The sequence below is a fragment of the Megalobrama amblycephala genome, linkage group LG1 (assembly GCF_018812025.1).
Source record: "Megalobrama amblycephala isolate DHTTF-2021 linkage group LG1, ASM1881202v1, whole genome shotgun sequence".
NCBI classification, from domain to species: Eukaryota; Metazoa; Chordata; class Actinopteri; order Cypriniformes; family Xenocyprididae; genus Megalobrama; species Megalobrama amblycephala.
In genome coordinates this window covers 11,534,420-11,606,508 of record NC_063044.1, presented here as the reverse complement: position 1 = coordinate 11,606,508, position 72,089 = coordinate 11,534,420, and the positions used below count along the sequence as shown (strand labels likewise).

The 72,089-nt window shown below is 41.2% G+C and overlaps 2 protein-coding genes across 2 annotated transcripts; both read right to left on the bottom strand.

Annotated features, from left to right (window-relative positions):
- Positions 1 to 24,400: 24,400 nt before the first annotated feature.
- On the bottom strand, positions 24,401 to 30,961 carry LOC125266669 (stonustoxin subunit beta-like). Its single transcript, XM_048187964.1, has 2 exons — positions 30,867 to 30,961; positions 24,401 to 25,564 (listed from the first exon to the last, which is right to left on the bottom strand). Exons 1-2 carry the CDS (start codon positions 30,959 to 30,961, stop codon positions 24,751 to 24,753), a joined length of 909 nt encoding a protein of 302 aa, XP_048043921.1. The 3' UTR covers positions 24,401 to 24,750.
- A 3,280-nt stretch (positions 30,962 to 34,241) lies between these two features.
- On the bottom strand, positions 34,242 to 59,813 carry LOC125262995 (tripartite motif-containing protein 16-like protein). The gene is made up of 3 exons (XM_048181833.1): positions 59,488 to 59,813; positions 35,393 to 35,428; positions 34,242 to 35,187 (listed from the first exon to the last, which is right to left on the bottom strand). Exons 1-3 carry the CDS (start codon positions 59,744 to 59,746, stop codon positions 34,637 to 34,639), a joined length of 846 nt encoding a protein of 281 aa, XP_048037790.1. The 5' UTR covers positions 59,747 to 59,813; the 3' UTR covers positions 34,242 to 34,636.
- Between the last annotated feature and the right edge of the window lie 12,276 nt (positions 59,814 to 72,089).

The window sequence follows — 72,089 nt, the reverse complement described above, 5'->3', positions numbered from 1 at the left end:
GTTGTTGGTTTTGATACTTTAAATGTCTAAATTGTTTTATATCTATTTTTGCTCTAGACCTGATGGCAACTGAAAGAGATGAGTCATGAACTTAATGAAAAGGCAAGAAGAGGAAGAAACATTATTGTAAACATCAATTTAATGACTGGGGAAAGAGCGACACAGGCTTCCTCACAAAAAAGAGCTCAAAAGACTGGAACTGAAAGTTATTTCACCTGCCAACAGTGTGGAAAGAGTTTCACATGTGAAAAAACCCTTAAAGTCCACATGAGAATTCACACTGGAGAAAAGCTTTACATCTGTCAAGAGTGTGGAAAAAGTTTCAATAGAAAAGGAAGACTTGAAAACCACATGAGAATTCATACTGGAGAGAAACCTTTCACCTGCCAACAATGTGGAAAGAGTTTCAGTCAAAAAGGGAAGCCTTACAAGTCCACATGAGAGTTCACACTGGAGAGAAACCTTTTACCTGTCAACAGTGTGGAAAGAGTTTCACACGTGAAGAAAGCCTTAAAGTCCACATGAGAAGTCACACTGGAGAAAAGCCATATATCTGCCAACAATGTGGAAAGAGTTTCAGTGACAAAGGAAACCTTACAGTCCACACGACTATTCACACTGGAGAAAAGCCTTACACCTGTCAAGAGTGTGGAAAGAGTTTCAATAGAAAAGGAAGATTTGAAATCCACATGAGAATTCACACTGAGGAGAAACCTTTAACCTGCCAACAATGTGGAAAGAGTTTCACACGTGAAGAAAGCCTTAAAGTCCACATGAGAATTCACACTGGAGAAAAGCCATATATCTGCCAACAATGTGGAGAAAGTTTCAGTCATAAAAGAAGCCTTAAAGTCCACATGAGAATTCGAATGTGGAAAGAGTCACATGTAAAGAAAGCTGTCCACATGAGAATTCACACTGAAGCCTTACACAATGTGGAAAGAGTTTCTTCATAAAAGCCAACAATGTGGAAAAAGTTACACATGTAAAGTTTCAGTCATAGCCTTAAAGTCCACATGAGAATTCACACTGGAGAAATCCTTACACCTGCCAACAATGTGGAAAGAGTACACATGTAAAGAAAGCCTTAAAGCCACATGAGAATTCACACTGGAGAAAAGCCATATATCTGCCAACAGTGTGGAAAGAGTTTCATTCATAAAAGAAGCCTTAAAGTCCACATGAGAATTCACACTCGAGAGAAACCTCACACCTGACAACAGTGTGGAAAAAGATCAAATGAGAAGTCACACTGGAGAAAAGCCATATATCTGCCGACAATGTGGAAAGTTTCAGTGACAAAGAAAACCCTACAGTCCGCACAACTATTCACACTGGAGAATAGCCTTACACCTGTCAAGAGTGTGGAAAGAGTTTCAACAGAAAAGGAAGACTTGAAATCCACATGAGAATTCACACTGGAGATAAACATTATGCCTATCAACAGTGTGGAAAGAGTTTCAGTTGAAAAGAAAGCCTTAAAGATGACATAAGAACTCACACTGGAGAAAAGCCTTAAGGAAGGAACACGCCAAGCCGACAGTCAGTTGTCGGGTAGTTTTTGTTATTTGGCCGACTAAGGCTATGTCCACACGAAGCCTGAGCTTACAATCTTTTTTTTTCCTCGTATCAAGAAATATCTGCATCCACACGAAACCTCTGAAATGAATCAAAACGATGTATGCCAGACCAGTATGTGGCACTGTAATTCAGCCACAGAGATACACTTAAAGCAGCAAATAAGACTTGGAGCATGAGCATAAACCTTGCACGCTGTATACAAACTACAGGTGCTGGTCATGTAATTAGAATATCATCAAAAAGTTGATTTATTTCACTAATTCCACTCAAAAAGTGAAACTTGTATATTATATCCATTCATTACACACAGTGTAGCGTCTGGATAGATCAGACTAGTCAATAAACTTTGGAATTTTCAGAATGCTTTTAGCCTGCTGAACTGTGTTTGTAAATCACGGATCGGCTCCGTCCAGTCCAATGAGAGACAGGCACTTTGGCACTTTTGTGGACCCGCTGAAATTAAACAGAGAATCCCACTTCCTAGCTCTGGAGACTTCAAAAGGGTCATCCCCCTTTGTGGGCCCAGACAGACCAGCCAAATTACAACACACACCACAAATACACATACACACACCCACAAACACACACACACACACACACACACACACACACAAACATGCTTAGAGATTGTATGTACAGTTATTCTCAAAATATGACTGTGCCAAAATGTACCCGTCGTGTATGTCAAGTGCATGTATGATTTCCTGGTGTTTAGACTTAGTTTAAATGACTGTAGTTGTGCTAGTGTTATTTCTAATGATAAAAATTTGTCTATGAATTATAACTTCCCTTGTCCCACCTGACAAACTTGGTCTATGTAAAGCTCTCCTTACGCCCCATTCAACAATGTATGTCACATAACTGTAAAATGCATTGTTCTATTTTTAATGGTACTTCAAAGAAAAATGTACCCTGATCTACACATCATAAATTATGCAAATCGAGCCGCAAGACAAGACAAAGAAAGTTTGCCCGCCAAACACTGCACCCTGACCATTGGTTGGAACAAATGGAACAAATTGGATGTTCAGCAGCACTGAACATCACCTGTATCATTAGATGCAATATACCTGTATACGACTTAATGAAACAGATTTTCTCTGCTGGCTCTCAAGGACTGTTAGTACGTTTTGCTACTTGTTTTCTCTCTTTCCCTTTCTTTACTTTCACTTCTGTATATATGTATATGCCCTGTGTATATTTAGCCGTGTAACCTTTGTATTAACAATTTCATATATTAAATACATTATATTCATGTCCAATTCTGCTGTTCATTTATAAAACCCAGGTCACTTTAACGTTTTTCGATCCAGCACCATTGCTTTATGCTTTATGCTTTGATGCTATGATAGGAGGTTTATTCTCGTGGCCAGATAATAACCTTCCTTTTATAGTAGTCTGTGAAAACTAACAGTTTGCTGGACAAACTTGGATAGTTTCTCTAAACAACTATTAAGCTAGAACTGATCATATACTTAATTGATTATAATTTGTTGTAATTGATTCACGTATATATGCATAATTCCCTCTTGGGTCGATATATGTATCATAATTAATCATAAGGCTTTACGATTTATTATATTCATATATTTCGCCCATAAATTGATTAAATAACTGTACAGTTCGTATACATACTTTACAAAGACTGATATATTTCAAATGTTTATTTCTTTTAATTTTGATGATTATAACTGACAACTAAGGAAAATCCCAAATTCAGTATCTCAGAAAATTAGAATATTACTTAAGACCAATACAAAGAAATGATTTTTAGAAATCATGGCCAACTGAAAAGTATGAACATGAAAAGTATGAGCATGTACAGCACTCAACACTTAGTTGGGGCTCCTTTTGCCTGAATTACTGCAGCAATGCGGCGTGGCATGGAGTCAATCAGTCTGTGGCACTGCTCAGGTGTTATTAGAGCCCAGGTTGCTCTGATGGTGGCCTTCAGCTCTTCTGCATTGTTGGGTCTGGCATATCACATCTTCCTCTTCACAATACCCCATAGATTTTCTATGGGGTTAAGGTCAGGCGAGTTTGCTGGCCAATTAAGAACAGGGATACCATGGTCCTTAAACCAGGTACTGGTAGCTTTGGCACTGTGTGCAGGTGCCAAGTCCTGTTGGAAAATTAAATCTGCATCTCCATAAAGTTGGTCAGCAGCAGGAAGCATGAAGTGCTCTAAAACTTCCTGGTATATGGCTGCGTTGACCTTGGACCTCAGAAAACACAGTGGACCAACACCAGCCAATGACATGGCACCCCAAACCATCACTGACTGTGGAAACTTTACACTGGACCTCAGACTCTGGGACCCTGATTCCCAAAGGAAATGCAAAATTTACTTTCATCAGAGAACATGACTTTGGACCACTCGGCAGCAGTCCAGTCCTTTTTGTCTTTAGCCCAGGCGAGACGCTTCTGACGCTGTCTGTTGTTCAAGAGTGGCTTGACAGGAATGCGACAGCTGAAACCCATGTCTTGCATACGTCTGTGCGTAGTGGTTCTTGAAGCACTGACTCCAGCTGCAGTCCACTCTTTGTGAATCTCCCCCACATTTTTGAATGGGTTTTGTTTCACAATCCTCTCCAGGTTGAGGTTATCCCTATTGCTTGTACACTTTTTTTTCTACCACATCTTTTCCTTCCCTTCACCTCTCTATTAATGTGCTTGGACACAGAGCTCTGTGAACAGCCAGCCTCTTTTGCAATGACCTTTTGTGTCTTGCCCTCCTTATGCAAGGTGTCAATGGTCGTCTTTTGGACAACTGTCAAGTCAGCAGTCTTCCCCATGATTGTGTAGCCTACAGAACTAGACCATTTAAAGGCCTTTGCGGCTGTTTTGAGTTAATTAGCTGATTAGAGTGTGGCACCAGGTGTCTTTAACACTAGAACCGCCACGGGGTAAATTTTACCCGTGGCTGTTCTTTAAATGTACGTAATAGGTTTTCAATAAAACATTCAAGTCTCCCAGTCATTGACTTTTACTAAATTTTTGTCATTTACAATCCCTTGATGTTAAAAATTGTTTAGAAAAAACCAGATCAAAAAACGGGTCAATTATACCTATAAGCGCCGCACGAATCAAATATACCCGCTATATAATGCCTGTATTTTCGCGCTGTCATTTTCGCGCCCCATGTGTTTAAATATTGTACATTGCTAGGCAACGCCTTTCACTCAATGAATTAGTGGTTAACGGTTAAAAAAAATGAAGTCACAATGAGTAAAAGGAGGCGATTTATGGTTCCCGAAGAGGTATTAGAAGCCCTAAATGCCATGAGTGATGGAGAGTCTGATGGTGGTGAGATCAGTGATGCGTCCTGGGTCGGCTCAGCATCTGACAGCTCATCTGACAGCGATCCAGAGCCTCCGAGAAAAATCAGACCGACTGAGTCTGTTCTTCAGGACAGGATGGCTACAATAGTTACACAGGGTGAGCATCAATAAACTTTGGATGTAAAATAATTTTCTTTAGTCATCTCCCACAGTTATTATTATTAGAGTGCCCTATTGGAAGAGGCTACACTAACACCACACACACACACACACAGTGGTACAGTTAGTTATTCTCTTTTTTTCTCATCACATCGCAGATTGGAAAGGCATTTATTTTCATCAAAACATAAACTTTTCACAATTAAGTGGCATCCATTTGATAAACTTGAAAATACACTCATTTGCAATTAGTAGCTATTATTATGGCATACTTTTTAAATAATTTTTCTTACTACAATACTGAGGTGCAAGTATCTGACACTATTTCCACTAGGTATAAATAGCATCTAACTACTGCAAAAAGTTATTTTTTATATATATAATATATGGATATTTTCACTTAGTGTAAATACCATTTTGCTAAAAATACTCCTATTTTCACTTAGTGCAAATAGTCACTGCCTTATTATTATGCCTTTTGGCTTGTAACTTTTCTGACTGCCATAGGTGGTCTATAGTTTCACCCTTAACTATAAAGATACATTTTAATATCAGCTAAAGTAGCCTGTATACATTATAAATGATCGTCGAACCCCTGTCTAATTTTAGTGTGTGTCACGGAGCCACAAGCACCAGTCCAAGAAATCGGGAAAGATGGCACAGTATGGACTGTTCTCAAATCTGGTGAAGGCACTGGGAGACATCAAGCCCAAAATATTCTCAGTGAGTCCGCTGGCCCCACACCACACGCAAGGCGCAACATCCAAGATAAGATGACAGCTTTTATGTGCTTGTGTGATCGAGGGATGTTGCAGCACATCCGAGAGTGCACAGTGGCTGAAGCCTGCAGAGCCACTGAGGACACAGCCTGGGATATGTCCCTTGCTGAGCTAAAGGCATTCATTGCACTACTTTATGTCAGGGGTGCATACTGTGGGAAAAACATTGACATTGAAAGTTTTTGGTCTGAGGAATGGGGCAACATGTTCTTCATTTCCACAATGTCAAGGAACCGGTTTAGGGAAATCATGCGCTACCTGCGCTTTGATCGGAAGGAACCCTGGCGATGCCGTTTGACCACTGACAAGTTTGCACTCATGGCTGAGGTGTGGCAGAAATTCACACAGAACTGCATTGCATGCTACCGACCAGGGCCAGACATTACTGTTGATGAGCAACTGTTCCCCACAAAGGCAAGATGCAGATTCACACAGTACATGCCCAACACGCCAGATAAATTTGGAATCAAATTTTGTCTGGCAGCAGATGTTGATTCCAAATACATGTTGAACGGCTTTCCATACCTGGGCAAAGATGACACCAGACCAGCCACACAATGCCTTGGTGAGAGTGTGGTGTTGAAGCTGGTGGATCCATTTGTTAGTAAGGGAAGGAATGTCACCACCGATAATTTCTTCACCTCCATCCTGCTTGCCAACTCGCTTCTCCGCAAAAATACAAGCATGGTGGGGACCATCAACAAAAATAAGCGGGGGCTTCCACCTTCTGGTGCTGAAAAGTGATAAAATCACACTGTTTATCAGTGTAAGCCCCGAAGAAATGTCACCATCCTGAGCACTCAACACCAACATGTAGCCATCTCCACAGACAACAAGAGGAAGCCTGAGACGGTGACCTACTACAACAGAACCAAAGTTGGGTTGATGTGCTCGACCAGATGGCTCGCCAATACTCAGTCAAAGGTTATTATTATTATTATTACATTGTCGTAGTAGTATTATAATGGACTAAATAATGCCATAATGTTCACTCTTCCTCTCTGTCGCTCTCTTACCCCCTTTCCACCAGCACGAACCGGGTGCTAGTTCAGAGCTAGTGCTAGTGCCAGTTCGGAGTTGGTTCAACTGACGAGTCTTCTAAGAACCGGTTTGCCTTTCCACGGGCTAGAGAGCAGCACAGAGCCAGGTCTTACGTCAGTGTATACATCTCATATTTCACACAGCAAAGCTAGCGCCGCAGCACGAAACACACCAAGCTTGTTTGAGATGCATCGGCTTCTCGCAGAGCGATCGCCACATGACATCAAAGCTCCGCGAGAACGATCCAAAAGCACAAGGAGTCGTATGCTCTACAAACGCTCCCCCGTCGTATGCTCTACAAACGCTCCTGCTCTACAAACGCACCCGCCGAATCGGTCCGCGTTGCTCCGATGCATCTCGAACATTTCTATCAAAAATCGCGGATGTTTCACTACTGTTGATGCTCATGGCTTTGGAAACGTACATCGGCATCCAAACACGGCTCGCCGTAATTTGTATATAGACGAAGATAACGATCGAGCTGCTATTAGCTCGATTAGCTGCTATTTCAAAAATGGCGGTCACAAGTTTCTTGTTGGTCACGGTAACCCCGCCCCCAGCCCCTGACGCAAGCGGTTCTTACTCCTAGCCCAGCAATGTTTTGGTGCTACTTACGAACCACTTTTCCTGGTTCTGAGCTGGTGCTTTGTGTGAAAGCGAAAGACAAAGAACTGATTTGAAACTAGGCTCTGGCTCCGAACCAGCACTCAAACTGCCTTGGTGGAAAAGGGGTATCTATGTCTGTCTCAAGGTGGCACCCATAGGTGGCCCGTTGCTGTATTTTACAACTTGCTGGATCTTGCTGCTATTAATGCCTGTGTGCTTTACCAGAGCTGCATAGAGAACAACATCCCCAGAAGGGACTTCATGCTTCAGCTGGCCCAGGAGCTGCGTGCTGAGTCGATGGCACCAAAGTGGCACCGCACATGAACATGCCCCTGGACAGTGCAGATTAGCTGAGGAGAATGACGTGCATGGTGAAGGCACAATGCAAACAGAACAAAACGTTTGCCAGGTGCCTGAAGTGTCGGAATGCTGTCTGTGGGAAATGCACAGTCAAAGTAATGAATGTTTGCCCAAACTGTGTTTGAGCAACCTGTAGACCTACTGTAAATAGTCTCACAACACATGTTCAAATGAAGATGTTTTAGCCTACTCATAAATGTTCAAACTTCTGATTAATTATTTAATTATTTATTAATAATTAATAATTATTTAATGTTTGTTTTGTCATTTCTACCATTTATTGTTCGCTACTGTGTTGCTATTTATTCTAGTCTACCCATTTCCTGGCAAAAAAATAAATAAATCCAATCTACGATGTACCATTTTTTGATTACCTGAAGTTTACTGGTGTTGTTCTGTTATTCAAATTATAAATCATAAAACTAAACAAATTAATAATTAATTAGGTGAAGCTGTTTGCTTGAATTTGTCATCGCATCATCCTATGCAGTTTGGTGAATTATTATTGTTCATTATTGTCTATAGGCTATTTTAGACATTTAAATAACATGGGTTATCTTAATATATGATTAATTATAATATTACACCACCCAAATATGTATTTACTTCCCTCTTATTCTCTTTTTCAGTGCAGATTTGTTTAGCTTATATTGACTGTTATAAAAAGTGATTAGTGTAGCCTGCATAAAAAAAAGCCTTGAACATAAAACAACAGGACAAAAATATAGTTGATGACTAGACATAATCATGTCATGACTCTAGACACAATTGCTTGAATTGTCATTAACTTTGTCATTTTTGCCACACAGGTGAACTTTGAGGAATACAATGGTGTAATCACTTTTGTAAATACTGGCAATGTGCACTGGAAGTTTTTTGGTGAGTGAAAACACTATGATCTTTATTTAAACTAATGTGCAAATATGTTCTGTACTATACCTTAATAAGCCAGGTATTGTTTATATTGTGTATATATGATTGAGCTTATGTTTGGGTACACTGTTAAATATTGGTTAATTTACACCTAAATTTCAACATGATTAACCTGTTATTTTTAATAACCGCGCCTTACTGTTAATTTTAGGAAATATATGGTAAATAACATCTAATTTTTGTTATTTAACCGCAAAATCGAAAATTCAAGCAAAGATGTCGGATAGAGTAAGATGGTCTGGTATGTTTGGAGATAAATGCCGATATGCAATTTTATGCTTATTATAAAAAAGTTATTATTTATCAGTGGAGAAGTTAGCAATTTCATTTAGTTTTTTTAGGTTAAACAAAGACTGATTCAATCAATAGTCGACGCAATCCATTACTAACAAGCTAAATATTGTATGCATTTACTGGATGAAGATTAGACTAATTAAACATCTGATTTCTCTACTGCAAATGTTATCAAGAATAACCTTGCATAGCCTATTCCACAGACAGAAATAAGAAAGTTTGCGGTGTTTTCTGTGCATGCGCAAATGTGTTTGTTATCGTGGGTGTAATAGCCTTTTATTACCCTATTAATACCCTACACTCCGGATTTTACGCGAGACGGCCTATACATTTAGTTGAGGAACTGCGCTCCCAATGTGTGTTTGTGTGTGTGTGTGTGTGTGTGTGTGTGTGTCTCCCCTTTTCTTTCTGAACACGGTGTAAATATCCGTATGACACGCAGCACGCTGGCAGGCGCCACTTTATTTGGCGCCACTATCTGAAATACCTGTTCATACAGTATTTTTTATTTTTTTTTGCATTCTGGGAAGGAGCTTAGAAGAAGGCATTTGAACCTGCAACGAAAACGGAGGTCCATGTCGGAAGATCGCGGTGGTTACATCGACCAAAATCACAATAATCCGGTGAGATTAAAGAGTTTCTTGAAAGTCATGCATAGTTTTAACATCTATCAGTGATGTTGATATATACTTAACGCCACAGACTTAACATTACACCACATGAAATCAAGTAACTTAGCTAACCAATGAACCATGCAAAAATGCAGTTGCCAGCTAGCAACATACAGTGCATAATTGAAGGATTTCAGCATGTTCATACCTCCAGTTTGGCAGACTTCTTTGACAAGTTGAAAGAGAAGCTTTTAGAACTGAATATTCCACAAACTAAGATAGATTAAATAATTCATAGTCTCAGTAAAGAGGATCTCATCACTCTATACAATGAAGGACCACTGAAATGAGACAAAACAAGAAAAACATTCTACAAGCAGCATTTTGATTACACTGAGCCAATACAGATTTATCTGGGAACTGATACTGCTGGCAAAGAGCGCTTTTGTCTGTATGTGCCTATCAAGGAGACATTGCAAACCCTTCTCAGACAATCCAGTGTTAAAGTACAGTGCAGCCAAGCAAGATGTCACAACAATGATGACATGGTTTTGGAGGATATGTTGGATGGAAGAGGTGAAAGAAAATTCTCTCTTAAAAAGCACTTCTTCACTGTCTCTCATCCTTTACCAGGATTCATTTGAAGTTACAAATCCACTTGGCTCAGGGAAAAAAAACACAAGATCTTAGCAGTGTATATGAGTCTTGGTGAGTTACAGCCACACAACCGCTCCCTTGTAGATCCGATGCAGTTGGTCCTTCTGTGCAGAGAGAATGACTTGAAGACTTTTGGACCTGAGAAGGTGTTTTCAAGTATTATTACTGACCTCAAAGATTTGGAAGATGCGGGTATTGATACAGATGATGGCATTAAAAAAGCATCTTTAGGACTTCCGGTGTGGAGCTAATGTAGATGGCTGCTTGAAAGAACCTCTCTTAATCGGTTGACTCAAATCCCCTCGGAAATTACCATTAGAAAGCTCAATTAACAGCGAGAGTGAACATGGAAGGGGAGAAACAAAAAAGGGGTAAAAGCAAAATAGGCTCGAAGCGGGAAAAGGGAGAAATATCCGAAGATATCAACGGCGGTGAAGAGGGCCGTGGAAAAGATGGCGAGCAAGGGACAGCCAACGAAAAAGTAGCTGACATAACGGCCTTCCGAGACGAGATTAGAGCGTTCAGAGTGGATCTTAAGAGAGACATGGACGAATTTCGTCTTGCTCTTCGGGAAGATATGCGGAAGGAGTTGAACGAGTTCAGGGAAGAAATTAACCAGAAAATGAAAGAATTTTCAGGTGACCTGCAAGCTACCACAGTCAGAGTGACAGAAATGGAACAACGTATTGCTGATACCGAGGAATGGAATGGAGCGGCGGGTGATGCACTTCTGGACGTATTGGAGAAACAAAGAGAGATGCAGGCAAAGTTAACCGATTTGGAAGCTCGCTCCAGACGGAACAACCTCCGCATATATGGAATCCAAGAGGGAACTGAGGGGAGTAATCTGGTGGAGTTTGTGGCGGGCCTTATAAAATCGGAGTTGGGACTGCCGCTAACGGTTACGGAGCTCGGTATACAGCGCGGTCATAGAGCGCTCGCTCCAAAGCCCCCCGTGACGCACCACCTAGATCAGGGGTTCTCAACCTTTTGCAAGCTGGGCCCCCCCAGAGCTGGTTCATTGGGAGACGTATCAGGGGCTAATCAGTCGGGACTTAGGCACGATCTGTAATTAAACAAACAAAATAATTATTTTGCAGACAATTCAGATTTTATTTTAATACTTAACGATTGTAGTCCTCGTCAGTGTGTGTGTGTGCATGTGTCTTAGTCGCGTGGGTAGTTTTAGCTAAGTGTAGCTACTGCCTAGCAGTTAAAAAAAAATTACTGGCTAGGGCTGAGATTTGCTCTAATCTTTAAAAAGAATGTTTGTGGGTTTAGGGTTTGTAGTAAAGGCCTATGTAAATCGAGATTGATAAAAGACTAGCGAGAGCTGGCACAAGTGAACTTGGCAAGAGACTAGACTAGAGTGAATGGAGAGCTATGTCGTGAGTCAATTTAAATGCAGTTCATAAAATAATTTATTTTTGTGTGAGAGTGAACATTTACATTTACACCCCGCTCTGTAAGCCAGGGTGGGAACGGCGGCGGCCGATTCATTTGCAGCCTGGACGCGGAGGGGTGTGTGTCTCCTCTCTGCTCTGACTGCAGGCTGGGACTGCTGCGCGCGGCTACTGAGAAACTGACCACCTGTGAGTGCTTTTGGACAGGAGAGGGGCTCACGGCAGCTCCCGCAGTAGGCCTAACTGCAGAGTGATTCGTGCTTTCGAGTATCCAAACTCCACAGAAGTCTCCAAAAACACCAGTAAAAGTCGCTGGATTTGTCGCTTTTGACAAAAAAAAAAAAAAAAAGTCGCCAGGAGGATTATTTGTTTGTGTTATAATGCTGGAAATGGGGAAAAAGGTGGTGGTACTCTCTTTGCATTGGCAAATCATGACATTTTTACAGTGAAAAACAAAACTTGGAGATATTGCTATTACAACAATTGTTATTTATTTATTAACAACAAATGTATTTAAACATGTTTGTGTGTGCGTGGCTGCGTGCGTGCGTGTGAGCATTTCACAAAAACTAAAGGAAAGCTTTAACTGTAGCTTATATTCTGACATTCGTTCATATATATATATATATATACACGACAGTTTCGGATTCAGTCAGGGTGCAAGGACCTTAAACTTTTGAGGCTTGCGCACAGGGCCGTCGCCAGAACATATAGAATGGGGGGGGCATTCGGTTTCCATAGGGGGGCACACATTTTTATAATCTGAGAAACAGACGTTCACCAAAATAATAATGTCCCGTATTTATTACTATTAATGAATAGACTTCTATAATGAAATAAAGTTCTATATTAGGCTACCACAAAAACACAATATAGTCGATCCTAATTAGATCAAACTACACCAAAAACTAAACCCCTTTGCATTATGGCAATAGCCTATATGCAAACACGAGGCACAAAAGCTTTTCAAATCCTCGAACAACACAATAAAAACGATACATACCAAAATAGCAATAAATAGGCCAGCCTACATCTGTAGCATATTTAAGTGTAACAAAAGACTTTTGAATGTAGCCTACTCACCATTAAAATAGTTGAAGGCGGCAGGTCTCCGAGTGATAGTCATTAATAAATACGGCCTAATTATGTTTCGAGTTCCGTTTTGTGTAATAATGCGTTATATATGAATTTTTATGATCATAGGCAGAGGGTGAACGAACTCCAGGGTGAGGAGATGCGATTCCCATTTAAAAACATATTTAAACAGATTTCCTCGAAATAGCTTAACTTACTTGTCACAGCACAACCTACATATCCCAACATAAACACTGCTGATAAATTAGCCTATTATTTGTTAATAAAGTGTTTACGTTCACAAACCACTGTTAATTTTAACAGATTACGCACGCGGGATTTGGCAGAGAATGCGCAAAAGGCGCTCCCTTTATAATCACCAAAAATCTCGCTCATCTTAGTTCATTGCGATCTCAAGAAGTTCTATAACAATAAATTAAACTGACTTCATAATTACATAATTTACATAATTGTTATGTAACAAAAATCTGTTGATTTCTGGAATGCAATGACCAGTCAGAGGTGTTTAAGTTAGCACTGAACAAAAACTCGTTTTGAGTGGTGAGTGGATTTTGAGTTGTAGACGCTGGCAAATATTCCCTCATTATAATTCGTACCAGAAATCAACAGATTTTTTCGTGATTAGCTACAATGCTCAACGCTGCAAGAACATGTTATAAAGCATTGTCGTTCTTCAAAGCGCAAACACAGATATGCACTGGATCGTTTGCCAAATATGTTTCGCCAATATTCTAATGTTAACTGATCCTAGACCAGTAGTTATGTGCAGTTTTTCCCTCTAAAAGCAATCAGAAGCACCAGCAGGTAGGCAGTGGTTTGAGTGAGAAAATAGTCTCAAGTCCAACGGCCTTACACACACTCCGCCTAATTTCTATTTCATATTTCTGAAGATAATGTGTTATTTAAAGTTACCGTTGTAGAGATAGTGTTCCTATAAGCTAAATGCTGCTGAAGACATTTCGTTATGGAATATGTAAATGACCAGATCCACAGATAAGGTTTTTTCTCTCAATCGGAAGTTTGCTGGATGACTATACAATTAGGGGGGCACGTTGTGTCATCTGGGGGGGCACTGCCCCCTAATGCCCCCCCTTGGCGACGGGCCTGCTTGCGCAGCTTCTCGAGGAGAAATCAAACAAATGAGCGCCGTTTTCTAAAGTCTATGAGCGCAGCACACACAAATAAACTAAATAGACATACTGCAGTTAAATTTCAAAATGTGGTGTTTTTATATTTATAACATTTGCATTTGAATACAGTTCAGCAACATACATCACACGACCTGACGACCAGAGAGCTGACAATTGACCATCACTTAATTACCATCACCTCGCGATTGAAAATGTGACACTGATATGACAGTTCAACAAACAAGTTAATAATATTAAGTCACTTACATTTTAGACGAAATAATGACTGTTTTGGTCTATTTTAAGCAGCGAAAATAGATCCGATGAATTCAAACAAAGATCACAACATAGCGCATCTCAAAGCAACACTCAACCATGATTTGAATGATTCATTGTTTTGAACAAATCGTTTGAGTCAAAGATTCAATGACACATCCACAAACATCTGTCTCATTCTTGATGAATCGACCGTTTGAAGGAATCGTGAATGAACGACTCAATGACTCGCTTAATAAAACAGCTTATCACCTGCATTTGCGCACACTATAGACAAACCAAATTTGTTCAAAACTTTTTTAAATCAGTCCAAACACATTTTAATTTTTATTCAGGAGTTATGTATATACAAAACTATAACTTTCATGACAGTAGTTTAGTGATAAAAAAAAAAATGCACTTTTTTTTCCCAGGTTTTTTTCCCTCCCATCCGCCCCACCGGTTGAGAACCACTGACCTAGATCATTGGTGCTCTGTTTTTTAGAGCACAGAGTGAAAGAGCAGGTGCTGTTTACAGCATGGAGGAAAAAGGAAGTGCGATTTGAAGGAAAGAGGATTTACTTTGACCATGACTACCCATCGGAGATTTTAAAGAGAAGAAAGGCATATGTGGGGATACTGAAGGAGCTCAAATCTAAGGGGATTCGCTTCCAAACGCCTCATCCAGCTAGGCTAAAGGTGTTCTTCGAAAACGGCATACAAACCTACGAGAGTGCGGCTGAGGCAGCTGAAGACATGAAGAAAAGAGGATTTTCTCTGGAAAACATTAAAGATCTGGACTCGCCACGCTGGAACCAGCAGAGCACAGCAACGTGGAAGAGAGCAGGTGCAGATCGGCGGCGCACGAGAGTGGATCAAGAACGGATACGGGAAAAGTTGCAGAGCTTCCAACGTGTCTCGCCGGGATCTTCGGAAACTGATAAGTGAAATTAAATGCCTTTGTCCCGAACGAGACTGTGGAGTAAATGACGGAAATCATAATCCTCCATGAGAAGAATCTTTGACTGATAATATCAACACAGTCTTTAAGATTTTGAGATAACATGAAAAAACCAGATAAGTTAACGTTAATCTACACTCAAAAAAATAACTCTTTGAATGAACATAAAAAAATCATGGAAAGGATTTCCACATGATTAAGTTGCTTTATTTCAGCATTATGCAATTCTGTTATTCCAATTTAATGTACTTACGTTGGGTCAACTTAATTTATTAAGGTTGATTCAACTTATTTACTATGGTTGGGCACAGCTTAATTTAATAGTGTCAGCCCAACTAATTTGCAATGTTTTGGAAAATAAATAAAAAGCAATAAATAAATAATTGTTTTCATATACAATGATTTTTACAATTAATTCTTCTTGTTTAATTTTGTGATTTATATAACTTTTGTGATGTTCTGTGTTAGAAATCTAGATGTGATACTGGATTCATCCTAAATTGCCTTAACCAAAAACATTGTAAAGCCTAAATTGATCATAAGTCCATTGGTGGCAATGGTTTTACAATCGACATAGGCTTACAATGCTTTTGGGAAATGCAACCCAGAGCACTACCACAGTGATTACTTTCTTATTAAAGTAATTTGAAAGTTTATTAGCAGGTCCTCAACCCAAGCTCAAGTGCAACACTTCACCACAATGTTAACCCTAAAACTATTAATTAACAGAAACTTTTAAATACCAACATAATAGAACAATAAACATTAAAAAGTCTTTCCATTTTCTCATCTTCCTAAAAACTGCTTAAAATAACACTTTACTTCAACATTTACACTCCTAGTTTAGCCCCTTTGCAAAGCATGATGGGAAGTGAAAATCCTGTTTGATTGAGTCCTGGTTGGGTTTACTTGATTTAAACATGTTATTCCAATATGAAAACATCAAGTTAAGTCAAAGAGTAATCGTTTCAAGTCAATTTAACATGAATCAATCACATTTAAACCAGAAACCTGATACAATGGTGTTGAATCAAAATAAATTGTTTAAATAAACTGAACAGCATCAAAAAATATTTGTTTTGAGTGTATTGAGGACAAATGGTGCGGTAACGAATCTTCGATATTGATCACTCGACAATAGAAGGTAGCTATCACAGTAATTTAGGTAAAGGGTATAATATTAGTTTAATTGAACAAATTGGACTGAATTGGATAACTAAAGTTTGGTTAAGGCTATTAATATTACTCCTATTGCTTGAGCCTATCAAAGTTGAGACTTGAAACCGATTGAACGGGAATAGGTTAGAATCTGCTAGTGCATTATACATCTGAGATTGTTTTGTTTTGCACTGAAGAGAGGCCCTTAACGGATGCAAGGATTTCCTCTCAATTCAAAGGTTTTATGTTAAACCTTGGACTTGGAAGTCACTTATTTTTTGTTATGTGTTTTTCTGTTGTTGTTAAGAATGTTCGTATTTGGTTCATGATGTTTAACGGGTCAACATGGGAAATGTTACAAAATGCTAGCTTTGAAATTGATATATGCATAGGGAATATAAGTTAATAACACTTAACATCAATGGTTTACATAATCCGATAAAGAGGAGTAAAATTATTGCTAAAATGAAACTAAGATAATTTATTGGCAAGAGACCCATCTACCCTCATCAGAGCGTGAGAAATTGAAGAACTTGGGGTTCCAAAATACTTATTACTCATCTCACAAATCTGGACGCAGAAGAGGAGTGGCTATATTAATTTCTAATACGTTGAATTTTGAATTTATATGTGAAGTTAAAGACAAAGAGGGTAGATATATTTTAGTAAGGGGCAAAATAGATAATAAAGAAGTAACACTGTTAAATGTATATGCTCCTCCAGGAAGCACTAAAAGTTTCTTCAAGATAATATTCAACCTAATTGCTACAGAATCACATGGAATTCTCATATGTGGGGGGACTTAAATGTCCAACTTCAACCCAGGCTAGATACAGCTAGCCCCCCCAAAACGAAGAATTCAAATGCTAAAGCGGTCCAAAGGATGCTTAAAGAATTGGGTATGTTCGATACATGGAGAGAGCTTCACCCAAAGGAAAAACACTTTCTACTCAGCCTGCCATTCTATGCATTCAAGAATTGACTACATATTTATGAATAACTCAGACAGACACAGGATTAAAAACTGTTACATAGGAATTAGGGATGTATCTGACCATGCTGGGGTATACCTCACCCTACACTTAGAAAATCCAAAGAAAGACACACTTTGGAAACTCAGTACAACTATATTGAATGATCTAACAACTCAGAAGCAGATTCGGAATGAATTTGAATTATATCTCCAAAGCAACGACAATGGCGAAGTGTCTCCAAGCATCCTGTGGGATGCCGCTAAGGCGGTAATTCGGGGTAAAATTATCGCCCTCACTGCTTTCCGCAAAAAAGAAAAACAGAAAGATTATTAAATTTACAAGAAGAAATTAAAATTCTGGAGACTGAACATGCTAAACAGAATGATGCACAAACACTGACTCGATTAAATAAGCTAAAACAAGAGTTGAATGGGATATATGACGATGAAATAGACAGGCGCATTAAATTTACCAAACAAAGGTATTATGAAACAGGCCCTAAAGCAATGAAGTTACTATCTTGGAGGATACGAAAACAGCAGGCAAAATATACAATACACAGAATAAAGAATCCTAAAACACAGAAAGTATGTAACGAATTAAAAGATATTCAGGAATCTTTTGAACTATATTACAAAGATTTATATACCCAGCCAGCCAGAGCAGATACCTCAACCCAAAAAACTTTCTTAGATTAATTGGATTTACCCTCAATAGGGGAAAAACAGAATAAAGCTTTAACAACCGAAATAACGATGGAACAACTAGATAGCGCAATATCAAAACTGAAAGCAAATAAAGCACCGGGCGCAGACGGATATCCGTCTGAATTTTACAAAATGTTCAGGCTCCACCTAAGACCCATACTGCTTAATTGTTTTAATTATATACTGAGAGGTGGGGAAATCCCACAATCTTGGAGGGAAGCAGTCATCTCTGTCATCCCAAAGGAAGGGAAGGATGCGAGTGTGGCGGTTTGGTATTTCAACAAAACTCTCAATAAATTGACTACGCCACCCTGTCAACCAGGGAAAAATATTTATGAATTGATCACCTTTAAATAGGCACACAAGAACGTGGTTTCAAATATGGAGGCCTGAGACGTGGATAACAAAATACAAAACTTTATTTCAACAATAATCAAGCACAAATCTTAAAACATTCCTGCAGGCTAGGCATATTTTATATGGAGATAAATGAAAAGAAAAACAAAAAAAAAGGAAACCGAGGCTTACCTAGGGCCGGTAACTAGTGTGATGAGCACACGGCTACAATATCGCAAAAGATCTTACCACCAGGTGCACAGGTCTCACTACACACACACACACACACACACACACTCAAGTCAAACGTGAACACAGCACTCCGTGACAAAGTCCCACCACCGCACACGAGGGCCAACCAGCGACCTGCCCGAAGCCTCGGTTCCTACAACAAGAAACAAACGTTAACCCAAAACCTCAAAAACAAGAAAAATAATAATAATAATAATAATAATAATAATAAAAAAGAATGCTTTAATTGCAGCAACACAAACAGGTAGGACTGTGATATATAAACAAACTGAATTAATCAAATTCGAGTCTTTCATGTCTTTGAAAATGCCTCTAAAAGAGTTTTGGGCAAATGAGGACAAGTTAAATAGGGACGTCAACCCATAGTATGATTAAATAAAATAACGAACTGGTTACCAACACACGATTATAGATCCACGAGGTCGCCATAAGGTTGCCACGACGTCGCAGTTACTTACTGGCAACGTCACAAAGTTACGTTGAGGCGACGTATAGGCACCTTTCACTTTTCCGGTTGCCACGACGTAACTAGTTACGTCGCCACGACGAAAGTTTGGTCACCAAATTACGTTGCAGTTACGTAACAATTACGTAATTTTGTTAGCTGGGTAGATGCTCCAACACCAGTAGGCTAATTAATTTGTGTGGGGTGTGCAAATAACACAAATCAAATGGGATTTCATACCTTTATAATGAAATAGAGATCGCAAGATGAATCCAATCCGTGGCACTTGGGTAAAATATATATATATATGTACCAGATGTATATCTCTCAAATGTTCTCTCAAACTAATGAGCACGTGTCCAAAGTATAATTTTTCAAAATAGTGCAGCAGTTTTAGTTATATCCAAGCAGTGCTGTCGGAGCTGTATATCCTCCTGGTATTGTCATTGTAGTAAATCTCAGGAACAAAACTTTTAGCCAGTGCCACGACGATCCAACAACGTGTGTTCTATATCTTCCGCATGCGAGCACATCTACACAGACACACATCAGTCTCGAGTATGCAGCAAGCCATATATTGTATAAAATAATGCAGAAAAAAACACAAATAGGACTGAGATGCCAAATTCAGCGGCTGAAATGAGCTGCTGAGGTAACATGTCGGCTCACAGTCACTCAAGTGACCACGCCCTTAATTATGCACAGCTTAAAGGTTTAATATAATTTAAACGGATGAGTTATAAAAAAATTCACCCCCTTAGAGTTGTCATGAAGGGCAAAATTCGCTGAATAGACCAAAACCACAATTTGAACCAGACTGTAAACATGTTTTTTTTCTGCTGTAGACTTGGCTAATTTAACATGGGGGTCAATAGCCGCGTTTCCACTGTCGGGCCTAAAGCGGGCGTGCTAGTGCGTGCCAGAGCCAGTCGCGTTTCCACTGTCACTTCCGGGGCTTGATCGTGCCTCGTCGGTGCTTCCTCGGGGCCAAAGGACCGGGTTTTTCGGCCCGCCGAATACCTTGGTCCAAAGCTGGCCAGCTCGTGATTGAGGGAGTGGTTACGAACAAAGGCGGAGTTTATCTGTGTGTGGAGATGGAGGCGCCGATGATTACATGTAGGTTACCAGCTAACACCAGCATTAAAGACTTTTAAAATCATTTTAGCTCAAAACTCACTTTCATACAGCAGCAAAGTGTTTGAAATAACTCCCTTTTGTGATCCGATGTGGATTCTGATCACCAAGACTACGCGCGCTATTACCATAGTAAACATGGTAAATACGACGGCTTGAAGAAATCAGACAAATATACTTAGGCTATCACAATCATGTTTATATTTTATGTCAGCGCGTCTCGTCAACGGACTGATATCCATATTTAGCTCCGCATATTTCATAAAATAAAGCAACTCCATGTTTTCGGGATTCCGTTTCTTCGTCACTGGTGAGAGTGCTACAGCTCTTTAGGTCGTATTTTTGGTGGAAAATTTGTAGAAATTATTATTTGTAAATGTGATGTAAACATACTAAACTATTTCTACAAATAAACAAACAGACGCGACTGAATAAGTATGTGTCCTCTTTCTTTTGTGAAATAACAGTATATACCACTTTATTTCTAATGTGTAAATTAATTCATTATGATTAATTTGTTTGGTAAAATATTGATGCTTGGGTTTTTAAATTTTTAGGTAAACAACAAAATGCCAACAAACGCCCTTTATGATCTCGCTAGTTTCCAGTGATTTCTTTCTGATTATTTTTCTGATAAAACTTCCATTTGTGAAATGACGGGTTTGTGTGACGTTGTTCCAGTGAGGCGTGTTAGGGGCGGGTTTTAGTGAAGCGCTGCGGAGCTTCTGGCCCCGATGGTGGAAATGCAGCGTGATTTTGGGCTCGGTGCTACAAGTCCAGGGCTATTAGCCTAGCCTGGCCCGCTGAAAGTCCTGGCTTGCACTGGCCCGACAGTGGAAAAGCGGCTAATGAGATTCTGCTCACTTTTGCAGCCTGTCCCTAGCGGCCAGTCCATGAATTGCAGTTTAAGTCACTTCCGTATTGGCTTCACGAGAAACTGGGGGAGGTTGCCGCTTGGTGCATACACATGCAAGTTGCTGTTTATGTCGAAGATCATTTAATGCATCTGTTTGGAGGGTTGAGTTATAAGAACTGAGTTTCAGAATCTAAGTAATTCCTACAGGATTTTCTTTAACCAGCAGATCGCAGAATTCTGCCCCTAGCGCCTAGATCCAGAAACAACGTGGCTATTTAATTTGGATTTTTTTTTTCATTACAGGATAATGCGGCAATTGTTTTTTCTAATAAACCTATTAAACTTGAAAATGTATATAAGTTTGTTTTCTCCAGAATGAAAGGTGTGCCTAAGTAAAAACACAAATAATAATGTTCAATAGTGTAATCATTTAAATAAAGCACTAATAATATAAAGCACATTTAGCCCAAAGAACCCTTTGTGCCAAAAGGATTCTTTCTCCTTATATAGAACCTTTTTGGCAGAAAGGGTTCTATAAAGTTAAAGAGGGTTCTATATAGAACCCCAAAGAACCTTTTTTTCTAAGAGTGTATGTGTGGAGAAAACCAGGCACTGCTCATCACCTGTCCAATACAGTCCCAACAGTGAAGCATGGTGGTGGCAGCATCATGCTGTGGGGGTGTTTTTCAGCTGCAGGGACAGGACGACTGGTTGCAATCGAGGGAAAGATGAATGCGGCCAAGTACAGGGATATCCTGGACGAAAACCTTCTCCATAGTACTCAGGACCTCAGACTGGGCCGAAGGTTTACCTTCCAACAAGACAATGACCCTAAGCACACAGCTAAAATAATGAAGGAGTGGCTTCACAACAACTCCGTGACTGTTCTTGAATGGCCCAGCCAGAGCCCAGACTTAAACCCAATTGAGCATCTCTGGAGAGACCTAAAAATGGCTGTCCACCAACGTTTACCATCCAACCTGACAGAACTGGAGAGGATCTGCAAGGAGGAATGGCAGAGGATCCCCAAATCCAGGTGTGAAAAACTTGTTGCATCTTTCCCAAAAAGACTCATGGCTGTATTAGATCAAAAGGGTGCTTCTACTAAATACTGAGCAAAGGGTCTGAATACTTAGGACCATGTGATATTTCAGTTTTTCTTTTTTAATAAATCTGCAAAAATGTCAACAATTCTGTGTTTTTCTGTCAATATGGGGTGCTGTGTGTACATTAATGAGGAACAAAATGAACTTAAATGATTTTAGCAAATGGCTGCAATATAACAAAGAGTGAAAAATTTAAGGGGGTCTGAATACTTTCCGTACACACTGTATATATACTGTATATTGGTGTATATTTGTGAGCAGAAGTGAATGTTGACCTCTGGAGATATTTCAGTGAGAGCTGCGGCTCAGGCTGGTGTGTTGCTCCTGTCATATAAAGCATAAAAGAGCATCATTTCAGAAGAAGAGATGCTGATGGAGATTTTCTAGTGATCAAGGCAGCAGACTGAAGCTCTGAAGCTCCTGAAAGACTGAATTACCGACGGTGTTCAGCAGGGATACTGTGAGTGTTTGTAGTGAAGACAGAGAAATAAAGCACACTGTCAGGAGACGATGGGATTTCTTCATTCTGCTGATCTGAATCACATTCATGATCATTCATACTGTCATCAGTTCACATCAGTCATTCACAAACCAGTTCAGGATTAAATGAGTCTCAAATGTACTTTTATTCAATCTGATAAACAATTTACAATATAAATATTAAAGCTACTTTATTACTCCGTTTATTCCAGATTCAGAACAGTGTGTGTGTCTGATCTAGATGTGTAACTTCTAGATGACAATGAAAAACATGAATTAAAAATGAATTCATACAGATGTAATGAAGTGAGATTTGATGTGTGTGTGTGTGTGTGTGTGTGTGTGTGTGTGTGTGAAGATCAGAAAGAGGATTTAGTGTCTCTCTATCCTTTAATATCTAGTGCTGTAGTACTCGAGTCCGGACTCGAGACGTTTTTCTGTTGTCTCGGACTTGTCTCGGACTCGGTGATATTTGCTCTCGGACTTGGTCATTGGTCTCGCCACAAGTCCTAGTTGGTCTCGACCGAGTCCAGCTTTTCAGTCTCACTTCTTACCGATTCCGAGCCGATCTTTTTTGTTACCAGCGGCACAGGCAGTAACGTCAGCTGCGCATTCTCGCTCTCTTCTCTCACGGTGAAGTGACACACACTCGCGCGGGCGCCTCCGCGCGCGCGCTCTCTCTCTCTCTCTCTCTCTCTCTCTCGTTTCATTCGTCTCATTCGCTCCGGTTCCCGCAGGTCTCGCGCTCACACCAAAAGCGCGCGCACCACTGATCAGTGGAGCGAATAAGCCACGCTCAGTCTCAAACAGAGACAGAAGTCAAACAGAGTCACAATTACCAAAATGAGTTGCTTACTGCGCTTAAAATATCAAATACATACAAAATTATGACAAAATGCTCGTCTTGGCAATTATTCAGATAAACACAGTCAGTTTTGGATCGTTAAATGGCTAAGAAAGAGAACGCATGTTGTGTAACAGTATTGGGTCCATTCATAGACTCTTAAAGGGAGAGCAGTCCAATATTCCTGCTGCTGTCTGTCATGTTATTTAAAGAACAAAAGACAAAGAAAATCACTTTCTGCTCTTGACTGAATACGTTTTTAACTTTAATGGTAAGAATAAGTCTGTATTTGAAGTCTGTATTTTTTTTGAAAAAAAAAAAAAATTATTTAATATTTACAATAAAAAATACAGAAATTAAGGTAACCAACGTGGATGTGTTATTTTACATTTGATTACTTTAATTTCTGTAGTATTTCTTATCTAAATAGAAACCTACTTAACCTGAAAAAAACTTAGTTTCATAGCTCTCTATTCTATTGCATTTATTTGCTGTTTGGAATTTTTTTTATTTGTTCTTATTCAGTTTATCTTTTTATGAAAATAAAACTTTGCGATGAAGAAAGGTAGATTTTTGTCTGTATATGCTGTCAATTATAGTTCTTAGAAAGAAAATCATAATTGGCAAAAATAGGTATTGGCAGATCACACTATCTAAAAATTGGAAATCGGAATCGGCCAAGAAAATTGAAATCAGCGCATCTCTAGTTCAAACGAAAGCCACAGCAGAACACAGCATATCGATGTTTTGTGAACGAATCTGTGGCTGTGTAAAAACCATGAGAGTCAATGATTCAACTACCCTTTCAAAAATACATCCACTTGCGTCCTTACTGAATGAATGAATGAATGAATTGAATGAATTGAATGACTCGATGACTCACTCATTCACCACCTACTGGCGGTTTTAGTTCAATTTAAAAGTATCACACGTTATAACATCATTGCTTATTTCTCTTTTGGACATTTTTAATTTAAAACATTTATTTATTTTATAAAGGTATTTATAGAGGTAAAAAAAAGCACTGTAATGCACAATCAGTTTAAAGGGGAAAAGGTGTGGACTGCAGCAGTCTAAGTGGAAGAGAGGGGGTATGCAGAAGAATGTTAAATGCCACAGGGTGTATGCGACTGTAAAATGTTTGGGAACCACAGTTGTAGAGAATTTAAAAACATGTAATAATGCAAAAAATAATAATGCAAAATTCTTATTTTAGAATCTAAGATATGCTGTCTCGCATCACATAAATTATCAATAGTTATGTACGTGGTCTTGAAGAGGATTCATTTTTTCTGTCTCTGTCTTGACTGTCTCATTTGGACTCGGACTTGACTTGGACTCGAACCTTTTCAACTTGGACTTGACTTGGACTTGAACCTCTTTGGACTCGGTCTTGACTTGGACTCGAACCTTTTGGACTTGGACTTGACTTGGACTCGACAAAGGTGGACTTGACTACAGCCCTATTAATATCACACAGAGACACTGAGGAGGAATAAACCCTAAATCCAGCACAGAGGGGTTCAGTGAATGTGGTGTTGAGTGTGTGTAAGTGTGTGAGTGTGTGTGTGTCAGAGACGCTGTAGAAGGACAGAGAGCCGGCCGACACGTCCACATACACTCCTGCTCTCTTAGAGGATGAATGGACAGGAGGTATATCAGTCCTGTTATTATTGTGACGGACAGTGAATCTTCTATCAGAGCAGGACAGACTCCAGGATTTGTCATTCTCTCCAAACACACAGTCTTCACTCCATCCTTTCCTGTTGATTCCTTCATATGTCACTGATATTTCAGCACCATATCCGCTCCATTCAGCCTCCCAGTAACAGCGTCCAGTCAGTCTCTCTCTACACAGAACCTGAGGAATCTCATCACACACATCAAATCTCTCTGGATGATCAGGATACGGCTGATCCTCATTCACACGTGTCACCTTATTGTTCCCATCAGACAGAACGAGTCGAGTATGTGCTGTGTTTGGATCCAGTGTGAGATCACAGGCATCTGAACACAAGAAGAGAGAAACATCAAGAACAACAACAGTGAAGATGTGTGTGTGTGTGTTTACAGCTTTGACAGAATGTCCTCCAGATTCACAAATGTCCTCTCTAATCCAGTGAAAGCTGTTGAACAGAGACTAGAGATTCAGACCTCACTAGCAGTGCCGGTCCTAGACTTCTGGAGCCCTAAACAAAACTGTGTGGAAAAGCTGTCAGTCCTGAAACAGAGCAGACTAGTGTTGTCAAAAGTACAAAAGTGACACTTAAATGTGAAGCGTAATGATAGCAGGCTTTCTGCAGCAGCGGATCAGTTCATTCCTGCTTTCAGACGGTCCTGTGTGTATTTGTGTGTGAAGAGCCTCTACGGTTTCTGTTTACTGTGTGTTTCTGCAGTGTTGATCATTGTAGCCAATCACAGACATGTTTGTTGATCATGTGATCACAACGGTTTAGTCAGAATCAGCTCAATCCTCCAGAGTTTGTTCACTCTCCAGTGGTTTCTCTATAACAACAGTGTGAACATGATGTCAATAAGAGATAGAGACAGATTTGAGGATCGTAACAGCAGTTTTCACTCAGTCAGTGAGTTTGTGCTGCGGCTGAACTGAAGTCAAATCACATTCATTGATTATAAAGAAACACTTTCTGCTTTAAATTACTTTTTCTCCTGTTACAACGCCGTTACCGTTACTGACAAAAAAAATGCCGGGTTACTATAATTGAGCTCACTGAAGCGGTTTTCATCCAAGTAAGCTCTCTCTCAGCCATAGGACCTGCAAAGATTTTTCTCTGGTGTGTGCTGCGGTTAGTCATACACAAATATAATTTTAAACTGATAATAATGTACGAAGCTTTGTGTGTGCGTGCGTGTGTGTGTGTGTGTGTGTGTGTGTGTGTGTGTGTCAGAGCATGTGAGCTGAGCACGAGCTCAAGCCAGAATACGCTTTGTGACATGCTGGATCGAAAATATGTGAAATAAGTTTTTCTAGTCGACTAGTAGTTATTCATTTAAGCCATTAGTTGACTAATCACATTTATATTAATTTCATTTCTTAAATACTGAAGAGAATTAACTAATAATGAGCGTTTATGTAATATGCACTCAAGCGCACGCATAACGCTTGCCATAAAGAACCGGCAAAAGTAATGATTATGAATAATATTGATGATATTGATGAAACATTGATTAAAATTAAGATACAATTTTTACAAAACGAAATTCACTTTAACCCTTATGTGTTGTTGAGGATGTTTTCATCCACTATGGGGTGTTTTTGAGTCTTAATTTGGCCACAACTTTCTCTGTGTTTCAGCAAATGGAATGATCTTTGGTGACAAATCTTATTTTGATACATATTTTGGGAAAATGCTTTGAAAATTTTCAAAACCTCAAAAATACACAAATTTACTACCCTTTCGATATGTTCGTGGATGAAAACATCCACTAAATTAAACTGCTGTAAAAATGTATCAGTTAAATATTTTTTTCAATTTTTTTTGCATAAATCTGTTAATTAACCTCAGTCCTGATCAAAACTACTAAATGTTTAAAAACAAATACAGGATTTTTACTTTATTATTGCCAAGTTTATAAATGATGTCACTGATTTGGGGAAAAAAACACACAAAATGACTTATTTTCAATAAAAAAAGTGATTGTGGATTGGATTTTTTTTACCTTTTATCACAGTCTTGGACATGTGAAAGATTAGTAACAACATTGGTTTTGATGCATTGTTAGTTTTTGTGCAGCATCAGATTTTAAATTTTTCTCCCTCATTTACTGTTTGTGGCTGTTTTTGCCCCATTGACTTCCATTATAACGACATTTTTTGATTGCAAAGCCATGACACCATATAATCATGCATTCTTGATTGTTGGTGGTTTTCCCTGTTGGGAAGAGGTAAAATTTGTCATTTTTACAGTTGATCACAAGGAGTATAACAGCATATTATTGTGTGTGTGTGTGTGTGTGTGTGTGTGTGTGAGAGAGAGAGAGAGAGTTGCGCTTACAGCGGGAGCAAGGTTATAGAGTACCCCAGGGATGACGCATTTTTGTAGGCCAACCCGGAAGTTAGCAGCGCACGGGTTCCCTCGACTGAAAGCCTATGCATTTTTCCCATAGACTTTTGGAAAATCGCAGAAAATAAGCTCTGTGTTTGACAAAGGGTTATGACACTTACACGTTTTGTCTATCAAGATAATCTTTACAAGTTAACACAACATTTATAGATTTTGAAGCCTAAATAAAGTAGTCAGATATAAAAAGCTAACAGTAGGCTATAAACGGACTACAGCACACCATGGTCGCGGATCAACGTCGTCACCACCAAACTTCCTCAAACTGTATTTAAAAAAACAACTTTATTTAAAAACATGCTCGCTGATTATGATCTGCGCTGTGTATGAATACTTATCCACTTTTTCATGAGAAATGCTGTCCAAATGTCCCGTTTTTAATGATGACGTCTAAAGTCCCCGCCAAAGGAAGTAGTCCCTTTTAGCACTTTGTTAGCAACCGCCGATTTTAAGACACAGTAAAAGTTTAAAAATCACAAGTGGGTTATAACTGGTGTGTTTTATGTCATAGATCAAAATGTAAAAGTATTTAGAGGCTTTGTTTACCACAGACCTTATTTCAGGCGATTTAGCAAAAACCCATTCAAAAAACCCATAGACTTTACGGCGTTGGAACCGGAAGTCCTAAAATGCTAACTCGCTTCCGGGTTTTGCCTACAAAAATGCGTCATCCCTGAGGCACTCTATTGCGGTGGTTAACTGACTGACTGACTGACAGATGCATAGCCGAATCAGCGCCGCAAACAGTTGTTTATCGATCGATTCAAGTTCAATGCACGTAGTCTACTTCGAAGTGGGCTTTCCTTTGGCTGAATGTACATTGTGATTACGTCACCCGACGCGTTTAGGCCCCAAATCTGCGGAAAATATGCGAAGTTTGCTTGATTTTGCGCTACGTTCTGCGATCGCGGAATCCTGGAGGGACTGATTATAGTTCTGTTATGAATTTTATTCATACGCTGTAAGAAATATTATTATACTATTTATCTCAGAAATAAAAATTTACTTTGCACCTGCACTAAAATAGCCTAATAGCCAACAGCTTTGGCTCACTGCCTGTTTTATTATTGCTGACCACCTATCAAAATCTGTGTGGCAATGCTGTGCGAGTGGAGTATCCTTCACCTGAAATGTTTGTCTGTTCATCCTGAAATGCAAGGCAAGTGTTGTATGACAATAATGAGAAGTTTCCACAAATCCCTTCACTGGATTGGGATGTTCTCTTTTATTCTGGACGGTAAGGGCAGTGACTGTAACATCGAGGGTATTTTGTAGTATTAAACACGTATTTATACCGACTTCATCAGGCTCTGAAAATTCTTCAAAAAGAACACAAAGAATGTCCTTCTCAGCTGCCATAGTTGCAACTCCTGCGTCATCAGAAGTTTTTTAACGTTTTGTCATGATGTTGGTTGCCTTACGGGCAAGAACTGTAGACATTTAGGATTCAGCATTATGATGAGTTCCTGAACCTGTGAGATATGTTGATATTGAACAAATATGTCTTATAGTTTTCAATCCTGCAGGTCATTAGACATGACATAGAATAACTCCAAGACATGGTGGTGCCTAAAGAAAAGTCTGGATTACAAAGGTTAAGTGATTTCAACATTTTAACTAAAGGTAAGCTTAAAAATGATCCTAGCATAAAATATTTCAAGATTGTTGTAATGGTTTTTATTTGGTAGTTAAACATTTACATTTTAACATTAAGGGTTTTATATCGTAATGAATTTAATATTACATTCTGTCTGAGTTACAGTCTGAGGAGGCCATTGAAAAGATTATTTGTGCTGTAAGAGAGAGAGAGAGAGAGAGAGAGAGAGAGAGAGAGAGAGCCTTAGTGGAAGCAGGGATGTTATCTGCTAAAGCTTAAACAAAACATAAAGTAATGATATCACAACCAAAACAATCCCAGCTGACTCTTTTAAAACTAATTTATAATGATCAGACATGCTTTAAAAATGGTTAAGAGACCATGTAAAGAACTAGGTAAAACCTGAAAAATACAACATTTAAATGTGTTTAGAGTTAACACCAAAAATCAAACCTTGAAAATGAGCGGTTAATAGTCGTGTGTGTGTGTGTGTGTGTGTGTGTGTGTGAGTGTGTGTGTGTGTGTGTGTGTGTTTTTTCACTGGACTTTGTTTTGTATTTGTTAGTTCAAGGTACTATTCTGTCCCTACCGTGTGTATATTGTGTCACTAACCTCTGGAAAGAGTGTCATTACAGATGGGTTAAATGAAATGACAAAACTTTACAGAAGATGATAATTCTGACTGAATCTGATGAAAAAGATGATACAGATGAGCTTTAATTAGAGCGGTTATCAGTTCTGTCTGCTAAAGACTACTTCTGTCATTGATTTGAATTGAACTGAGGGTCTAAATTTAAATACCGTTATGTGTGATCAGAATGATAAACAGAAAATGTTATAGACTTGACAGCAGGGATATAAAAAAATGACAGTCACTGTCAAAATGAACTGTAAATTAATGGCAGGGAAATGTGTGACGATTGACAGACTCCTGTTTTTGTTTTGGGGTGTTACATGATATTGGGGCGCTGTGGAAACATGGGAAATGATTGAAGTCAGATGGTCGCCAAATCATTCATTGTGTGTTCGTGTCAGATTTGCTGGACGATATTTTGTTGCCCATTTGGATTTCTGTTTCTAAAAAAGGCAAAAGCTGCTGCCACCCAAACAAGGGAGATTGTGTGTACCGCGTTATCTGAAAATAACTTTGACTGTTCTAACTCTCTACAGAGCATGAAATATTTAGCTTCAGAGGCAGAGAGAGCTGTCTGGAGGAAATCTGCAGTATTAAAGATGGTATTTGATTTAGTGTTGATGGTAAACCTTGTTTACCCAAACATTTCTTCAACCACTGTGCTAAACTGGCAGAAAGAACTCAGTGGCACACCTGCAAGAAAGCTTGCCCTGTCCACCCCACACTTAACTTTTACCTGGAAAACACTCATGCACAGTGCTGTAAAAGGAAAAAAAGGCCTATGTTATTGAGTGAGCGCAAGAAATTATTTGGTGATCATATTTTTTAATTTGTAAAAAAAGGGGGAACAGAGTTAGGATTTAAAGGTGCACTAGAACACTATTTCACAAGATGTAATATAAGTCTAAGGTGTCACCAGAATGTGTCTGTGAAATTTCAGCTCAAAATACCCCATAGATTTTTTATTATACAATGTTTTATCTGCCTATTTTGGGGTGTAATTAAAAATGCATGTCCCCTTTAAATGCTTGCACTCCCCGCCCCCGAGCTCGCATCTCTATAGCCCTGTCCCAAATGGCACACTCCGGACTTGTGGGCTTCCTCAGAGTCCACACTTTGGTGACGTCATGTAGTGCAGACCTATAGAGCCCTTGGCGCGAGTCCACGAGGGCGCATTGAGAGGTATTTTTGGGACAGACTCGATCGTCATGCCGGAAATAATGGTCTGGTCTGTGCGTGAGTTTCAGATGAATTTACAGGTTTAAATATAAATACTAGGTTTACATATGACTCAGTAAAGCCCTGACATTCAGTTCTATTTATTTAATGAATCATTATGCGATCGTATTATTCAAAGTGCTATTATTATGTTTGAGATATCAATCACTGGTCAGTGACCATAATGTTTGTATAAACTGTAGGTAACAACTGGTAAAATGTACACCTAGGTCATAAAAACCGTAATGAAACCTACACTTAAATATTTTCTTCTCATGTCATCAATTGCTCTTGAGCGAAATCTCCTCCCATCCGTTGTCTGATTGGCATTTCGCAAGGAATCCTGGGTAGTTAAAGTGTGCGGAGCCTGCATCTATGCTTCAAGGGTACAAAGGGGGCGCTGCTGAGCACACTTCAGAGCGTTAAAATGCTGAATGGGACGGCCTACGAACTCGTAGACTCGGCGAGAATGCTCAATTTAAGTCCACGAGACCGAAAGTCCACATGAAGTGCACCATTTGGGACAGGGCCTATAATACATTGCATAAATAAAGTTCACACAGCTAATATAACCCTCAAAATGGATCTTTACAAAGTGTTCGTGATGCAGCCTATCAGATCATGTAACTTGTAAGTATGGTATTTATTTCAATCTGGTCTCATGACGAAAACCTACCTGTGGGCACATTTTCGCCAGTCGCGAAATACATAGCAATGAGTACATATCGCTGCAGTTTCACTCTGAAATGTCCACTGAGCGGCGCTAAAAGCGTGTTCTTTTTTCTTTTTCTTTTTTGCCGGAGCAGATAATAGGGTGAATGTGGTACGTTTTTATGATGTTGCTTTTTAGACGAATCGCGGGGGTTCTTGATTTGACATTTGCGCTCCGTTTCGTTTTAAAATAACGTCCCACCGACGCTACACCTAAACCTACCCGATATCGATAAATCGTAAAGCAAACGTCACGTAAGAAGCGTCCGCGATCGTACTGTTTTACAGCTCATTTAGATCTCTCTTTTTTTTTTTTTGCCGTCAGTCGCCTTTCACGCGACTCCTCATCATAAGTCCAACTCCGTATCGGCTGAGCTACCGAGCAAGCTTGGTCATAACCAAAAAAAGCCAAACATATAGGGCTGGTTAAGCGACGCAAAGTCCAAAGTACGTTCGTTTACAAATCAGGCACTCCGGTAAGAAGCGCTTTGAAGTCGTAACATCATATTGCGCGAGGAGATGCGAAAACGAGTCTTTATTCATTCATAATCCAACCCCGGCCGTCACCGAAACTGTGTGTGAAAACAAGCAAAAGTGCCTAATGATGTTTTACCGGCCGCTAGCGTTCGTTTCTGTCGGAAACTGCAGCGAGATGTACTCATCGGTACATAATTTTGTGTCTTGCGAAAACGTGCCCACGGGTACATCTCTACTATGAGACCAGGTTGATTTATTTGGATGTTTACATTTGATTCTGAATGAGTTTGATAGTGCTCCGTGGCTAAAGCTAACATTACACACTGTTGGAGAGATTTATAAAGAATGAAGTAGTGTTTATGAATTATACAGACTGCAAGTGTTTAATAATGAAAATAACGATGGCTCTCTTGTCTCCGTGAATACAGTAAGAAACAATGGTAACTTTAACCACATTTAACAGTACATTAGCAACATGCTAACGAAACATTTAGAAAGACAATTTACAAATATCACTAAAAATATCATGATATCATGGATCATGTCAGTTATTATTGCTCCATCTGCCATTTTTCGCTATTGTCCTTGCTTGCTTACCTGCATAAAATCTGATGATTCAGCTGTGCAGCTCCTGATGTTAAAGGGTTAGTTCACCCAAAAATGAAAATTCTGTCATTTATTACTCACCCTCGTGCCGTTCCACACCCGTAAGACCTTCGTTAATCTTCAGAACACAAATTAAGATATTTTAGTTCAAATCTGATGGCTCAGTGAGGCCTGCATAGCCAGCAATGACATTTCCTCTCTCAAGATCCATAAATGTACTAAAAACACATCTAAATCAGTTCATGTGAGTACAGTGGTTCAATATTAATATTATAAAGTGACGAGAATATTTTTGGAGCGCCAAAAAAACAAAACAAAATAACGACTTATATAGTGATGGCCGATTTCAAAACACTGCTTCAGGAAGCATCGGAGCATAATGAATCAGCGTGTCGAATCAGCTTTTCCGAGTGTTCAGTTGACCAAAAGTCAGACCAAAGTCATGTGATTTCAGCAGTTTGAAACACGATCTCCAAAAGCTCCAAAGCTTCCTATATAATGAATTTATGATAATTTCTGATAATTTCTAAAATACGTGAAAGAATGTGAGTTTGCACGGCAATTCAGAGGTGTCAGATTTATGAAATCTTCCCCGAAATACATAAAAGTAGACTATGTTGCTGGTGAACTGAGAGAAGAATACAGTAAACTTTATTGATTCATAAATAATATGTATCTGATATCTGTGTATCACTTCATCAAATTATATAATTTGATATACAAGTTATTGTTTCAGCTTCTGTAGACATCAGTGTATGGAATTTGATTTTAACAAACTATAATTGTCTTTTTTATGCAGCAGCCTGAATGTCTGAATGTCTTTAAATGTCTGAAACCTAAAATAAACCTGATGAGGTTAAAAACACTGAATAGTTGTGACACATGACAAGCGTCTGTCTCTGGATCAGCGCTAAAGCACGTTTGAATTTAGCAGTGAATCTTTGCATTTTATTATTTGCCATAATTCTAATCGAAAACTGGGTGTATTACAGCTTCAGAATTATATTGGTATTGACTGTCAACAGTGATAATAAGGTATAGGTAAGAGCAGTCCAGACCAACCTTATGAAAGTATGACTTACAGAAGATATACTTAACTAAGAATGTTTCTGGAAACACGTATTAACATTAAGGTACAGCTTAAGGTATAATTTAAGAATGACGTAAGAAGGTTTCGGGAAATCCAGCCCTGGTCTTCATTGTACACAATGCAGAGAGAAACGTAACAGCAGTCAGTGACAAGCCGGTTCCACTGACACTGTCACTCCTCGTGTTTGCTGGATTTCAGGAGAGCCAGGGGAAAACACAGTATTATACACAAACCTGTAGGGTCACTGCAATAATGAATGAGCGTAAACTCTTTGAATGAATTGAGCACAAATTTAATAGCTGCGTTGCTGTTTCCTCTGTGTTTGTGTCTCAGAAATCAGAGCTTGGCAAGAGTAAATCAACTAAAATACTACATCATACACATGTTCTAATATTTGATATGTTTATTTAAATTATTTAAACCTTGTACAATATGATACATGAATTAATGGAATAAGCTTTCCTGTAGCTCAGTGGTTACAGCATGGCACTAGCAATGCCAAGGTCATGGGTTTGATCCCAGGGATTGCACATACTCAGATACAAATGTATAGTATAATGTAATGTAAGTCGCTTTGGATAAAAGCGTCTGCCAAATGCATAAATGTAAATGTAAATAAGCACAGCAAGATCTCAAACAGCCGTGTTTCGTCACTGTGCGGCTCTCTGAATCCAAACTACAGTGAATGCAGAAAAAAACATGTTGCAAACATAGAGGAATGTATAACATCTAATTCATCATCAGCTCAAAGCATTATGGGTAAAAACAGCCTGTTCTGATTTATCAAATCAGTTCCATTAATGCTCCACCACGCACTCTAAACCCAGGATAGAGCGGTTGAGTAAATGTGGTCTGGACTGTGTGGATGAGGATCATTGTGTCTCCAGAGACGCTGTAGAAGGACAGAGTTCCTGCACTGTGATCCACATACACTCCTGTTCTATAGTGATTCACATTCACTTCTTCTGTCCTGATGTTGGGCTTTACAGGGAGATCAGTCTTTATCTTATTGTGCCAGAATGAGTAACTGGAGGAAGAGCAGCTCAAACTCCAGGAGTGATCATTAAATCCAAACAAACACTCATCCCCTCCCTTCCTGCAGATGCTCTTATATGACACTGATATCCACACATCTGTTCTCCACTCAATCTCCCAGTAAGAGCGTCGATCACTCACACTCTCTCTACACAACACCTGCTGACACACATCAAATCTGTCTGGATGATCAGGATACGACTGACTCTCTACGTAAGGGTTAGTAATCATTCTGTTCCCCTTAGACAGATGGAGGTTTTTATTCACTGTGTTCAGATCCAGAGTGAGCAGACGGGAATCTGATGGAGATAAAACACATCACAATCAGGAATCATGAATCTGATCTTTTAATGTATCTGAACTCTTCATGTTCAGTATTTCATCAGTGTCTCAGTACAGTTGAGCAGATATCCTGTGAAAATCATCATTATCATTATCATGATCTAAATCTCTTCTGTCGTGTTTTCTCACTCAGTTTCTCTGCTTGTTTTCTCAGTGACTTACATTGTAGGAAGTCGTTCCTGGTCCTGGGAACAATGTCTGTGGAAATCAAGAGACATGAAGAGTGTGATTATCATGTCAGGAGAAAATGATCCCTGCTAACACATGCAGAAATCCTCCAACACAGAAGATATTTAGAGAAATGCCTCTGCTGTTTCCTGACACAGACACTACTGAGGGTTTGATGTTATTGACACGTCACCATATTTGATTTGTCTTCTGTAGACATACCAGTTTTACTCTCATTCTGCGACTTTTCCATCCTTACATTAGCAACATTATGATTTCACACTGGTTATGCCTCTCAGATAATCTACCAGCAATAAACAAAGCGTGATATTAATTGTTATTATTATATGATCTACAGTTCCATAGATGTTTAATAAAGAATATAAACTACATTGTTTAGAGTTGTAAATTATGTAAAATAACTCAATTATAGGATCAGATCAGAAGTCGAAGTCTTACTACACTGGCGCCACATTCAACAATGAACGAATTCAAGGCAACGAAAGATATAGATTTTTTTTTTTTTTGATCTACGTAGGGCCATAAATGTTTAATATAATATATTTCATATGAAATGATACAATACAAGGTTCCAAAATATTAAATATGAAATGTTACAATATAATATAAAGTTCCAGTTTAATAATTTAAACATACAGAAAAATAATAGGTAATTCTTCATTAACACCTAATTCAGTACTGTTAGCTACTAATGAAGATGCATTAACTAATCAGTATGAAACAGAATCTTATGATTATGTTGAGTAACAGTTAGCTAATCAATAACTAATGAATTCTGTCATAACCCCTGAAGAACTACTATTAATTATCTACTAATTAATGTTCAAGAACAATAACTATGAAGTAACTACTAATGAACAAAAAATTATTCATTTTCAAAATTACTTGAGTAAAATTACAACTTTGTACTACTTTGTCACAATTCACTATTTATTATTATTATGGAAATTAAATATGCATTTATATGCTGCATAATATGCTGCACTCCCAAAAAGACTCATTACTACAAATTGTTCAGAAGTTTTTGTCTGTATGGTGATTAAGTACTTTTGTGCGCATGTTCTGTAAGAAATCAGCTTCGGAAAGGAACCCCACCCTTGCCATAATTATCCAACTTACCACAGATATAAAATGTTTTATTTATTTTCGTGTATGTTTTATTTGATCTACAAAATCATTGCTGTGGTGTAAATCATTTTATTTTATGAATAGCAACATACAGGTATGCAGTTTCAGTCACCTAACTAACGAGTGTCACATCGGTCTTTGCATGATGGAAACGCCTGATCCCTTGAATAAAACACAGTATTTTATTATTAAAGATACTAAACTTACTAAACTCCAGAACACATTTTTAGAGCTTTGAACAGATATGTATAGGCTGCACATCATTGAAAACACTAAATGTACTCATTAATTTTATTTAAAAGTTAAAATGAGTTATTTTTTCATTTTTCAGAGCGATTTCTGTCTTCCGGTTTCACAAAATCTGACGTCATCGTGTACTACCGGCAAGATCTGGAGTGCTGATTGGCTCCAAGTATGGGCTGGTCGAACATGCTGACGTCAACAGTTTCTGTGTTTATTCATGAGATAAAGCTCATTCAATCCAATCACTAGGTTGTAGCATGCATAAGATTATAATTGCAGTATTATGCATGAGGAAGTGTCACTTCTCTCTAGGGCTGTCAAAAAAAAATTTGAGTTTCGAATATTCGTCGAATTTAAAAAAAAGAAAAGAAAAAAAAAAAGGCACATTCGAATGTAAAACCAGTGCATTCGAATTTTTGCAGTGTCAAGAGGAGCGCAAGCCATGATGACGTAACTGACGTGGCTTGTTTATGTTATCCAGTACAGCGCGGTGCAGGGTGCATTAATGTGATGAATATAATGGAGGAGTCAAAAAGTGAGCGTGCTGATGTTGACGCAAGAAAAAAAAACTGCGCTGTCTGCTATGGCCAACCAGTTCGACGGCATATGCAGTCAGACCCTAAGCAGTGCTGAAGAAGGCATAAGGCCTTTGGAGCAGATGGATATGTATGAAAGAGAAGCTACGCTACCCGCTGACGAAAACCCTCTCAGTTGGTGGCAAAAAACGTGCGGTATGTTTGTTTCCACATATTGCGCAGCTGGCAAAGACATATTTGACCATACCTGCCACATCGGTCAGGGGTGCGTTTCCCAAAGCGAACTATGGTCGCAAGTTCCGTCGTTACCAAGAGAGTTCAGTGGGACATACGGCCATAGTTGACTAACGATGCTTTCGGGAAACACCCCCCCAGAGCTGAGCGCGTGTTTTCATCAGCTGGAAACATTGTCCAAAAAAAAAAAAAACACCTTCTGGTGTTTTGACGAGCAATATGTGTAGTGAGCAGATTGTTTCTGAATGGCAGGTCGCTATTTTGTGTTCATGTATTACAAACATTACGCTGTCTGTTGAAGCGTGTTTTCTCAGGTTAGTGTCATAATGTACTTAGTGTAACAGTTCCCTTTCAGTTGGTCACGTTCGACAGACGTCAGTAGTGACCGACGAATTGGGGATATAGCTAGAGAGCCCTATCAGCTTCGAGTGAACTAAAACAGGCCAATGGAATTGACGTGCGATATTTGCATAATGCGCACCGCCTCCGACAGGTGTATATAAATAGGAAGCAGATGCAATCGCACTCTGTCTTTCGCTGTCTTTGCAACTGTGTCCAACGGCCACTGGCTGGCGTGGTGAACAGCGTCTCCCGTCCCGGGCCTGTAAATTCTCGTCAGGATTGACGGAGAAAGCTTACAGAGCCTGCGGACAAGCTGCCTCCGCCCTGCATGCCATGGCCCTTTTGCAGGTTTACCAGGCAAAAGCACTATCGGAAATGCCCCAGGGAGGGCTTGACCAACAGTTGCTTGTAGCTGCAACTGACCTCGCCCTCCGGGCAACTAAGGTGACAGCGCGTTCTGTTGGTCATGCGATGTTTACCTTGGTAGTCCAGCAATGCCACCTCTGGCTGACCTTGGCGAACATGAGTGAAACCGACAAACATCAGTTCCTGGACTCTCCTGTGTCCCCAGTCGGCCTTTTCAGCGACGCGGTGGAGAGCTTCACCCAACAGTTCTCCATCGCACAGAAGCAGGCTGAGGCTATTAAACATGTCATGCCCTGGCGGTCCGCTGCTGCCTCCACCCTGCCGCCGGCGGCTCAGCCTCAGCCCGCTCGTCGCCGAGGGCGCCCGCCTGCGTCGTCCTCCGCCTCTGCTAAGTTGGCAAAGCAGCAGCCAACACCAGCCAAACAGCAGGGTGAAGGTCGCGGACGTGGTGCCCAGCCCGTCTCAGCCAAGCCAGGTGGTAAGCGGTCGAGGAAGTCAACACTAGCTGCCTCGCAGAGTCCGACCACACTCCGGGCCGCTTCCATGCCGTCCGGTCGGGTCCCCGTACTCTGCCTCGCTGCCCCACCCCCGGTATGTCTGTGGTGCCTTTGGTCTCGCTGGCTCAGTGTCTGGAAGCGTGGATAGCGCTCCCCAGCCCATCCCGCTGGCTCATTTGCACCATCAGACTCGGCTATGCGATTCAGTTCGCCTGGCGTCCCCCGGTTTTCAGGGGTGTCCACTTCACTCAGGCGTCACTGGACAATGCACCTGTTCTCCGGGTGGAGATTGCTGTCCTCCTGGCGAAGGATGCAATCGAGCCGGTCCCTCCAGCCGATATGAAGTCGGGGTTTTATAGCCCCTACTTCATTGTACCAAAAAAGGGCGGTGGGCTACGGCCAATCCTGGATCTGCACGTCTTGAACTGGTACCTTCACAAGCTGCCGTTCAAGATGCTCACGCAGAAGCGCATTTTCGAATGCGTCCGTTCTCAGGATTGGTTTGCAGCGATCGACCTGAAGGACGTGTACTTTCATGTCTCGATTCTACCTCGCCACAGACCCTTCCTACGGTTTACATTCAAGGGTCGGACATATCAGTACAAAGTCCTACCCTTCGGGCTGGCCCTGTCGCCCCGCGTCTTTACGAAGGTTGCGGAGGCGGCCATTGTTCCCCTCAAGGAACAGGGCGTTCGCATCCTCAACTACCTCGACGACTGGTTGATCCTGGCCAGCTCGCGAGAGCAGTTGTGCGAACACCTCAGCCGGTTGGGTCTTGGGGTCAACTGGGACAAGATCAAACTCACCCCCGGGCAGAGGATCGCTTATCTCGGTCTCGAGCTAGACTCGGTCGCCCGGACTGCGCGCCTCTGCGGCCTTTGCGTACATCAACCATCAGGGTGGTCTACGCTCCCGTCGCATATCGCAACTCGCCCGCCATCTCTTGCTATGGAGTCAGAAGCATCTGAGGTCGCTTCGTGCCATTCATGTCCCAGGTGTACTCAACCGTGCAGCTGACGAGCTCTCACGGCAGCCTCCACTTGCGGGCGAGTGGCGGCTCCATCCCCAGGCGGTCCAGCTGATTTGGCAGCATTTCGCGAGGCCCAGATAGATCTGTTTGCCTCCCCAGAAACTGCCCACTGCCAGTGGTTCTATTCCCTGACCGGCGGCACGCTCGGCTTGAATGCCCTGGCACACAGCTGGCCCCGGGGGCCTATGCAAATATGCGTTTCCCCCAGTGAGCCTTCTCGCACAGCTCCTGTGCAAGGTCAGGGAAGACGAGGAGCAGGTCTTGTTAGTGGCTCCATACTGGCCCACTTGGACCTGGTTTTCTGACCTAATGCTCCTCGCGACAGCCCCTCCTTGTCCGATTCCTCTGAGGAAGGACATCCTGACTGATGGAGTGTCTGATGCTAGGCCAACATCCGTCTCTGACGTTGCCTGTTGGCTGGGTTCCATGTCGCGACTCCTCTACGTGAGCGGTCCCATATGTGTAATTTTCCACGGTCTAAAACTCCCTACGGTGAGTCCGTGTCTTTCCCTCAGCAGAGCCAGCTCTGCTGTCACCTGTCAGATGAGTCTCTCCCCACAGGGTGGAGCCATCCCAGGGACTTCATATGCGTACTTCCCCCCCGGGCCAGTCCATATGTGTATTCTCCACGTAAACTCCTCCCCACAGGGTAGGTAGTGGCCTCCGCAGCGTCCCCTATGGGTTCACTTCCCCAGTGTAGTCTAGTTTACTTAGCGGGTATTTCGGTAAAACAGCAGTAGACTCTTGGCGCAAAGCTCACCCCCTTCACCATCCCAGTTGGCGTGACGGGTGGCTAGAGCTTGCGCTGGGCACTGGAAGGGGTTTCGTAACTGTGGCGCTTTAATTGGGATCCCAATTTGTCGGTCACTACTGACGTACATCTCTGTTCCCTCCTTCAGGGAACGAGGGTTACATACGTAACCGAGACTTTTTCAAAACATGCAGGCCGCTTTATGGCCGCTACGACACAACAGTGGTCGGCTTAATAACAGGAGATGAGTCAAAGTACAGGGAGGAGGACCAGGCAATGTCCAAGTGGTGCAGCAAAAACAACCTGGAGCTGAATACCAGTCTGCAGGAAAATCTGCTAGTGACTTTCTACCAATACACCATCAACAGTGTCCTTGCATATTGCTTCACAGTGAGGTACCCTGGCTGTTCAGCGGCAAATAGGAAGGCTCTGCAAAGAGTTATTAAGACCGCTGAAAAGATCATTGGCTGCCCCTTGCCCTCTTTGGAGGATATCGCAAATAACAGTGTCTCCACAGAGCCCATAACATAATAAAAGACAACACCCACCCTGGATATGAACTGTTTAGCCTCCTTCTTTCTGGGAGGCGATATAGGAGTCTTAAAAGCAAGACAAATAGACATTTTTTTTTTTTTTCCATGGGCTGTAAGAACTCTGAATGGGGACAAGACTTAACATATTCTATTCTGCAGTTAATATGCAATATTCATTTTGTGGTGCAATATACTTTTTAATATATAATGTGACTACTTTTAAATTATTATTCATATATTGTTATTTTTTATTTATTTTTTTATTTTTTTAGGGTTATTATGGTATTTTGTTATGTGTGTGTTTTTTTGTTTCTTGGCACTGATCAGATGAGGCTCTATAATTTAGTTGTACTGCAATGACAATAAAGCTTCTATTCTATTTTGTAGCCTCCTATGTTAAAGTAGCTTCTCAGCTAATACTTTAATTTGATTTGAGTTAGCACTCGTCGCTTCAGTTATTTGTGTACAGGACGGCTTATCTGTTTGTTTGTTTGTTACATCATCCTTATTATTATTATATTACCTGTGAGGTTGTATAGTTCCTAGTTCTGGCTTCCTCCTGAGGGAGTTGCTGGCCGTATGCCCATTTCCCCTTTGATGTGAAAATGTAGGTGCTATGGCTGAGGTTAACAGCTAAGGTTATAAGCTGTTTTTAGCCTTCCTGGTGCTGTTTTTCCCAGGTGGTAGGCCCTTATCTTCGAGAAGATGAGTTATGCAGTGCTTCTAGGCCCCACTTTTTAAAACATAGTCATGCTAATGTCTTCATATGAGCCCCTTAAATTATATTAAAGTTTGAGATCATGATGCTAAATATTCTAGCTTTCGTTCTCTAAGGGTTCATTACAGATCTCAGATCTGTTCTGTGAAGCATTTATCCTGTTTTCGATGGCATGTATTACAAAGCATTCACATTTGCTTTGAGGTTTTAAGCTTTAGCCCTACATACATATGTGAGCTTACTCTAGTGCTGCCAAAGGTTAACGCCTGTTTCTGTGATAGCAGGCTGTGATTAGCCTCTATCTATGAATGTGGTGTTTTGTTGTACTCCCCGGTTAGGGTTTTTTTTTTTTTTTTTTTTTTTTTACTGAGTGCATCACCTGTGGGATTGCACACTCAGGTTGAGTGTAGAGAGTCTTATTCTGGTTAGAATAGTATGATATTTGCTAGCTCCCAGTCGATCATGACCACAGCAGCTGTTTTGCATTTGCTGTTAGATTGTTGACTCTTTATTGTAGCCTCTCTCTTAATACAGCTTAGTTTTTGGGCGCTGTTGATTTACGATCACGAGTTTGCTCACATATTTTAGCATGGCCTCAGACTTATACTCGCATTGTTTGAGGTGGTAGGCCTTGTAGGCCCTTCCTTAGACCGTTATAGCATATTTATGTGTATTGGGTACATTGCCTGTTGGAATGTGTAGACTTAAGCTCAGGTTGTGTAGCTAGTTTCCCACAGTAGGGTCTAGAGCTGGTCCCCTTTGAGCTCGGGCCCTGTTATAACCACGGGCTGGCGCCACATGGTGCTTAAAGTAGTAGGCCTTGCCAGGCCTCCTTTGTAGCCTCTGTGTTGGCCCAGCTGGGGTTGGTTATATCTAGACTCGTTCCATGGTTGAGTCGTGTCTTATGACTCACGCCACCATTGGCCACTCCCACCTCCGTATGAATAGGCCCTAGGTCAGGCCTCTCGTTGAGTTCTGTGGCATAGTGCGTACTTCTCCTACCTAAGGGTTTCTTGAGTACTTGGCCTGCTGGCTGGCCTTAGTCATGAAGCTACCACTGGTTGTTGCCATGTGTTCATGGAGGTTGTAGGCCCTCATCAGGGCCTCCTTTCAGTCTGCATGTTGGCACAGCTTTGTGTGGGTTTCTGTGTGACTCATTACCTTGGATGAGTCGTGATTGCCACTAGCTGACGCTGCGTGTTTTAAAAGTCGTAGGCTTTCGCAGGCCTCCTAAGTATCATGCTGGAGTTTGGCTCTGTACTCCTCTCGCTTAGAGAGTAAAAGGTGCTTTTACTGAGTACGTTTCTGAGTGGCTTGCCTCTCGAGGTGAGCTCCTGTATTAAAACCAACTGTTTGTCTGGTTTTTATGCATTTGCTTCCTTGAGCTTGGTTTCCTTTAGGTCTAGTCGAGCTAAATAGCTACCCTGTCTGTTACTCAGTTGTATTTTGCTCCTAGAACTTTAGTGACCGCTAGCTGACGCCGCGTGTGACAGGTAGGCTTTAATGGCCTCCTCTGGGAGCATGCTGGCTTTTTCCCTTTAAGTTTCTTTGTACTTTCAGTAAAAAGGATCTTGTGTCGCTGGCTGGCCGGGGTGCAGGCTGGCTAACGACCTCCCTTGGTAATCGGTCTGTCTAGCCTGAACCTTGATAACACTGCCACGAGCTGATCCCACGTGTCTGCTGAGGTTATAGACCCCTGGGGCCTTCTTTAGTGTGTGTTGGCGTACATTGTACTCCTTAAAGAGTAAAAGGGTGCTTTTACCGAGTACACTGCTCGTCGGATTGTGTTGGATGGGCTGTCTTGTGGGCACTCACAGCTACCTAATTACTTGGTTGGTCATGCGCTCAGCATGCTATGTTTTCAGTCGAATGGCCTTATGGGCCATCCTGAATACCACCATATGTGTTGGGTTCATGTTGTGATATTAGTTCATTGCAAGAACTTTTAGCTATGTTGTAGGACCCTTCTGGTCGGCCTCCATGGCTATGTGCCTACAGCACATAGTGCCTACAGCCTTCGTACTTCCCTTTGGGTTGACTGCGTAATTGTGCTTAGCTCCCTAAGATGGTCATTGGTTGTAGACTTCTGTTAAGTCTCCTGTTCAGACTGGCCCCAGGCTGTTTTGTGCTCCCCTGTACCAGGGTTTTTCTAGAGCACAGCCTCCTCAGTGCTTTAATCAGTAGCTAAGTAGATCCTAGGATGAGTGGTTTTACTCCCCTCAATACGAGTGTTTATAGTTCTTAGCTGAGTTCCGCTCTCCAGGATTCCCATTTCTGCGTGTGGGTTTGAGTTGCTTACTGCCTTTTCGCAGTCGCTCTTTCCTGCTCTCCTGGAGTTTGCGCTTGGATATTCTGTGTATCAGACAAGGTTGGCAAGGCTGTGTTTGGCTTCGGCTAGATTAGTAAGGCCTCCTTGGTGGCATCAGGGGTGATTTTGGCCTCTCTAGTGGCCACATTCCCTTTAAGGGACCACTTTCTATGGTTTGTTGGTCCCAGATGCCTTGAGCAATCTTGGTAGGCCTTTCACGGAAGGCCTTTTTTAGGCTTAGCTTGGGCTGTTGGTCATAGGGAATGCTGTCACTGACAGCCTTGGAGAAGTTGCTCACGGTTTTTCCCTGGAACTGCCGGACGTTTGTCCAGACATTTTGGGCATGCACTCTCCTTTAGCATGGCGGCGTTGGTATATCGTTCCCCATAGCGCAATCTGGCGCAGAGTTGAAGTTCCCTTTCGAAAGGGAATGTCTCAGGTTACGCATTTAACCATGGTTCCCTGAGAACAGGGAACAAAGCTCTGCGCTTCCCTGCCATGCTTTGGGATGCCTGATGAACAGTCCCTCAAAGATGAGAAGGTGTTGACTGCTTCTTCAGGCGCTCCCTTCATACATCACGGTTTGCGCCGTTCGACGTCATAGGCTGTCGCGGGCCAATAGAATTGGAGTTGTGTGATTCTTGGCATTTCGAACACCTGTCACGAGTGACGTTCCCCATAGCGCAATCAGCGCAGTCTCGTTCCCTGTTCTCAGGGAACCATGGTTACATGCGTAACCTGAGACGTTTGTCGCCACTTACTGGCTTAACGTTAACGTTAAGTGTGTCTATTCATTCCTATAAATCTAACATACTTTTTATTTTCAGCAGCTGAAGGAGAGACAGCCTGTGCAGCAACAACAAGACAACAATGATTATAAGCAGGTGTCAGGTTGGGTGGGTGGTGGAAGGAGCGAGGACTCAAATGCAGGAAGATAAGGGCTTTTTTCAATAATAAAAATAAAACAAAAACAACAACAAAACTACCCCAAGGGGGAAAACAGACTTGAATTCAAACTTGACTTGACCGACTTGAACTTGACACACGAAGGAGAAAACAACATTCAATGACAACGAACCAGCACAGGACTGCAAACACAAGGAGAATAAATAGGAGAGCAAACAAGGCAGGTAATGAGGGAGGACAGGTGGGGCAAATCAACCAATAATGAGATAACAAGGTGGGCGGGGTCAAGACAATAGACATGAGAGCACATGGCACAAAGAAACACATGACAAGCCATGTGCTCACACCAAACAAAACAAAGACACAAGCACATGGCCAATGAAGACAAATCACAAGCCATGTGCTTACACAAGACGAGACATGAACACGTGACTATGAAAACTCATAAGCCACGTGTTCACACAAAACAAGACAACATGAGAGCACGCAGCCCGTGAAACACAGACTGCGTGCTAACACAACACAAGACAAAAACACAACATGAAAGCACGCGGCAGGTGGAATAACCGCGTGCTACACAAAACATGAGACAAGAGCGCACGGCAAGTGAAAGTACACACAACCCGTGCGCTCACAATAAAGACAGGATTGGGAGCGCGAGTGTCCGAATCCCGACACGAAACCGAAACCAAACTAGACACGAGTGCCGGGATCCGAACGCCACGCTCCCAACATGAAACAAGGCACGCAGACAAGAGAGCGCACGGCCCCGAGAACACTCGAGACCGTACGCTCACACAAAAACACGACAAGAACAGGAGTGTCAGAGCTCTGTCACAAAACCAAGAAATAAACTAGACCGAAGTGACAGAACCCTGACAGCAGGGGTGGGTATTGGTTCAGTACCAATAGATATAAGGTCCTGGACTAATGGTGCTGCTATCAGTATGTATGTAACGTTCAGTCAGAAATTACCCTTTATGTACAACCACATATCATTGAGATAATCTCCAAGAGGACTGCGCAGGTCCAGGATCAAGAGATCATTCATCATGCAGACCATGTTCCAGGAGAAGCAGCATATCCTAGGTGAACAACTATGCCTCATTTTTCCAATATCACTTAGGTAAGACTAAATGGATTTAAAATGATTTCAATCATAGGTCATTTGTTTCAGGTCTGCTTGATCATTTTGTTGTCCTGGATGTGAGAACATGGTCAAAAGGTGTGTCAATCAGCATCCAGCCATAAAAGCAGCCTTCTCCTTAAAAGGCTCGGGAGGACAAACAGGTAATTCAAAGGGTTGAATTTCACAATTAAATTGCTCACAGAGACAAAGAGATGTTAATAATTCTTACTTACCTAGCCCTATCACCTAATGACTACAGCCCCATTGACTCCCTGTGCCAATGCATTGATGAAATTAAAAATTGGATGTGCCTAAACTTCCTTCAGTTAAACAAAGACAAAACTGAAATCATTGCGTTTGGAAACAAAGTTCTCAAAGTGAACATGTACCTTCACTCTAGGGATCAAACAACTAAGAATCAAGTCAGGAATCTTGGTGTGATTTTGGAGTCAGACCTGAGTTTCAGTAGTCATGTAAAGACAATAACTAAATCAGCATATTATCATCTAAAAAATATTGCAAGAATTAGATGATTTGTATCCAGTCAAGACTTAGAGAAACTTGTTCATGCTTTCATCACCAGCAGGGTGTATTATTGTAATGGGCTCCTCACTGGTCTTCCCAAAAAGACCATAAGACAACTGCAGCTCGTACAGAATGCTGCTGCGAGGATTCTGAGCAGAACCTGAAAACATGAACACATCACACCAGTCCTCAGGTCCTTGCACTGGCTTCCGGTCCAGACTCAAAACACATCTTTTTATCTATGCATTTGCTGATTGAGCACTGTGCTATGTCCGAACTGTTTGCACTTTATTTTATACGTATTATCTTTTTATTCTTTTAATTCCTTTTCCTGTTTTTATTTCATTTTTAATGTTTTTTATATCTTTTATGTATCATCTTGTTATTCTGACTTTTAACACTCTGGGGTCGGCGGTCACGCCGGCGTGATCACCGCGTTTTTTTTCTAACCAGTGTGAAAGAGACTCAAAATACTCTGTCAATGTTGCACATACAATTAAGAGCTATACACCATTTTAATCTGTGGGATATTTTCTTTTATTTGTGTACACTCAGAGTAAAAACAAAATGTTGTGCTTTTTGTAAAATAAAGAAAACTAACATGATGCATGATCTCTCGTCTCCCTCTGAACGAACTCCAATCTGATAGTTCTCAGAAAATTAACTGTAACTTAGTGAATACTAATGACAAAAAAATTACACTTATGTCTAAAAAAACGTTGAAATGTCAGGTTTTAAATCGTGTAAGTCAAATCAAAAACAAATATTCTGTGTTTATGTAATCTGTATGAAAAGAGAGCCATGTCAGAAGTCCATGATTCAGCTCATTATCCGCTAATGCGGCCACGCCCACGGAGTCAGCGCTATTCAGACGCAAATTCAGTCAATACATGCATACATCGTCTCAATGTATTTATTGTCTTGAAAAGTGTTTTGAATAGCCATAGTTAGCGATCTCTGGCCTCTGTTAGTTCGGTTATTTCCTGGATTGCCTTTTCTTCTTCAGTGCTCATGCATTTGTGGACAAAAGGGGCAGAGCGCCCTCCGGCTGCAAGTATGAATGATGAAAACACAGTATCCAGCGTTCATAGTAATGACAATAAATCCTGAATAAATATTACTCCTCTGTATAGAAAATTGACAAACATATGAGAATCCATCAATATTTCTCCAAATGTGCATGCTTTTAAGCTAAAAGCCTATATGAAATGCCATAGAGGTAACATAATTGTTCAGACACTTTGCATCACAGAAATACATGATATTTTAAAGTATATAATAGAATACCATTATTTTAAATTGTAATAATATTTCACAGTATTGCTGTTTTTTCTGTATGTTTGATTTACATTATGATGAGCTGAGACATGATCAACAGGGTTTTTTCACAGCCTATGTGACTGAAAGAGCTCATTATTTATGCAGGTCATTAGAGCTCTTTATCTGATTCTTTTGTCTTCTCAGGTGAGAATCATCCATTATTCATGATTATTCACGCCTCCACGCATACTGTGTTTCTTGACCAAATATGTTTTAGAAAATTTAAATCTCTGTTTTATATGAACAAGCAGGCAGCATAATTTTTACCTCATTTTGAAGCAAAAACTCTAGTCTACAACCTCCAATAACCAGAAGTCTTGTGAACAAAGATTTAATATGTATTTTTTGGCTTTATTTCAGTGACTTAAGTTTTTTGTTTTTTTCAATAACCACACATAAACGTTATTCCTTCAAAAACACAAACATGTACATACATGTTCCTCACATATTATTGTAGCCTAGTTTGTGCTGAATACAGTGTAATGACACTTTTTCCATTAATATGTTTATGAACAACTGAAAAAAGCACAAATGTCAGGGCATGTCAAAACTTCTCCAGGGCCCCAAAAATACTCAGACCCCTGAGGGTTAATGCATTTTAAATATTGCTGTCTGGTTGATAGAGCTGGGAGAATTAGGAAGAAAGTGATTAGGTTAAAATTTGTTAAATTTGGATAAGGGGACAAACCATGGGGAAATTAGAGCTGTAGTGCATGGTTAAGATATCTCTGGATTACAGTCAGGACACTTTCCAAAGGGGAAATTTGAACTGTGTTGCATAGATAAGATATCTCCGGAAGGGGGATTAGGGCTGTGTGGTGCAGTTTGAGGTGTCTCGGCAAAAGGGGAGATTGAAACTTTGTTTATCAGTTTGAAGTGCCTTAACAGGTAGCAGTCCTGTTGTGTGAGGAAGATCCATTCAGATCCGCTCTGATGGATAGATCCATTTAGATCCACTCTGACAGACAACAACAACAAAAAACTCCCTAAGACTTCCTAGCTCTTCCATCCAGATAGCAAAATTCTGTTTTTACTGTTATTTCTTTTTCTTATGTTCTATTTTTATTCTTCTTAATTTAAAGCACTTTGAATTACCACTGTGTATGAAATGTGCTATACAAATAAAATTGCCTTGCCTTGCCTAATTCTGAATTTGAGGGGTCAGCAATTTTACTATTTGATACATTTACTCTTTTTATATAATTCAGAATGAAATCATTTTGATTGATGAATCTGAATATAGTTGATGTGTACATTTATTTAGAAATCAGATTTGATATTTTAAAATGCATTGTCTGTCCAAAATTACAGACTTTCCCGCTGTTGGTACATATAACCATCATCCTGTCATTGCTTCTTTTATGTTTCAAAAAGCAGACTTTATATTTATCATTCCAGGTCCTGATTACGAACACAGAGAACATGAAGCTATGTGCCGTGCTGCTTATATTTATCAAGTAGTAAAAATGCTTAAAACTAAACAGAAGCATTTTGAAATTTTATGACAATAGTCATTTATTACACTGCATTCATTCAACAACAATGGTTATTTTCGTACGTCATTGTGTCATTTCTACATTATTCCACATGCTTTACACTTTAAAATGTCAGTTTTTAATCTGATCAAGTGTTTACATGTCCTATCAAACAGATTAGAAAAGGTTTAAAATTAAAATGCCAAATTTATTCTGAATGACATGGTTGCATGTGACTTAAAGGGATAGTTCACCCAAAAATGAAAATTCTGTCATCATTTACTCAGCCTCAGCTTGTTCCAAAGCTGTATACATTTCTTCTGTTAAAAACCACCATTGACTTTGATAGTTTTTTTTATGATTATTGGGTTAACTAACTTGTATGCAACTACTGAGTGCTTGCACTTACACAGTGTACACATGCCTAAAGGGTTAGTTCACACAAAAATTAAATATATAAAAAAAAAAATGACTCACCCATGTCATTCTGAACATGCAAGAATGTGTTGTTCATCTTCGAAACATAAGTGTAGATATTTTAATGAAATCTGAGTTTTCTGTCCCTCAATTTACAGACCATGCAACTAACACTTTGACACTTCAAAAAGTTCATAAAGAGACTGTAAAAGTGATCCATATGAATGGAGCAGTTTAGTCCAAATTTTCTGAAGAGACTTGTTCGCTTAATGCAATATACAGTTTGAGTTTAGACTTTTATTCACATACAAACATTAATTAGTGAACATAAATGGAAGCTCAACTGTACTTGTTTGTATATGCACTTGTGTTCATTATATAAAGTGATCAAGTTTATTCAGAAAATTTGGACTAAACCTCTCAATTCATTAGATTAGATTTACGATCTGTATGAACTTTTGTTTTAAACATCAAAGTGGCAGTTGCGTAGACTGTCAATGGAGGGACAGAAAGCTCTCAGATTTCATTAAATTACTTTATTTGTGTTTTGATGAACAAAAGTCTTAATAGGTTTGGAATGACATGAATTCATGTCATGATAAAAACAATGTTTTAACTTACAATATACAAATATTTTAATTATTTCAAAATACTGTCAAAAATAATTTAAAAAAACCCCTTCATAATCGCAATTCATTTAGGCTACATGAAATATACCCTTACTGTAGTATTTTTTCTTAAAATATTTTTTCGTGCTTTCATGTACAGAAAGATATATTTTTTTTAGGAGGCTGCAACAACGACTAAAGCCAGGGACACACTTAACGACTGTAAGGCCGATTATAAATGTGATTTGATACTTTCAACTGATCTTGCACAAACACGTGGAGTCAGAGCCAGTTGCGTTCAGACTGTTTATAATCTGAAAGTATTAAAATCAACTTCAGGAAGGAAACAGTTTTTAAGTGTGTTGATTTCAGCCTTAGAATGTTTCTTCTAGTCGTTCAGTGTGTCCCCAGCTTGAAGGAGTCAGCAGTGAAGGAAGTAATTGTTAAAATGAAAGTTTTTTGAGAATTTATGCACTGTTTATTAATTTATAAGGTTTTATAGCAGAGAATGAAGTGTTTATCAGTAAAGGTGAGAAGCAGAGTTAAGATAAGGGTCGAGGTGGTATTTTGGTCTTTAGGACGTATCTGTTACGTTCCAGCAATGTACCACTAAAACGTTACCACTACGAATATGGGAATCACATGCTGGAACGTTAATCGGGACATCATTGCAACTAATATGAGCCGATCCATTTAAGTTTTTACAACGTGCCAGTTTGGTCGAGACGTACTCTTCACGTTACAGAGACATACTGCTATAACGTCGCCACAACGAATATGGGAATCACAAAGTTACGTCCCTAGAACGTTATGTGGTACGTCGCTACAACGAATATGGTCCGGTCCAGTTACATCGTCACAACGTAACTGTGTTAGCTGGGTTTTCATCAAAAACCTTAAAGGATTAATCCACTTTTAAAGGTGCCCAAGAACGTTCTTTCACAAGATGTAATATAAGTCTAAGGTGTCTCCTGAATGTGTCTGTGAAGTTTCAGCTCAAAATACCCCATCGATTTTTTTAAATTATTTTTTTTAAATGCCTATTTTGGGGCACCATTAACTATGCACTGATTTACACTCGGCGCCGCCCCTTTAAGACGCGAGCTTCCTGCCACACGAGCTGTCGACTATAATACAGCGCATTTACAAAGTTCACACAGCTAATATAACCCTCAAATGGATCTTTACAAGATGTTCGTCATGCATGCTTCGAATTATGTGAGTAAAGTATTTATTTGGATGTTAAAAGTTTTATTCTGAGTTAATTTGAGGCTGTCCTCCGTGGCTAACTGCTATTGCTACACTGTTGGAGAGATTTATAAAGAATGAAGTTGTGTTTATGAATTATACAGACTGCAAGTGTTTAAAAAATTAAAATAGCGACGGCTCTTGTCTCTGTGAATACAGTAAGAAACGATGGTAACTTTAACCACATTTAACAGTACATTAGCAACATGCTAACGAAACATTTAGAAAGACAATTCACAAATATCACTAAAAATATCATGCTATCATGGATCATGTCAGTTATTATTGCTCCATCTGCCATTTTTCGCTGTTGTTCTTGCTTACCTAGTCTGATGATTCGGCTGTGTACAGCTCCAGACGTTAACTGGCTGCCCTTGTCTAATTCCTTTTATAATGTTGGGAACATCATGGACTGGCATATGCAAATATTGGGGCGTACACCCCGACTGTTACGTAACAGTCGGTGTTATGTTGAGATTCGCCTGTTCTTCGGAGGTCTTTTAAACAAATGAGATTTATTTAAGGAGGAAACAATGGGGTTTGAGACTCACTGTATGTCATTTCCATGTACTGAACTCTTGTCATTCAACTATGCCAAGGTAAATTCAATTTTTGAATCTAGGGCACCTTTAAATAAACTTTTCCTGATAATTTACTCACCCCCATGTCATCCAAGATGTCCATGTTTTTCTTTCTTCAGTCGAAAAGAAATGAAAGTTTTTGATGAAAACATTCCAGGATTTTTTTTCCTTATAGTTGTGATGTTTCAGTAAATCAACATTAGTCTTTAACGTGTGCGCTTTATTAACAACAGATCTTTGGTGGAACACACAAGCAGAAGTGACTACTCATCATGAACACTGGCAGACTGTGTTGCTTCTATTACTTTAACACTGCAACTAAACTCCTAGCAAGCACTTGGTCGCCACTAGTGATGCACCGAAATGAAAATTCTGGGCCGAAACCGAAACCGAAAATTTAGGATGCACTTGGCCGAAAACCGAAACTGAAGCCGAAAATGGCTTCTTTTAAAAACGTATTGCTTAATTTTTAATGGATCTGAAATGAAAAATCACAAACCAATAGAATAATCATCAAACTTTTATTAACACTTTTTGTTACATAACAAAACCTAAAATATTTTTTAACAATAAATAAATAATATTATTCTTCAAGTTTTCTTCCATTGAATAAAATAGATTAACATTTGTGGGGGGAAAAACAATCCACAATTATCTGAATAACTGCACACAAAATCACAGAATGGCAGTGGGCCTCTATTCTGTTGCTGCATGTAAACAATTATTTACTTGCATTTTAAATTTCTGTGCAAAACAATGCAAAACAACAGTGCAAAAACAGCAATAGAACTTAATCCAAACTCAAACTGTAAACAACATTTAAGCCTATGTAGCCTTAGGAAACACAGTTGTGCAGTGCTACGCAAATTTTAATGTAACTATATAAACAGAAAATTTGACTGCTGTTTATTTAAGGAAACGTGTCAGGTTTCTCTTTAAGAACAAAAGTTGCTCCGCTTTTTCCCAAGAAAGACGGTTCCTCTTCTCATTAAGAACATGAGATGCTGCACTGAATAGTCTCTCACTGTCTGTGCTGGTGCTTGGGGCAGATAAATACCTGCGTGCAATCTGTGCAAGCAATGGAAAGCGGTCTTTGTTTGCGCGCCATTAGTCCAGAGGATTGTCGCTTCTGGCAATGGGTTGTTCAGCTAGATACATCTCTATTTGTTGTGCGGCTGCGCTTGTTTCAACACCGCTACGAATTGGAGTGCTTTCCTGTAAAATTTCGTCAAACATCTCAGAAAGTGAGGGAGTGTACGCCTCCTCACTTGTACGTGACCGTTTCTCGGGCACCGTTTGCGGAGGGGTGGGTGACGAGCTTGACCGTGAGTGAAACCCAAGCGCTAGCGCACAGATGGGAGGGGCGCGGTTGACATTCATTTTCGGTTGACATTTTCGGCTGGATTTTTTATTTCGGCCCGAAACCGATAATGCCATTTTCGGCCGAAATTTTCGGCGACCGAAATTTCGGTGCACCCCTAGTCGCCACGATAAGGGACATATTACATATAACAACATTAAACTGTTTTATATCACATCACAATTCCTTATGAGTTACTTAACATATGTAACGTTGAACCATAAAATTATGATGTCGTCGATTTAGCCTGAGTACTCCAGTTTCAGATTGAATAAGGTACGACCGTGGTGTCTCACACTTTCTGAGAATAGTGCCGGATTGTGTCCACCCTCTTTCAACATCTAGCTTGACTGCAACAGAAGTTCCAGGAGGAATCTCTGGTAATGTTCTCACACTTTTTCTTTTGTTGTAATATTTTATATAGCTCCTTTTTGTTTTTTGATCAGCCTTTCTCACTTGAAGATCAGGCCATTCAGGTTTCAGGTGCGACTCTAATGTGGGAACTGTAGTTCTTATTTCTCTACCCATCATGAGTTGTGCGGGACTTACACCTGTAGCTTGAAGCGGTGTGGCTCTGTAGCTCATTAAAGCTGTAAATGGGTCAGACTGTTTCAAAATCTTTTTAGCTGTTTGTACTGCTCTTGTACTGCCCTTTGAAAGCACTTCCACTAAACTGTGGCCCATTATCGGTCAAGAGAACATTGGGACAGCCCCATCGTGCAAACATGTTCCTTAAGCAAGCACGTGTTGTTTCACCTGACAAGTCCTGAAGATGAGCTATGTCAATGTATCTTGAAAAATAGTCCACGACTACCAAGTAATGCTGCTTATTCACTTCACAGATATCAGCACCAATTCTCTCCCATGGACGGTTGGGCAGTGGAGTGGTTAGAAGTGGTTCCTTCCTCTGGATAGGTCTTGATTCCAGACAGTCCTTGCAGCTGTTAACTAACTGCTGGATTTCCTGGCCACCACACACACTACATCTGGCTCTCTCTCTACATTTCACGATGCCTTGGTGACCACTGTGTAGTCTTTGTAGTATTTCTGACCACATATTTTGGGGAATTATGATTCTGTCATCATAAAGCACAAGGTCCTGGAAAATTGACAAGTGATGGCGTGCACTGTAGTATGATTTTATGGCTTGTGGGACATTAGCAGCATACCTGGGCCAGCCATCAGTCACGTACTGCCTGACCATTTGAAGCTCAAAATCCATCTCTGTCTCTCTTTTCACAGATTCCAGCTTTGTAGGAGAGATTGGCCATGCACCACTCACTGCATTCTCATAAGCTTCCACTTCTTGCACTAATTCTGAGACCACTGAAGAGATGGTTGACTGAGGGTGTCGTGAAAGCGTATCAGCGACCATCAGTTGTTTGCCGGGTACATATTGTGCAACAGGATTATAACGCATCATCCGCAGTAAGGGCAGTAATACACTTAGCAGTGTCTACACTGCTGGAATTCTAATAGAGATGAAGAAGAAGAGAGCTAGTTCAAGATGAGCATTTATGGTTAAAACTTATATAATTTTCTTTTTTTTTTTCAGAAAATGAGTGATGGTTTCTCTAGATAAGACCCTTATTTCTCATCTGGGATCGTGTAGAACAATTTGAAGCTGCAGTGAATCTAATTTTGACCTTCAATCGTTTGGTGCCCATTGAAGTCCACTATATGGAAAAAAATCCTGGAATGTTTTCATCAAAAACTTTAATTTCTTTTCGACTGAAGAAAGAAAAACATGAACATCTTGGATGACATGGGGGTGAGTAAATTATGAGGAAAAGTTTATTTAAAAGTGGACTAATCCTTTAAGAATTTAAGAGAACATTCTTGTTTTTTGTTGGTAAGAGAAGACCTTAGTTTAGCCAATGATGTGCTTTGGTTAAGTCACATAACATTTTTTTTCTGTGGCGCGATTTCTGACAGACTGCCGTCTCTTGTCGGTAGTTGCTGAAAGCAAACTAAAATGTCAGTAACAAACAAGGACCCGCCCATGTCACATTCACAAAAAAAATGTTATCATCTCAGGTAAGTTATGATGACATATTCACCACTCAAAGAAGTTTTTATGAAATTAGTTTTTGGTAAATCAATAAAATGTCTGTGTTGCCATATGGCAACACTGTGCAATAATGGAATGACATTATTATAATAGGTTAGCTATAGCTAGCAAAGGCCAGCTGCAGTCTGTTAAGATGTAACAATAATAACATTAATGCTAGTGATATAATGTTGATTAGTCATATGTTAAAGACTGCCATGGCATTTGTATTGGATTAAATCAACATCAGAGGCCTGCAACCACAGCCAGTACTACTGGCCCAGACCTACCACTGGCCTACCATGGTGTCTTAAAAAGGCTGGTGCAAGTGGATGTAAGTGTATTGTTAGGGTGAAGTGCACCAAATGTGATGTGTACGTGTGTCTCACCTCTGAAAAAAAAGCTGCTTTTTGAAGTGTCGCACAGAAAAAAGGTGAAGTTTCAAGGATTATGGGGAGTTCATGTTCATAAACTTCCTCTCATAAGACTGCGTAATGTTGAATTTTCATGAACCGCAATGTTTTTGGTTTTATGTCATTGTTTTATGATACATGATGAACAGTATTAGATTTGAATTTTAACTGTCTACATTTGCAATTTTAATAATATTCATGAAAAACGTTGTAGGTGCCAGATACGATTTGATGTCTTTTATTTTAAAATTGTCACTTCCAGTTTGTTACGTAGGTGCGTATAGGTTCCCACTACTTAGCCCCTTAGCGGGTACTGGCTGCCGCTACAAACATAATGAAATTCAAAGAATATAAAGCATTATTCAGCAAAAGAGAATGGAATAAATAAAAGCACAAGATGTTGGAAAATATGAATAAGGTGTTTATAATTACTGCTAAAGCTTATAATAGCACCAATTGATTAAATACAAACAACATTTCTGAGGAAAAATATTAACTATATACACTCACACTTTGTAACGAAACGACTCAGGCAGAGATCCATTTGCAAGCTTTATTGAAAGTGAGTGTGGTTGTACAGGCAGGGTCGAATAGGAACAAACAGGAACCGTAAGGAACAGGCAGAGTCGTAGTCAGGGTACAGGCAAAGGATCGAGGCAGGCAGCTATGGGTCGTAAACAGGAATCAGGCAAGAACAGTAACAAACAGGAAGACAGGGAGATAACGCTCAGAATTGCACACTGGGGAAACAAGACTTCGCGGTGAGGTGGTGTGTGTGAAAGTCCTTTATAGTCCTGGTAATGAGCTGCAGCTGGGTGTGGTGATTAGTGTGAATGTGACTGGCAGAGAGGATTATGGGGAATGTAGTCCGGGAAGTGACAGGAACAGACGGTGATCATAACATAACGCCAACCTCCTGGAAGGCGCGTCCTCGCAGCATAAAAGGAACAGCTAGGGAGGGGGGGTGGGTGCATTGGAGACCTGCAAGCAGACAGGAACGGGGCCCCCAATGCAAGTCCAGGAACTCCGGCAGCCACGGAGGGTCAGGTGCCACGAGTAGTCATGGCGGGTCAGGTGCCACGGGCAGCCACAGAGGGTCAGGTGCCATGGGCAACCATGGTATGTCAGGTGGCTCAGGCAGCCACGGCAGTTCAGGTGGCTTGTGCAGCCACAGCAGGTCAGGTGGCTTGGGCAGCCACAGCAGGTCAGGTGGCTTGTGCAGCCACAGCAGGTCAGGTGGCTTGGGTAGCCACGGCAGGCCAGGGTCCATAGATGACCATAATGTGCCATAATCCATCGACAGCCCTAACCGTTCAGAGACCGTTGATGACCGAAGTCGTGCAGGGTCCCCACCCACAAGCTCCCCACCCTCAGGTATATGCCCCCCCCCCCAAAAAAAGGTTCTTGGGGACTTCAACGGAGGCCCTGGCGGGTTTGTGGGCAAGGAGCTCGGGTGGCGCCGGCAGGGCAAGAAGCTTGGACGGCGCTGGCAGGGCAAGCAGCTTTGGTGACGCCGGCAGGGCAAGAAGCTTAGATGACGCCGGCAGGGCAAGACGCTTGTGCGGAGCAAGAAAGACCTCTGGAGTGGTCTCCGGGCCCACAGCGGGCTCTGGGAAGGCCTCTGAGACTTGCAGAATGAAAGAAGCCTTCTTCCTCCTCTTTCGTGGATGAGGCAGTGGCTCTGCGTTCACCTCTTCTGTGGACGCTGCAGTGAGCTCACGGGCTGAAGCGGAGTCTGGAGTGGACTCACTGGCTGGAGCGGATTCAGGAACGGACTCACTGGCTGGAGCGGGCTCTGGAGCGGACTCAACGGCTGGAACGACCCCTTTGTTCACTGACACTGAAGGGGCGGCCATCTTGCCCGTGGGCACTGGCGAAACGGCCATCTTGTCCAACGCATCCAGAGAGCTTGAGTACATTGCTATCGGTGAACTCGAGTGCGTTGCAGCCGGCTGGCTTGTGAGCGAAGCGGCCGGCGGGCTTGAGAGCGAAGCGGCCGGTGGAGGTTTAGGAATGCCAGCCGCTTGTGCTGAAGACAGCGGTGGATCAGCCACACTGGAACGCGACACCCACAGTAAAACTAGAACCACTCAGTTGCAATGCTAGGTCAATATATTGTTCCAACATCCAACTGGGATCGTGAAACGGCATGACGGAACTCAGCGGATCAGACAGTCCTCCTCGGAAAAAGATCATGAGACATACCTAATCAAAACGCGTTAAATGTCCCACTCCAATGAATTCCTTGACGTAATCCTCGATCGCTCTGTCTCCTTGGCGGAGATACATCAACTGAGCAGATGGATTCATTGTTGACCAGACGGGAACACCCACAAAAGCTGCTGGATCTGGGTTTGGCGAAGTCTTCTGTAACGAAACGGGACTCAGGCAGAGATCCATTTGCAAGCTTTATTGAAAGTGAGCGTGGTCATACAGGCAGGGTCGAACAGGAACAAACAGAATTATATATAATATATTATTTTTCCTTTTTTTTTTTTTTTTTTACAGCACTTAAAGTTAAGCCATTCTAAGAAAAGAAAAAGTCAAATATTGCTATAGATTTATCATTATGCGTGCAGTAATAAGATTAGGAAATAAATTCTATATAAAGGTAAAAGAAAAATAGCCCTGAAAATCGATTGTTGCATAAGAGAAAGTTAATTTCTGACACTGCTAGATGGCATTAAATATGAAAACCTTTCATCTCTGGTTTATTGTCCAAAGTCTTATTTCAGGGTTCCATTCAATTTAAACAAGTTCACCTTAAAATCATTAGCCTTAAATTCATATTTCACTAAAGTCATATACTGAAACAACCATTCTTTGAGATAATGGCATTATTATATCCATCTGTTGTATGAATAAAAATCATAATAGAACTATAACAGATGAACATTAACTATGATACAATGTAATTTCTTTTCATATCTGTCATATTATTTCAAGTTCCTCCATTGTACAAATCTCAGAGTGTTTCCTAAAAAAGTTATGACATCTGAGTATGATGATTTAAATGGACACAGGTCTGGGCTTCACTATATCTCTGTGCTGTCCAGCGAGTCGAGCAGCATTGCCACACAGATTTTGAAAGGTGGTCAGCAATAATAAAACAGGCAGTGTGACAAAGCTGTTGGCTATTAGGCAGTTGTGAGTGCAGGTGCAAAGTAAATAATCTGAGATAAACTAGTATAAGGATAATATTTAAAAGATAAACACACATAAGTTGCCAAATTCATGGACAGAGTCGTTCCCTGAACGAAAAAAGAAAAATCTAGTTGAATTTCTTGTTTTTTCATGTTTTTGAAAAAAAGAAATTCTGCTTTCAATCATTTTTTTGAGTGTCGTCTCACCTTGTTTTTCCTTTTTGAATTCTTCAATCTGAGCTTCACTCTTAGCCAGTCTGATTTCCAGATCTTGTTTTTCCTTTTTGATTTCCTCAATCTGAGCTTCAGTTTTAGCACGTCTGATTTCCAGATCTTTTAGTTCCTTCAGTACATCTGTGCATGTTTTCAAAGGACAAGGTAATCCTGAGACGGCAGATTCTGTGACATTCGAAGCGAATACAAGACATTTGTACAGAAGCAGAAGAACTGCTACTCTGAACTTCATTCTTAATGCTTTAGTTAAAGTGTGTTGGAGATGTGTGTGCTGTATCTGTATGTTCAGAGTGTTACAAATCGAATGCTTTTATACCATAATCTTCAGTAATGCTCACATGATTAACAATTTAGCCAATGACAGACAAAATAGCCTACAGCATATGACTGTTTCTCTAAAAATATTGTTGTGCTGGCTTAATGTTTTACAAATGTATGCAATGTTGACAGGTTAAAGTTGTGTTTTCTTTGGCAGCTTTAATCTTACAAAACACTGAACTTTGGGCTTAATAACAGTACAAACTATCCAGTAGTAAACACGCATTCCTCTATGTTTGCAACATGTTTTTTCTGCATTGACTGTAGTTTGGATTCTGAGAGCCGCACAGTGACGAAACGCGGCTGTTTGAGGTCCTGCTGTGCTTTTTCCATTAATTCATGTATTATATCATACAAGGTATAATTTAAATATACATATCAAATACTAGAACATGTGTATGATGTAGTATTTTAGTTGATTTACTCTTGCCAAGCTCTGATTTCTGAGACACAAACACAGAGGAAACAGCAACGCAGCTATTTGATTTGTTTCTCACTACATTCAAAGAGTTTACGCTCATTCATTATTGCAGTGACCCTACAGGTTTGTGTATAATACTGTGTTCCCTTTCGATACTTCACTCGTACTGCGTATGGGGAAAGGTCTCCTTTTTCCCCATTACTGAAGCCTTTTTCAATAACGCAGTGTAACTGCATTGTCATTGGTTCACTCATAGACAAGTTGTTGAACCAATGACAGTGCGGCATAGCTGCGCGGCCTATGGCGACAAAGCGCGCGAATATTCCCGCCTAAATGGGTGGGGTTTAGGGCTATATAAGCAGGCGTTTCGCCGTAGGATTTCAGTTCTCTCTCCTTCAGCGAAGACTTCACATCGCTCCTCGCTGATCTCTGGCTGAAGCCTTCGCCGCCTGGAAAGAAGCTCTCGCCACCGTCGAGGCTCTCGAGCGCCGTCTTGAGCTGCCCGCTTCCCGCTTCCGGCTGCCTGCCAGGCTGTCTCCTGCTGCCATCTGGCGCGCTTAAAAGAGCAATTTCCCGCGGTTTATTGCCGCTCTAAAAGAGCTTTTCCTAGTGGTTCTTACCGCTCCTCAAACGCCGTTTTCACGGTGATGACGGGCACGGTGAGTGCGTCGGCTGCCTGGGCAGACCCCACGCAGAGGCTGCACTCACCGGGACCTCATGTTCTCACTGCGAGAACATGAGTCTCGCCTCTCTGCTTTCGCGGATCACCTTCTTCAGTGAAGTTCCGCCACTCGCGCCCTCCAGCCTTCTTTCTCCCACGAGTCGGCAAGGAAGAGACAGCGGGGCAGAGCGGCCCAGCACCCAGAGTTGGATGACTTCACACCGGCTCAGCCCCTGCGTGCTTCACCCTCTCCCTCGAGAGAGCAGTCCCCCATCCTGTTCTCCCGCCCTGAGCTGCGTCCTTCGGCAGAAGCGAGCGACCTCGTCTCCTCCGGCGGTTCTGGGGACGAGCCGCTTGATGACTCCATGTCTCTCGCGGCCTCTGAAACTGAAGGATGGGCAGGTGATTCTTCTTCCAGTTCACCAGCAACATAGTTTTATGTATTTCGGGGAAGATTTTTCGTAATTCTGGCAGCTCTGAATTGCCATGCAAACTCATTGCACGATAAAACACATTCTTCCACATATTTTACAATCAGAATATATCATAAATTCATTATATAGGAAGCTTTGGAGCATTATGAATCAGTGTATCGAATCATGATTCAGATTGTGTTTCAAACTGCTGAAATCGCGTGACTTTGGTCTGACTTTTGGTCAGCTGAACACTCCGAACAGCTGATTCGACATGCTGATTCATTATGCTCCGATGCTTCCTGAAGCAGTGTTTTGAAATCAGTCATCACTATATAAGCCGTATTTTTTTTGGTGCACCAAAAATATTCTCGTCACTTTATAATATTAATATTGAACCACTGTACTCACATGAACTGATTTAAATATGTTTTTAGTACCTTTATGGATCTTGAGAGAGGAAATGTCATTGCTGGCTATGCAGGCCTCACAGAGCCATCGGATTTCAACTACAATATCTCAATTTGCGTCCCGAAGAGGAACGAAGGTCTTACGGGTGTGGAACGACATGAGGATAAGTAATTGATGACAGAAATTTTATTTTTGGGTGAACTAACCCTTTAACATCTGGAGCTGCACAGCTGAATCAACAGACTTTATGCAGGTAAGCAAGCAAGAACAATAGCGAAAAATGGCAGATGGAGCAATAATAACTGACATGATCCATGATAACATGATATTTTTAGTGATATTTGTAAATTGTCTTTCTAAATGTTTCGTTAACATGTTGCTAATGTACTGTTAAATGTAGTTAAAGTTACCATCGTTTCTTAGGGGCCGTTCACACAGAACGTGTCTTTGCATCTAAAAACGCAAGGCGCAGCGCTCAGGAGTGGTTTTAAAAAAGCGCAGCATAGAACGCGAGAGTCTCGAGACGCGCCTTTGAGACGTGATGCAATAACGACAATAACGGAAATAATAGAAATAGGCAAACTGCAGAATTTACAGATACAAGTTTTGACATGGAAAAAAAGAAAATAAGATAATAATGAGCGCCTCCTCCGCCATGTTGCCATTATATAAAACAGTTGTCATGCCAACTCGCAACGCTTGCCCCGCCTCCAAGTTCTTCTGATTGGTCCACTGTTTTTGAACTGACGTTGATGAGCGGCGCTGCGTGTAAAAGTTGAAATTCTTTTAACTTGACACGGCGTCTTAAAAACGCGGCGCTCATGTGTGAGGCGCTGCAAAAGACGCGAGACACGAGCGTAACGGTCAAGCGCGTGTTTACATAGAAAAACAATGGGAGGGTCATTCTACAGAAACGTCCACTTTTCTGTCCCTAGACTTTACAGAAATATTACACTTGAAAAACACTTTAGAATTACAATTTTTTTTTATATTTTAATATGAAACAATATGATATTTGAACAATTAAACCTTCTTGAGCCATCAATGTGTCAATATTTGTTTTTTAATTAATAATAAAAATTCCAAACACCACAGAAGCTCTCGTCCCCACAGTCATGTACAGAGGGAAAGGGCTTTATTTTGAGCTCAGAAAGAGGTTTTTTTACCATTTCAAATACAATAATGTATAAATAACTATCAAATACATCATGTTAATGACATAAAAAAAACAAATGGCAAATAAATATTATAAAATATATAATGAATGTAGTGGTCCCCATGGTGTTGTGTCACTGGTGTTACCTTTAACAAAAATCTCTTATTTTGAAATAAATAATCACACTGATGACATCACTTGACTTCCTCCTTCCTATTTCCTGAAGATCCATGAAGAAAGGCCAATGGAAAGTCCACTTTCAGTTATCAGAAATTTTCATTAGAAAATCATAATTTCACATGAAGCTTTTAGTTGAAGTCACTGGTGTGACCTACTTTATTGTTAGGGAATTTAAAAAAAAAAAACTAGAATACAAATTGATTAAATTACTTGATTTAGTGAATATATCATGATTGACAACATGTGGATTGATACCTTGCAGCAGCCATTTTGTAAAATGCATTTTTCATGAAAAATGTCACTGGTGTTACCTTTTTATGAAAATGTCACTGATGTTACTGTCACTGGTGTTACCCATTTATAGATAAACTTTATTTAAAGCTATTCATTTAGTTCTTTTGCATAAAATAGCACTAAGATTACATGATTATAACTTTTCTTTCTCATTGTTAATCCTCCTTTGGGCAGAAATGGCTAAATTAAGGATATATGGCTAAATTCAGTGCAGCGCCTTTACAGACAGCATATTTTACAGACAGTTTTAAAATGTTTTTTTTTTTTTATGATCTTTTACTGACTGTTTTCACTAAGTGTCAATGATAGTCTTTTATTGTACACCAAATGTAAAAATTTAGTCGAAAAATTAAGGATCTTTGGTCCTATGTATACGTCACTGGTGATTCATTGTGTCACTGGTGTTACTGTTTTTTGTCTGTCACATTAAATAAAACGTGTCATATGTGACATAATAATAATTTTACATCCAATGAATTCTGCTACACTCAAGAATTAAGATTTAAAGGATTGCATCATTACTTTTTTATAACTGTTTTTCAAATATTTTCATTGTTATAGCAAATACATGGTTGCGCAATTGAATTATCATCATTCAATCACACTTTTAACTAACCTGATTAAAATAAATAACACAATCTCCTTATTTTTTGCATTATCATTATTATTCTGTAACTCTGACTGCATGTTCTGAAAAAATTGAAAAAATAATATTTCATAAAAACATTTGAAAATGCCAGAGAAGTAAGGTTACACCAGTGACAAAAAAAGGGGACATGCAGTCTTTAAATAAATGTACAAAAAAAAAAAATCGTTAAGCTGTCATTTATGTGTATTCATAAAGTCTAAGACAACATTATTATATTACACTAAGTTTAAATGTTAAAAAAGAAATACATTTTAAGACATTTTGTCATACCAAAAGTGGACGTTTCTGTAGAATGACCCGGGAAAGTAGCGCATTGGAATAGAAAAACGTGTTCTGTGTGAACGGCCCCTTACTGTATTCAGGGAGATCAGAACCATGTCGTTATTTCCATTTTTTAAACACTTGCAGTCTGTATAATTCATAAACACAACTTCCTTCTTTATAAATCTCTCCAACAGTGTGTAACGTTAGCTTTAGCCACGTTAGCCGCAGCATACTATCAAACTCATTCAGAATCAAATGTAAACATCCGCAAAATAAATACTTACAAGTTACATGATCTGATATGCTGCATGACGAACACTTTGTAAAGATCCATTTTGAGGGTTATATTAGCTGTGTAAACTTTGTTTATGCACTGTATTATAGAGTTGCGAGGTTGGGGGCGGGGAGCGTGAGCATTTAAAGGACCATTTTTTCCTCCAGACAGCTCTCTCTGCCTCTGAAGCAAATATTTCATGCTCTGTAGAGAGTGAGAACAGTCAAAGTTATTGTCAGATAACGTGGTACACACAATCGCCCTTGTTTGGGTGGCAGAAGCTTTTTAGAAACAGAAATCCAAATGGGCAACAAAATATCGTCCAGCAAATCTGACACGAACACACACAATGAATGATTTGGCGACCATCTGACTTCAATCATTTCCCATGTTTCCACAGCGCCCCAATATCATGAAACACCCCAAAACAAAAACAGGAGTCTGTCAATCGTCACACATTTCCCTGCCATTAATTTACAGTTCATTTTGACAGTGACTGTCATTTTTTATATCCCTACTGTCAAGTCTATAACATGTTCAGTTTATCATTCTGATCACACATAGCTAATGGTATTTAAATTTAGACTCTCAGTTCAATTTAGATAAAGCGTCAATCTTCAACTTTACATTTCCAGTTTGCATCAATACTTAAACTAATCCTGAATGTAATTCAAATCAGCATCATAAATGACAGAAGTAGTCTTTAGCAGACAGAACTGATAACCGCTCTAATTAAAGCTCATCTGTATCATCTTTTTCATCAGATTCAGTCAGAATTATCATCTTCTTTAAAGTTTTGTCATTTAATTTAACCCATCTGTAATGACACTCTTTCCAGAGGTTAGTGACACAATATACACACGGTAGGGACAGAATAGTACCTTGAACTAACAAATACAAAACAAAGTCCAGTGAAAAAACACACACACACACACACACACACACACACACACATGACTATTAACCGCTCATTTTCAAGGTTTGATTTTTGGTGTTAACTCTAAAAACATTTAAATGTTGTATTTTTCAGGTTTTATCTAGTTCTTTACATGGTCTCTTAACCATTTTTAAAGCATGTCTGATCATTATAAATTAGTTTTAAAAGAGTCAGCTGGGATTGTTTTGGTTGTGATATCATTACTTTATGTTTTGTTTAAGCTTTAGCAGATAACATCCCTGCTTCCACTAAGGCTCTCTCTCTCTCTCTCTTACAGCACAAATAATCTTTTCAATGGCCTCCTCAGACTGTAACTCAGACAGAATGTAATATTAAATTCATTACGATATAAAACCCTTAATGTTAAAATGTAAATGTTTAACTACCAAATAAAAACCATTACAACAATCTTGAAATATTTTATGCTAGGATCATTTTTAAGCTTACCTTTAGTTAAAATGTTGAAATCACTTAACCTTTGTAATCCAGTCTTTTCTTTAGGCACCACCATGTCTTGGAGTGATTCTATGTCATGTCTAATGACCTGCAGGATTGAAAACTATAATAAAGACATATTTGTTCAATATCAACATATCTCACAGGTTCAGAAACTCACGTTTTGATCTATGACATAAAACACACCAGTTATAACCCGCTTGTGATTTTTTTAAACTTTTACTGTGTCTTAAATTCGGCGGTGCTAACAAATTGCTAAAAGGGACTACTTCCTTGGCGGGGGACTTTAGACGTCATCATTAAAAACGGGACATTTGGACAGCATTTCTCATGAAAAAGTGGATAAGTATTCATACACAGCGCAGATCATAATCAGTGAGCATGTTTTTAAATAATGTTGATTTCTAAATAAAGTTTGAGGACGCTTGGTGGTGACGACGTTGATCCGCGACCATGGTGTGCTGTAGTCCGTTTATAGCCTACTGTTAGCCTTTTATATCTGACCACTTTATTTAGGCTTCAAAATCTATAAATGTTGTGTTAACTTGTAAAGATTATCTTGATAGACAAAACGTGTAAGTGTCATAACCCTTTGTTAAACAGAGCTTATTTTCTGCGATTTTCCAAAAGTCTATGGGAAAAATGAATAGGCTTTCAGTCGAGGGAACCCGTGCGCCGCTAACTTCCGGGTTGGCCTACAAAAACGCGGCATCCCTGGGGCACTCTATAACCCCGCTCCCGCTGTAAGCGCAACTCTCTCTCACACACACACCACACACACACACACACACACACAAGCGTGCACGCACTGAGTGACATCGTTTCCATCAATCGGTTCAGTTTATCAACAGTGTCTGTATATTGCATAAGTTCACTCACTCTGTAAACAGCCCCAAAATGGACGAGGAGCAAGACGGAACAAGTGAAGGAGACGCTGAATGAAAATGTATTCGATAATATTTCCAGGGTCACCCCTGTAAAAACAGCAGGAAACTACTTCACCTTTCTGACACCGCTTGTCTACTGATGGTTTACATTCGAACTATATAGTTCCCTTTCGATACTTCACTCGTACTGCGTATGGGGAAAGGTCTCCTTTTTCCCTGTTACTGAAGCCTTTTTCAATAACGCAGTGTAACTGCATCGTCATTGGTTCAACAACTTGTCTATGGTTGAACCAATGACGGCGCGGCATAGCTGCGCGGCCTATGGCGACAAAGCCCGTGAATATTCCCGCCGAAATGGGCGGGGTAGCTATATAAGCAGGCGCTTCGCCATAGGATTTCAGTTCTCTCTCCTTCAGCGACGACTTTATATCACTCTTCGCTGATCTCCGGCTGAAGCCTTCGCCGCCTGGAAGCTCGCCTGGGAGAAGTTCTCGCCGCCGTCGAAGAGGCTCCCGCAGCGGACTGAGCTGAGATCGCCGAACGAAGACAGCGCCGGCGCCCTCGCAGACTGCCGCTTCGAGCGCCGCTCTCGAGCCGCCCGCTTCCCGCTTCCGGCCGCCTCTCAGCGCGTCTCCTGCCGCCATCCGGCGCCGTTTAAAGAGCTTTTCCCGCGGCTTAACGCCGCTTTCTAAGAGCTTTCCCAGCGGCTCTCGCTGCTCTAAAAGAGCTACAATCGCCGTTTTCACGGCGGCGGCGTTGCCTCAATGCCGCGCCACAGCTGTGGCACATGCAGAGCCTCGCTCCGCGGATCTTCGCTCTCTAGCAGCTGTTCACCGCGCCGCCCTCGTGCCGCCTTCAGCATCTGAGAGCATTTAGCTCATTCCCTGCCGTCTTCCGTCAGGTGAGTACAGAGCTTATTTTTCTACTTTCTCGCTGGCGTTTGCTTCAAATGCCGTCTCCGAACGCGTCATTTGCCGGGTCCTCCCTGCAAACCGCGTTTGTTGAGGATGCGAGCTCTCGCTCTCTCAGCTGAATTTGACATGATGCTCTCCCCTGACTTAGGCGAGACTCATGATGCATTTTCTATGTGAGTGAGTTTATTTCTCCTTATCTCTGTGCGTCGCTCGCCGGTCCCTCCCCCGCGAGCCGCGTTAATTCAGAAATATGGCATTGTCTTTCTTCCCTTGCTTGGGTGAGAAACATGTTATATGCTTAATTTAATGGAGCATCTTTCTGCTGTTTGCACTGAGTCTTCTCTATGCGTTGTTCGCCGGTTCTGCCCGCGAGTCGCGTTTATTGAGAAATATAACATGTCGCTCCCCCCCCCCCCCTCTTGGGTGACACCCATGTTATAAACATTCAGTTTATATAGCAGATTTTTGCAGAAGTTAACTGAATCTCTCAGCTGAATTTGACATGATGCTCTTGACTTAGGACGAGACTCATGATACATTTTCTATTTGTGTGAGTGTATTTTTCATTCTCAATGCTTGTCGCTTGCCGGTTTCGCCCCGCAAGCCGCGTCGATTGAGAAATATAACATGTCGCTCTCCCCCTGTCTCGGGTGAGACATAAGTTATATATATGTATATATTTCAGTTGATACAGCGTATTTCTGCCGAGTTTGCTGAATTTCTCAGCGCGTTGCTTGCCGGTTCTGCCCTGCAAATTGCGTCGATTGAGAAATATAACGTGACGTTCTCCCCCGACTCGGGCGAGAAGCATGTTTTTATACTGTATTAATGGAGCTGATTCTACTGTTTGCGCTGAGTTTCTCTATGCGTTGCTTGCCGGTTCCGCCCCGCAAGCCGCATTCATTGAGAAATATAACATGTCGCTCTCCCCCTGTCTTAGGTGAGACCTATGTTATTTATATTCAGCATATCAGTTGATGTAGCATATTTATTCCAGTCTCTCTGCGTGTCGTTTGCCGGCCCTCCCCCTGCAAGCCACGTTCATAAGGATGTATGCGCTCACTGAAAGCGAGCTCAATGCTCACTTGTGCTCGGTGGAACTAACATGCTCATTATGCTGGACCTCTGTTCATGTGACTTGCTGGCTCTGCCCTGCAAGCCATGTTCATTGAGGTAGAGCGGTCTCACTTCCAACACCGCTCGGTGGAATATATCTTGATGCTCTCTCCTGACTCAGGTGGGACACATGTATATTTTTCCAAGAAGCATATATCTGTTTACTGAGTTTCTCAGCGTGTCGTTTGCCGGTTTCACCCCGCAAGCCACGTTCATGAGAATGCATGATCATTTCTAAAAACTAGCCGGTGTGCAGGCCCCCCTTCCAGCGGCCCGCCAACCGGCGCCATTCAACCCCTTTTCACGCGGGCCTGGCAGGCCATCCCCGGAGTATCAAGTGGGTTCTGGGGATAATATCTCATGGCTACTCGCTCTAGTTTGCTCGCAGACCCCCGCGTTTTTGCGGGGGTGCTTCCCACTTCAGTAAACACGGACGACGCTCACGTCCTCCGAGCCGAAGTGATGTCTCTGTTTTGAGAAGGGGCCTATAGAAATGGTCTCCCCTCAGAGAGCGATTTTACAGCCATTACTTCCTCATTCCCTAGAGTGATGGCGGTCTCAGACCCATTTTAGACCTCAGACTGCTGAACCTTTCCCTCATGAGATGGAAGTTCAAGATGTTAACGCTGAAGCAGATCCTCGCGCAGGTTTGCCCCGGGGACTGGTTCTGCTTGCTGGTCCTGAAAAATGCATACTTTCACATCCAGATAGCCCCCCATCTCAGGCGATTCTTGAGATTCGCATTCGAAGGTGTGGCCTGCTAACATATGGTCCTTCCATTCGGGCTGTCCCTAGCTCCTCGCACTTTTACCAAGTGCATGAACGTGGCGCTTTCCCCTCTGAGACAGTTGGGAATCCGGGTTCTCAATTATCTCGACGACTGGCTCATCCTAGCCCAGTCACGAGCCGAGCGGGAGCATCACAGATCCGTGCTACTCAGCCACATGGAGTGCCTGGGTCTCAGGGTCAACTTTGCCAAGAGCTCACTGCTCCCCAGCTAACGTATAATGTTCCTGGGTGCAGTCTTCGACTCAGCCCGTATGACGGCTGTAGTATTGCCAGAGCACGCTCTGGCCATTCAGCAGCTCGCGGCATCGGTCAGGAACAGAGCCTCCCTCTGAAGTACTTCCAGAGGATGCTAGGGCTGATGGCTTTCGCCTTCCTGGTTCTGCAGCTCGGCCTTCTTCAGATATGCGGCCTCTGCAATACTGGTTGAAGTTCCGGGTCCCTCCTCACGCCTGGCGGCACGGCCGCCTGCGTCTCGGGGTCAATCAGGCCTGTTTGACAGCTCTGAAACCCTGGATGAACCCTGTATGGTTCAGTGAAGGTGTACCCCTATAGGCGGTGTTCAGAAGAACGGTGCTCTCAACAGATGCACCCAACACAGGTTGGGGTGCTCTTTGCAAGGGCAGACCGGCCTTCGGCTCGTGGTCTCACGAAGAAGCCATCTGCACATCAACTGCCTCGATGTTGGCAGTGATTCGAGCCCTTCACGCGTTTTAGACACACCTGACGGGACGCAACGTCTTAAGTCCAGTCGGACAGCATGACAATGGTGTCATACATAAATCACCAGGGTGTTCTTTCGTCCAGCCGCTTATGCGCTCTGGCGAAGCGTCTTCTGGAATGGGCATTACCGAGGTTTCAGTCGCTCAGAGTGACTCACACAACCGGGAGAACAAACTTGAGAGCAGATATGCTATCCCGGAGCAATGTCCCCTCAGATGAGTGGATGCTCCACCCCCAGACGGTTCTCACGATCTGGGAGTTCTTCGGGAAGGCAGAGGTAGACCGCTTCACCTCAGAAGACAACTCTCACTGCCCAATTTATTTCTCGAAGGAGGACATTGCGCTGGCTCACGTCTGGCCCAGCACCCTCCTTTACGCTTTCCCCCCGATTGCTCTGATCTCGCAGATCATCAGATGAATCAGGGAAGAAAAGCACAGAGTCCTCCTGGTGGCCCTGCTCTAGAGGAGCCAAGTTTGGTCCTCAGAGCTTTTCAGGCTTTCCACGAAAGCTCCATGGCCGATCCCCCTGAGACGGGACCTCCTCTCTCAGGCGAACAGGACGATTTGGCATCCCCAGCCAGAACTCTGGGCTCTGCACCTCTGGTCCCTCGATGGGAGCCTGCTAACCTCCCCAGGGACGTGCTGAATACCATCTCTCAGGCGAGGGCTCCGTCCACGAGACGCTTCTACGCCCAGAAATGGTCAGTCTTGATGGCTGGTGTTCTGTACGCAACATAAACCCAGTGGAGTGTGATGTATCTCCGATACTGTCTTTTCTCCAGGAGCGTTTGGAACTGGGTCGCACCCCTTCAACGCTCAAAGTTTACGTAGCAGCCATCGCAGCGTTTCACTCTCCTATCGCTGGCCAGTCAGTGGGACGAAACCTTGTGGTGCGTTTATTGAGAGGTTCTAGGCGATTGAATCCACCTCATCCTCTCGCCGTTCCCACCTGGGATCTCTCTTTGGTTCTCAGAGCTCTCAAAGGGCCTCCCTTTGAGCCACTGTGTTCAGCTGACCTCAGGCCCCTGACGCTCAAAACCGCTCTGCTACTTGCACTAGCATCGGTTAAGTGTGTTGGTGACTGGCAGGTCCTCTCCGTGAGCCCTGCATGCCTTGAGTTCGGGCCCAACGACTCCAAGGTCGTTTTGAAACCTAGGTTACATCCCTAAGGTGCTCTTGACTCCATTCAGAGCACAGGTCATTTCCCTCTCAGTGCTTCCTCCCTCGTCGGACGAGCGAGAGCTGGAATTGCTCTGCCCTGTCAGGGCATTAAGGACCTACGTTGAGTGATCACAGCTTTCCGGCAGTCCGATCAGCTCTTTATCTGCTTTGGTGGCCGCACCAAAGGGTCTTCGGTCTCAAGCAACGTCTTGCGTGTCGGATGGTCAATGCTATTACTCTTTGTTACTCCTCTATGGGCCTCAACTGCCCCATAGGAGTTAGAGCCCACTCCACTAGAGGAATGGCTTCCTCTTGGGCCTGGTCTAGTGGAGTTTTGATTAAAGACATCTGTGAGGCAGCCGGCTGGTCCTCGCCGTCCACTTTTGTCAGATTTTATCATTGGATGTCCCGACCTTACAAGCTCGGTCATCTCAGTATGTCCCAGCGGCCTCTATTGAGCTCCGCTTCATGCCACTCTGGGAGTTAACTCCCCTTTTGGTAGTGTAACAAGGGTTCGACGGCTCCAGCCTTCTCACTTGTCCTCTGGTTCCCTC

Excerpts from the sequence above, each read along its gene's own strand:
- LOC125266669 (XM_048187964.1), bottom strand. The coding sequence starts at position 30,961 with ATGACGATCGAGTCTGTCCCAAAAATACCTCTCAATGCGCCCTCGTGG. Across the intron at positions 25,565-30,866 it reads CACTACATGACGTCACCAAA|CTTTCACTGGATTAGAGAGG; the intron begins GTGTGGACTCTG and ends TCTGTTCAACAG.
- LOC125262995 (XM_048181833.1), bottom strand. The coding sequence starts at position 59,746 with ATGAAGTTCAGAGTAGCAGTTCTTCTGCTTCTGTACAAATGTCTTGTA. Across the intron at positions 35,429-59,487 it reads ATTCAAAAAGGAAAAACAAG|ACATTGTTCCCAGGACCAGG; the intron begins GTGAGACGACAC and ends TGATTTCCACAG. Across the intron at positions 35,188-35,392 it reads CAGGAACGACTTCCTACAAT|ATTCCCGTCTGCTCACTCTG; the intron begins GTAAGTCACTGA and ends TATCTCCATCAG.